General features: G+C 41.1%; 1 long non-coding RNA gene and 1 pseudogene across 1 annotated transcript in view; both read left to right on the forward strand.

Annotated features, from left to right (window-relative positions):
* The window catches only part of LOC117519148, an 18,463-nt gene extending 13,775 nt beyond the window's left edge, over positions 1–4,688 (forward strand). The window contains exon 3 of the long non-coding RNA XR_004563188.1: positions 4,677–4,688. This is a non-coding gene — a long non-coding RNA (uncharacterized LOC117519148). The remainder of the gene's footprint in view (positions 1–4,676) is intronic.
* A 30,946-nt stretch (positions 4,689–35,634) lies between these two features.
* On the forward strand, positions 35,635–57,470 carry LOC117507645 (annotated as a pseudogene).
* The last annotated feature ends 14,619 nt before the right edge of the window (positions 57,471–72,089 follow it).

The raw sequence follows: 72,089 nt of genomic DNA on the forward strand, positions 1-72,089 counted from the left end.
CTGTTAATCTGGATAGCTATTTGGTTTCCAAACACCAGCTGTCCTTCAAGGCCGCTGGGATAAAATCCTACCCCCGAGGAACACTGCTGATAGCCTCGCTCCTCGTCTCCCCCCCTCGTCCCCCCCTTCCTCCCTCCCTTCCCAGTCCTGAGATGTTGACTGTGGGACCTTGTGGACTGATTCAGGACTGGGATCCCCCCCAGGATGGACAGATAAGGCCTGTCAATGGCGCCTCACGTGCGGCCTTCCAGGCTGTCTGTCTGGACACTGGACCACTCTCTCTGCCCCTCCCTCACTGCGGCAGGCCTCGTCCTCTCACAAGCTGGTCTTGGTGGCGCGACTTACTGTTGCAGCGGCCGTCACCCACTTTACCTCAATTCGGATGACGGACTGCTTCAAGTTTAGTGCACATAAACAATGTCAAATGTATATGTGTTGTCATTAATTTTGATGTGTGCCATTATTACGGAAAACAAGTAGTAATTGTGGATTAATTGCTGTATCTTGTCTGAGGTAATTGGAGTGTAAACATAATTGCCCTTTTTTGGAATCGATAAAGTTGTCTGAAGTCTGAAGTTAATAATACTGGAAGCTGCTGTACAAACATTACCAGACAGATGTGTTAAAAAGAGAGAGAAGTTCTAATTGAAGCTTCAGTTCAGATGTTGATCTCTTTGTTGACTGTCATCAATTCAGCCCCTGTAGACTTTATTTTAAATGATGGAGTCTGGATTTGAGTTAAGTATTTGTATGTTGTACTCTTGGCTGAGGGGATGGTACAGATGGATGAGTCTTATTTGACTGAATTAATTGAGCGTGGCCAAAGGAACGATTGTGCCTGTACAGCAGTAAATTTTCTCAAGCAATTAAATGGAAAAATAAACGAATAAATACAACCCCAATTCCAATGAAGTTGGGACGTTGTGTAAAATGTAAATAAAAACAGAATACAATGATTTGCAAATCCTCTTCAACCTATATTCAATTGAATACACTACAAAGACAAGATATTTAATGTTCAAACTGATAGATGTTTTTGCTTTTGTGCAAATATTTGCTCATTTTGAAATGGATGCCTGCAACATGTTTAAAAAAAAGTTGGGACAGTGGTATGTTTACCACTGTATTACATCACCTTTCCTTCTAACAACACTCAATAAGCATTTGGGAACTGAGGACACTAATTGTTGAAGCTTTGTAGGTGGAATTCTTTCCCATTCTTGCTTGATGTACGACTTCAGTTGTTCAACAGTCCGGGGTCTCTGTTGTTGTATTTTACACTTCATAATGCGCCACACATTTCAATGGGCGACAGGTTTGGACTGCAGGCAGGCCAGTCAAGTACCCGCACTCTTTTACTATGAAGCCCTGCTGTTGGAACACGTGCAGAATGTAGCTTGGCATTGTGTTGCTGAAATAAACAGGGATGTCCCTGAAAAAGACATTGCTTAGATGGCAGCAAGTGTTGCTCCAAAACCTGGATGTACCTTTCAGCATTGATGGTGCCATCACAGGTGTGTGAGTTGCCCATTCCATGGGCACTAACACACCCCCATACCATCACAGATGCTGGCTTTTTAACTTCAATTTGCATGGTCTTTTTCCTCTTTTGTCTGGAGGACACGACGCCCATGATTTCCAAAAACAATTTGAAATGTGAACTCATCAGACCACAGCACACCTTTCCACTTTGCGTCTGTCCATTTCAAATGAGCTTGGACCCAGAGAAGGCGGTGACATTTCTGGATGTTGTTGATGTATGGCTTTCACTTTGCATGGTAGAGTTTTTACTTGCACTTGTAGATGTAGCGATGAACTGTGTTAACTGACAATGGTTTTCTGAAGTGTTCCTGAGACCACACGGTAAGATCCTTTACACAATGATGTCTGTTTGTAATGCAGTGCCGCCTGAGGGGTCAAAGGTCACGGGCACTCAATGTTGGTTGTCGGCTTTGCCGCTTATGTGTGGAAAGTTCTCCAGATTCTCTGAATCTTCTGATTATATTATGGACTGTAGATGATGGAATCCCTAAATTCCTTGCAATTGAATGTTGAGAAAGATTGTTCTTCAACTGCTGGACTATTTTTTCATGCAATTGTTCACAAAGTGGTGATCCTCACCCCATCTTTGCTTGTGAAAGGCTGAGACTTTTGGGGGTGCTCCTTTTATACCCAATCATGACACTCACCTGTTTCCAATTAGGTGTTCTCTGAGCATTCATCAACTTTCCCAGTATTTTGTTGCCCTGTCCCAACTTTTTTGAAATGTGTTGCAGGCATCCATTTCAAGATTAGCAAATATTTGCACAAAAGCAAAAACATCTATCAGTTTGAACATTAAATATCTTGTCTTTGTGGTGTATTCAATTGAATATAGGTTAAAGAGGATTTGCAAATCATTGTATTCAGTTTTTATTTACATTTTACACAATGTCCCAACTTCATTGGAATTGGGGTTGTAAAACGAAATTGGCTGATTCCAACTTTTGCATAAACAGGAATATGTTTGTCACATCTGTTCAGCGAGTATAGAAAAAGCAAACAGAAATTGCAAATGAACATAGATAAATATACTTTTCATTAGATGTGTATAATGTGCAAGTTGCTTGAATGAACGCAGATATCTGAACCCCAACACAGACACGGTGTGCACAGCGGTGGGGGTGGGGTGCCAACGTCTGGGAGCATGGGGCTCATGCTGCCACTTTTTGTTGCCACGTCTACCACTACACAACTGTTTTGGGTTGTGGATGGCAACAGCTCAAGCAGACAACTGGTCCATTACTGTCTCTCGAATGTAGCCAGATGAAACGTGGACATCACTTTGACCTTCTCCATCTGCTGGAGCCCTCAACATTGAGGCACCGGTGTGCTGGATGGTACAGACAAATGTGCCACATGGTCAGAATGTCATAGCTGACGTTCCATCACAATGCAAGTGAAACACCTCATCTAAGTCTCCCTAAGTAACCGCTCATTTGACACCAAGTCATTCCAGTGGAAACCAATGATCTTCCAAAGAGACCCAGTACCAAAGAAACCTTAGCTCATGTTAGGTTACTAACTAGCATCAAATACAACAACTAAACAAAAAGAGATGTAGCACCAGGACCTAAAGACTTTATCCTCCTACAAAGGTAAAACCTATGTCCAGTGACCTTACTTAGCCGGTTTCTGGAGACCACCATGTCTCACGATCTCAATTGGACTACCAACATCAACTCATTCACTAAGAAGCCCCTGCATGCGTCAGCTCAGGAAATTCAGGTGTTACAATGGTGTTAACCAGTCTGTTTATCCATCATCATCTGGTTCGGGCTGGCCACTAAACAAGACAGCAACAGACAGGAACAATTTGCAAAGGACTAAGAAAACAAGCAGGAAGCATCACTGCAGACCTCACACTTCCTGGAAACAGCCTGTTCCAGCATCTCCTCTCTGGGAGGTGTTACAGATCACTGAGTACAAAAACAACCAGAGAAAAGAATAGTTTATTTCCACAGGCAGCCCCCCGATGAACAGCTATTATACTATTTAAACTTTTGCAACACTTATTGCACAAAAATGCAGAGCAGCTGACCCACAAACAGACTCTACAAACATACATCTCACGCATCATTATTTTTTATATACCATTCATCGTCTTTTGCACAATGTCCTGCTTAATGCTTACCATGAAAAATCAGTCAAATTGCCTGTATGTGCACACATTTGGCCAATAAAGCTGATTCTGATTCATGACACCATCAGCTCTACCAAAGTGTCTCTTGATCTCAAAATCCAAGGACCCACAAATATATATCACTGCTAAGATAAGTGAATGTCTCTACAAGTTCAACACTTTCACCACAGATAGACACACTTCTGATGACCGAATCCAGGCAGTAGGCAGCACGGTGGATTAGTGGTTAGCACTGTTGCCTCAAAGCATGAAGGTTGTGGGATCGCTTTCCACTTGGTCCTGTCTGTGTGGAATTTGCATGTTCTCCACACGTTCATGTGACTGCCCTCCCAGTGCTCTGGCTTTCTCCCACTTCCAAAGACATATAGGTTAGGTGAATTGGCAACTCTAAATTGACTGTAGGTGTGAATGCGTTTGCCTGCAGTATACTGGCATCCTGCCCAGGGTGTATCCTGCCTCACGCCCTGTGACTGCTGGAATGGGCTCCGGCCCCACTGTTACCCTCGATTGCAGTAAGTAGGTATAGAAAATGAATGAAAGAGTCCAGGAAGTTATTAAAAGTCTGGGCCTGTATCCACAAAGCAACTCAAATCCCTCTCAAAGAGCTCCTAACTTAGCCTAAAATTTCCTGTTAAGGAATCGTAGCCTAAGAATGAGCCAGCAGGTGTCTGAGAGCAAGTCTGAGCAAGGAGGGGACAGAAACTCCTATCTTTGTCCAGAGGTGGGGTTGACCCCATTGCTAGGTAGGATGCAGTCCTCTAAAAGCTGTGATTGGTTGTCATGGAAAGGGGAGAAGAAATAAAAAAAACTGTCATGAACGGACAGTAAAATCAACTAATCATATAACCTGAACTGTGTTAAGACGTGAGGATAACTTAATGTTATGATGATGAGACGCGGCAAAATTAAATGAATTGTTGCACAGCTTGAAAATGTTTGAACATACTTCATTCACATGCCGAATATCTATATATTAAAAGCGTGTGTGCGTGAGTTTATTCAGTGCGTTCATTGTGAGTACATAATATAATTGTAAATATGTTAAAAAAATACATGAAAGTGAAAACATTTATTTCCATTGTGGTCCATTTAAAATCAAATGACAAAATAGATGTAATAATAAAAGAAAATAATATTAATAATACTGATAATAATAATTATAAAATAATTGTAATATTAACAATGTGTATATGACAATAATTTATAAATATATTAAGACAGTAAATTAGCATAAAATAATTACGTAGATCAAGCGGGTAGTGTGTTGCTGACTCACTGTCATCCTACATATGGAGAATATCTCTACTTCCTCTGTCTTTTCTGCCATCTTCTCTGCTTAAGACACTCTTACCCCTCGCTCACACTGCCTCCAGTGTTACCGTTGTGGGGAAAATTACCAAGGGAAAATTTTAAGAAATGCCTAAGAATTTCAGAAATTCCAAGATTTTTCTTAGAATAATGTCATGAGGAGAATTTTTTAGCCTTCGGCTGCTTCGTGGATACGGACCCTGGATCTTAGTCTTGATCTATGACAACTTCAAATCCATACACTCTAATTCCTCCACACAAACTGACAGAATGCACCAGGAATGTAAGGGTGATTCTTAGACTACGGGCACTTATTATGTCCTTTGATCATATTGTATGAAAAACAGAAAAAAGGGGAAATTTCACACTTTTATAGTTATCTTTACAATGAAAGTGTGTTAAGAAATTTGTTCTAGTATTCTATGATGACTTTTTCACCTTTTTTCAGCATCATTATATGCAAATATTGCCGTTTTGTGCTTGTCCCACACCCAGACTTTTGATCTTCAATGATAAAAATGAATGGTAAAGAAACGTTTTTTCTAATGTTTTAAAATATCTCTGAATAAAATATCAGTAAAATAATCAAAACATAATTGGGGTATTCAATGTCATACAACTGTTGTGATTTTTTTTAAACAAAATGTAGTTGTCCCACACTATTGCCGTAATTTCCACCACAACACTGTAATGTCCCTAAACAGTTTGTATGAAAGATTGTTTGGGTAGTTTCTATGGAGATAAACAGTGACATCAGAGCACATGTATATAGCACCAAATCACAACAAACAGTTGCCCCAAGGTGCTTTATATTGTAAGGCAATGGTGTGGTGGAAATTACATTTACAAGGCCAATAGTGCCCGTAGTTAATGAATCACCCGTAAACACTGTGAGAAAGCTGAACAACCTAAAGACAGGTGTGTGTTAACTGAATGATATACAGGTGTGCAGAAGGGGTAAAAAAAAAAAAAAAGTTTAAAAAAGGCACTGAGTGCCATGTCCACAGACACAGACAGGGTGAAGAGAAGTGGCATTCCCTAAAGAGAAAGTACAGCAATGGTGGACAAAAGTAAAACTAAAACAGATCCTGGTGGGTAGCAACAGAAAAGAAACAGGGAAAAAAAAACATGTAAAGAACACCAGAAAGTTTGACAATGCAACAGTAAGCAAAGTAGAATACAGAGAAAATTCAGATTTTATAGACATGGAACGGAAGAATAGAGTATCCCGAGGCGATGTTATAATGCATGAAATTAACTAATTTGATTTTTTTTTTTTTGAGTCAGTAGGAAAATGATTTTAATTAGTTTCCTCCTTTAATTACTTTTGGTGTTTCATTAGTTTGCTCCTGATACGACATCCTGAGGCCTCTCAGAAAGCTGAAACTTTTTACATCTTCCAATATCAACCATGGAGCAAATGTCACCACTAGTGACATCAAGTCACATTAGTGTGTATTAATATTCACAGATAGCTCACAGGTCCTGATTTACTAAACTGCAAAAACATGAGCAAACACGACTGTACTCGCAAATACACGTGCATGCTGATTTTACTAACAGTGTGTCAAATGTGGAAAGATCAGCCTGGTCTCACGGCAAGTCGTGATTCAGCAGCATGAAATATACATTAATCTATTGGTTTGTGATATTGTGACGAAAAGCGCCTCACTTTCGTTACGGCAGCACAAATTCATTCTAATTCATTCTGTGATGGCTGCACAGAATTAAAAGTGAAGTGGGGGGTCAGGGTGGTTATGGTTAGGGTGGGGGAAAAGAGTAAAGCAGAGGTGGTGGCCAAGTGGTTAATGCGCTTGGTTTCAGGTCAGAAGGTTTCGCGTTCAAATCTCACCCATGCCACATTTCTCCATGTAATGTGGAGTTGCGTCAGGAAGGGCATCAAGCGTAAAACCTGTGACAATTTATTCAACATGCAGATCCACCTTGGATTTGCTGTGGCGACCCTGGGTGCAAACAAGGGAGCAGCTGAAGGGACTTACTTTTGGGAGGAAAGGTTAAGGTTATGGTTAAGGTTAGGGTCAGGGGGTAGGAGTAGGGTTAGTAAAAGTGAGTTTAAAAAAACCCCGCCATGAAAATTTGACTCATTTTGTCATGGGAGCACGAAAAAAAAAAAGGAGAGACTGGGCTGGGAAAAATAGTATATATTGCCTATTTTAATGCATTTGCCTTTATGAATATGCAGTTGGGGTTTGTCCACGTGCACAAAATTCCGGGAGTGAACATACAAGAGTTTATACATGCAAGATGATTTGTCAAGCTCAAAAGGAAATTTTGCAGCTGCAAAATACATACGCAGCCAGCGTATATACACTGAACAAAAACCAAAATGCAACACTTGTTTTTACTCCTAATTTTCTTGAGCTGAACACAAAAATCTAAAACATTTTTGAATTTTCAAAAATGTAAAACATTTTCGAAAACACAAAAGACCTTTTTGTCTCAGATACTGTGCACAAATCTGTCTAAATCTGTGTTAGTGAGCACTTCTCCTTTGCTGAGATAATCCATCCCACCTCACAAGTGTGGCATCAAGATGCTGATTAGACACCATGATTAGTGCACAGATGTGCCTTAAGGTGGCCACAATAAAAGGCCACTCTGAAATGTTCAGCTGTGCTTTATTGGGGGTGTCTGGGGAGTCAGAAAACAAGTGAGTATCTGGTGTGACAACCATTTGCCTCACAAAGTGCAACCCATCTCCTTCGCATAGAGCTGATCAGCAGCCAGATGCCATCAGATGTGAGCAGTCAGGTCGAGACACCGATGAGGACGATGAACATGCAGACGAGCTTCCCTGAGACTGTTTCTGACAGTTTGTGCAGTAATTCTTTGGTTCTGCAAACCGACTGTTGCAGCAGCTGTCTGGGTGGCAGGTCTCAGATGATCTTGGAGGTGAACATGCTGGATGTGGAGGTCCTGGGCTGGTGTGGTTACACGTGGTTTGCAGTTGTGAGGCCGGTTGCCAAATTCTCTGAAAAGCTTTCGGAGACGGCTTCTGGTAGAGAAATGAACATTCAATTCACAGGCATCAGCTCTGGTGGACATTCCGGCAGTCAGCATGACAACTGCACGCTCCCTCAAAACTTACATCATCTGTGGGATTGTGCTGTGTGATAAAACTGAACATTTCAGAGTGGCCTTTTATTGTGGCCAGCCTATGGCACACCTGTGCAATAAACATGCTGTATAATCAGCATCTTGACATGCCACTGTGAAGTGGGATGATTATCTATGCAAAGAAAAAGTGCTCACAAATAGATTTAGACAGATTTGTGAGCAATATTTGAGACAAAAAGGTCTTTGGTGTATATAGAAAATGCTATAGATCTTTGGAGTTCAGCTCATGAAAAATGGGAGCAAAAACAAAAGCATTGTTCAGTGTATTTTGCGACTTTGAAAGCTTGGCATTAATTTACTGCACTAAACATGCATGTTGTGTCATGTTTATTTCTTGAAGAATTAATGTCTCCCTGCAAACCAGAGGACATTTTTGTGCAGCTCATGACAATTAGCATGAGGATTAGCAGCAATCTTCCATTCCATCTTATTAATTAATCAAAAACCCAGACAGAGCTTTAATTCATTTGAAAGCTTGACTCTTAGTCTTGTCCATCCAAATTGGAAGTCCCAAAAACCAGTTTTATTTGTTGTTATCTATCGTCCTCCTGGTCGTTACTGTGAGTTTCTCTGTGAATTTTCAGACCTTTTGTCTGACTTAGTGCTTAGCTCAGATAAGATAATTATAGTGGGCGATTTTAACATCCACACAGATGCTGAGAATGACAGCCTCAACACTGCATTTAATCTATTAGACTCAATTGGCTTTGCTCAAAATGTAAATGAGTTCACCCACCACTTTAATCATATCTTAGATCTTGTTCTGACTTATGGTATGGAAATTGAAGACTTAACAGTATTCCCTGAAAACTCCCTTCTGTCTGATCATTTCTTAATAACATTTACATTTACTCTGATGGACTACCCAGCAGTGGGGAATAAGTTTCATTACACTAGAAGTCTTTCAGAAAGCACTGTAACTAGGTTTAAGGATATGATTCCTTCTTTATGTTCTCTAATGCCATATACCAACACAGTGCAGAGTAGCTACCTAAACTCTGTGAGTGAGATAGAGTATCTCGTCAATAGTTTTACATCCTCATTGAAGACAACTTTGGATGCTGTAGCTCCTCTGAAAAAGAGAGCCGTAAATCAGAAGTGCCTGACTCCGTGGTATAACTCACAAACTTGCAGCTTAAAGCAGATAACCCTTAAGTTGGAGAGGAAATGGCGTCTCACTAATTTAGAAGATCTTCACTTAGCCTGGAAAAAGAGTCTGTTGCTCTATAAAAAAGCCCTCCGTAAAGCTAGGACATCTTACTACTCATCACTAATTGAAGAAAATAAGAACAACCTCAGGTTTCTTTTCAGCACTGTAGTCAGGCTGACAAAGAGTCAGAGCTCTATTGAGCCGAGTATTCCTTTAACTAGTAATGACTTCATGACTTTCTTTGCTAATAAAATTTTAACTATTAGAGAAAAAATGACTCATAACCATCCCAAAGACGTATCGTTATCTTTGGGTGCTTTCAGTGATGCCGGTATTTGGTTAGACTCTTTCTCTCAGATTGTTCTGTCTGAGTTATTTTCATTAGTTACTTCATCCAAACCATCAACATGTCTATTAGACCCCATTCCTACCAGGCTGCTCAAGGAAGCCCTACCATTATTTAATGCTTCGATCTTAAATATGATCAATCTATCTTTATTAGTTGGCTATGTACCACAGGCTTTTAAGGTGGCAGTAATTAAACCATTACTTAAAAAGCACATCACATCAATCTCCAACCTTCCTTTTCTCTCAAAAATTCTTGAAAGGGTAGTTGTAAAACAGCTAACTGATCATCTGCAGAGGAATGGTCTATTTGAAGAGTTTCAGTCAGATTTTAGAATTCATCATAGTACAGAAACAGCATTAGTGAAGGTTACAAATGATCTTCTTATGGCCTCAGACAGTGGACTCATCTCTGTGCTTGTTCTGTTAGACCTCAGTGCTGCTTTTGATACTGTTGACCATAAAATTTTATTACAGAGATTAGAGCATGCCATAGGTATTAAAGGCACTGCGCTGCATTGGTTTGAATCATATTTATCTAATAGATTACAATTTGTTCATGTAAATGGGGAATCTTCTTCACAGACTAAGGTTAATTATGGAGTTCCACAAGGTTCTGTGCTAGGACCAATTTTATTCACTTTATACATGCTTCCCTTAGGCAGTATTATTAGACGGCATTGCTTAAATTTTCATTCTTACGCAGATGATACCCAGCTTTATCTATCCATGAAGCCAGAGGACACACACCAATTAGCTAAACTGCATGATTGTCTTACAGACATAAAGACATGGATGACCTCTAATTTCCTGCTTTTAAACTCAGATAAAACTGAAGTTATTGTACTTGGCCCCACAAATCTTAGAAACATGGTGTCTAACCAGATCCTTACTCTGGATGGCATTACCCTGACCTCTAGTAATACTGTGAGAAATCGTGGAGTCATTTTTGATCAGGATATGTCATTCAAAGCGCATATTAAACAAATATGTAGGACTGCCTTTTTGCATTTACGCAATATCTCTAAAATTAGAAAGGTCTTGTCTCAGAGTGATGCTGAAAAACTAATTCATGCATTTATTTCCTCTAGGCTGGACTATTGTAATTCATTATTATCAGGTTGTCCTAAAAGTTCCCTGAAAAGCCTTCAGTTAATTCAAAATGCTGCAGCTAGAGTACTAACGGGGACTAGAAGGAGAGAGCATATCTCACCCATATTGGCCTCTCTTCATTGGCTTCCTGTTAACTCTAGAATAGAATTTAAAATTCTTCTTCTTACTTATAAGGTTTTGAATAATCAGGTCCCATCTTATCTTAGGGACCTCATAGTACCATATCACCCCAATAGAGCGCTTCGCTCTCAGACTGCAGGCTTACTTGTAGTTCCTAGGGTTTGTAAGAGTAGAATGGGAGGCAGAGCCTTCAGCTTTCAGGCTCCTCTCCTGTGGAACCAGCTCCCAATTCACTGAGAAACATCATATTTTAAATAATGCTCAGTATGGATTCAGAACAAAACATTCGACAGCTATGGCAATTATGGAATTAATAGAGAAAATATCAACAACAATAGAAAATAAGGATTATTTTGTAAGTATTTTTATTGACTTGAAAAAAGCTTTTGATGTTATTGACCACTCAAGATTGCTTCACAAGTTACAACAATATGGAATAAGAGGTATTGCACATCAGTGGGTAAAAAGCTACTTAGAAAACAGAAAACAGTTTGTTCAGATAAATAATATCAAATCAGAATTGTGTAATATTGCTTATGGAGTACCACAAGGATCAGTACTTGGACCCAAACTGTTTATTTTGTATATCAATGATTTTGTGAATGTATCTAATGTGCTTGGTAGCATTTTATTTGCTGATGATACAACGCTGTTTTACTCTGGATCAGATATACAGGAAGTAGCACAAGTGATAAAAACAGAATTGGAAAAGGTTAAGCATTGGTTTGATATAAACAGACTGTCACTAAATATTAATAAGACAAATTTCATATTGTTTAATGACAGAGCAAAAAAAAAAATAACGTGTCATTACAAATAGATGGAATGGATATACAAAGGGTAAAAGAAATGAAATTTTTAGGAGTCATAATTGATGAAGATCTTACATGGAAGTCACACATAAATTACATAAAAGGAAAAATAGCGAAAGCCATTGCTGTTTTGCATAAAGTAAAATATTAATTAAATAGTTATGGTTTATTAACATTGTACAATTCATTGATTTTCCCATATTTAACTTATTGTGTAGAAATCTGGGGATCAACATATACAACTTATATACAACCTTTGTTTATTCTGCAGAAAAGGGCTTTAAGGGTGATTAGCAACAGTGGTTTTAGAGATCCATCTAATCCATTGTTCATTAAGTACAGGGTACTTAAATTTCGTGATTTGGTCAATTTGAAAATATTACAAACAATGTACCAAGCAAATAAAAATACTTTACCAACAAACATTCAAAATATGTTTGAGAAAAGAGTAAGTAGTTATAAACTGAAAGGAATAGAAGTCTTTAGAAAACCAAGATACAGAACCAGAGTAAAAGAACGGAGTATTGCAGTAAATGGTGTAAAATTATGGAACAATCTCAACAAAGAAATTAAAGAATTAAGGTTGCTTAAATTATTTAAAAAACGTATTAAACTAGATGTATTAAGTAAGTATGAAACTATAAAATAAGTTAGTGGGCTGTAAGGAAGTTAAAAAAAATGTAATTTGTTAATAATGTATAAAATGTTTTAAGTTTAAAAATGTAACCTGTCAGAGATGTAATCTATTTAATAATGGTCATAATTATGAAATAAGTCAGTGGTATGTGACAAGTTAAAGAAATACAATCTGTTAAATAATGTTGAAAAATGACGCTGGATATTGAAAGATTGTATTGTAAAAAGGGGCAGATAATATAAGACTTGTTCTTCTCTCTGCTCCTTTTCATTCTGGTAATGGAGATGCTTTATTTCTGCTTTTCTGTTTTTTTCTTTTAAATGAATGAAATAAATAAATAAATGAAATGAAAAAATGAAATCAGGGAGACAGACACCCTCTCTACTTTTAAGATTAGGCTTAAAACTTTCCTTTTTGCTAAAGCTTATAGTTAGGGCTGGATCAGGTGACCCTGAACCATCCCTTAGTTATGCTGCTATAGACTTAGACTGCTGGGTGGTTCCCATGATGCACTGAGTGTTTCTTTCTCTTTTTGCTCTGTATGCACCACTCTGCATTTAATCATTAGTGATTGATCTCTGCTCCCCTCCACAGCATGTCTTTTTCCTGGTTCTCTCCCTCAGCCCCAACCAGTCCCAGCAGAAGACTGCCCCTCCCTGAGCCTGGTTCTGCTGGAGGTTTCTTCCTGTTAAAAGGGAGTTTTTCCTTCCCACTGTAGCCAAGTGCTTGCTCACAGGGGGTCGTTTTGACCGTTGGGGTTTTACATAATTATTGTATGGCCTTGTCTTACAATATAAAGCGCCTTGGGGCAACTGTTTGTTGTGATTTGGCGCTATATAAAAAAAATTGATTGATTGATTGAATTACAGTCACTAATGTGCACGTTTGTGCATGCTGCGTGTGTGTCCTGCTGAGTGCGTTCAGTTACTGAAACACACATAAACAACTGTCTGCAGTGTGTGCATTACTGTGCACTGCTTCCTGTGCGAGAGAGGTGGTTGTGCCTCATCCCTCAGAGTCCGTGCTGTGCTCACAGCGTGCACAACTGTTTGTGTGGGTTGATGCACACATATCTGTACACACTGTATGTGTGTTCTGCTGTGTCTGTTACTGTGAACATCAATAATAAATCAATGAAGTACTGCTGTTTGAGTAATGACTTGTCTTCCATGTATATTGGATCTGGATAAAGAGGCGCCTTGCACCTGCATCCAGTAAGTTAAGTGGCTGATTTCATTTCATTTTGTGCTTACGGCCATTAACATGAGCAAAACTGTCATTTACTTACTGCTGTCTACATCACATTATGGCCCACTATCAACAGAGCATTTACTCTTTGTAAATCACCCACTAAACTGTCACCACCCTAGCGTGCAAAAGTTTGAATTGCCCATGCAATTTAACACACGTTATCTAGGATCTTAGTAAATCAGGCCTTTAAATCTTTTAAATCACAGCGGCTTTCTACTATTCTGTCTGTCACCAGACTCTCAGTTAACTCATCAGAGTTCAATCAGGTCTCCAAACTCTGAGTGTAATGACCCGTTTTTCTGTGTGATACTTACAAGTGAATTGTGGGTGAATTTAGTGAAAGCTTTTAGGAGGCAAATTCTGAGCCGCCTGCAGATATCTGAATGAAAATGAATGAATGAATGAATGAATGAATGAATGAAAACTGTTTATTTCGAACATTTGATACAACAACAAATACAAGATAGATCAGTGAAAACAACAACAAAAAAGTTCCTACTGTGTACCCAACATGTCCGAAAAGGGGTAGGGTGAAGCATCAGCTTATTTATCCCTACCCCTTCTTCCCCACAACCAGTAATACCCTTTGTCACATATACACATAGATTCCTACACACCTAAACCGATATCAATATATATATATATACCTACACATACCTACTTACATACAAAATACTATATATTTACAAGCCGAAGCAAAAAACAAAAACACCCTAACCCTCATTACCCTTCCTCCTCCCTATACCTAGAAAAAATCATATTTTTGTACCGCTGTTTGAACTGGTTCATGCTTGGACATTGCTTGAGCCCCACTCCCAATCTGTTCCACATCCTCACCCCACAGACAGAAATACAGAAACCTTTTAATGTTGTTCGTGCCCACTGATGCTTTAAATTAAATTTCTCCCTCAGACTGCAATCCCCTGATCTGTTAAAAAACATATTTTTAATATTTGCTGGAAGTAAATTGTTTATTGCTTTATACACGACTTGTACTGTTTGAAAATGAACCAAGTCTGTGAATTTTAAGATTTTGGATTGTAAAAATAGTGGATTTGTATGATCTCTATAGCCAGTATTATGAATAATTCTTATAGCTCTTTTCTGCATTACTGATAGTGATTGTGTTGTACATTTATAAGTATTACCCCATACCTCTGCACAGTACTGTAAATATGGTAAAACCAGTAAGCAGTAAAGAATGCGGCGTGAGTTGTGGTCCAGAATATGTTTCGCTTTGTTTAGAACTGAAATGCTTCTTGACAGTTTACTTTGTATATGTTTTATATGAGTCTTACAGTTTATCTTATCATCTATTATCACCCCCAGAAACTTATTTTCATGTACCCTTTCAATATCTACCCCCTCGACTTGTAACTGAACCTGTATGTCTGTATTACAATAGCCAAATAACATATTTTGTTTTACTTAAGTTTAATGATAATTTGTTTCTGTCAAACCATATTTTCAATTTTCCCATTTCTATACTGATCCTCCTCAGTAACTCCTGCAAATCCCCCCCTGAACAAAAAATGCTTGTGTCATCTGCAAATAATACTAATTTTAATATTTTGGAAACATTGACAATATCATTTATATAAATTAGAAACAGTTTTGGACCCAATACTGACCCCTGTGGGACGCCACAAGCATTGTCCAAGCATGATGATGTATATTCCCCCAACTTCACAAACTGTTTTCTGTTACTTAAGTAGCTTCTCACCCAGTGCAACACCAACCCCCTAATCCCATACTGTTCAAGTTTATTGATTAATATTTCATGAATGATTGTATCAAAAGCCTTTTTTAGGTCTATAAATATTCTATCTGAATGTAATTTGTGGTCTATGGCGTTTGTAATCTCCTCAACTGATTCTATTAATGCAAGTGATGTTGAACTATGTGCTCTGAATCCATATTGACTATCAGTAAGTAATTTATATTTATTTATGAATTTGTCTAATCTATTATTGAATAACTTTTCTAATAATTTGGACAATTGTGGAAGCAAAGAAACAGGTCTATAATTTGTGAAGTGGTGTCTATCCCCAGTCTTATACAGCGGCACAACCTTAGCTATTTTCATTTGATTGGGAAATTTACCGGTTTGAAATGATAAGTTACAGATGTATGTTAATGGTTCTGCAATCCATTCAATGACCTGTTTTACCACCACCATATCAATTTCATTTAAATCGGTAGATGTTTTATATTTACAATTATTCACAATGTCTATAATTTCTTTTCCATCCACTGCTGTGAGGAACATTGAACAGGGATTTCTTTCTATGAGATTATTATCCCAATCCTCAGGTTGGGAATCGGGAATTTTTTCTGCCAAGCTTGATCCAATGTTTACAAAAAAATTATTAAAACCGTTGACTACCTCATCCTTATTTTCCTTCTTGACATTATTATCAATGAAATACTGAGGGTAACTCTGTTTTTTATGACCATTTTTGATAATGCTATTTAATATATCCCATATTCCTTTAATATTGTTTCTGTTATTATATAATATGTTACTATAATATTCCTTCCTACATACCCGTATAATATTAGTTAATCAATTTTTGTATTTCTTATATCTATTTTCTGCCTCTTTAGTCTTTAGTTTTATGAATTCTCTATACAGTGTATTTTTCTTATTACATGCAGTTCGTAACCCTTTCGTCATCCATGGTCGATCTTGGATTTTTTGTTTTCTGTAGTCTTGTTTAATTGGACAATTTTTATCATATAATGATGTAAATATTTGTAAAAAACGTTTCATATGCACTATCAACATCACTTTCACTGTATACCTTTTCCCAGTTTTGCTCCTGTAAATCCTTCTTTAGTGTGTTCATGTTTTCCTCTGTCCGCACTCGCCTGTATTTTATTTTCTCCTCTGGCTGATTCCGCCGATGGTTTCTATTATAAACGGTAGATGATCACTAATGTCATTGATTAATAAGCCACTCACAGTGTTATTCTCAATATCATTGCTGAATATATTATCAATTAAGGTAGCACTGTGGGATGTAATTCTGCTTGGCCTGGTGATTTTTGGATATAAACTCATACTGTACATTATACTGATAAATTCATCTGTTATTTTCTGCTTATTTGGATTGAGCAGATCAATATTTAAGTCACCACAAATGAACACAGTTTTTTGATTAGTTTTTGAGAACGTTTTTTCCCATACAGTCAGTGAATGTTTCAATACTAGATCCTGGTGCTCTATATATACAGCTGACTAATACATTTTTGCTTTTTTCTTCACATATTTCAATAGTTATACATTCTAATAAGTTATCGATCACAGTTGTCATATTGTCTACTATTTTATAATCCATGTTCTTATCCACATACACAGCCACTCCTCCTCCACTCTTATTCTTTCTGTTTACACAATTAAATTCATATCCATCCAGTTCAAAATCCATTCCTTTATCTTCATTGATCCATGTTTCTGATATAGCAATTATGTTAAATATTTTTTTAAATTGACTTAAATATTATTTAATGTTGTTAAAGTTTGCATATAGACTTCTGCTGTTGAAATGGATTATTGATCATTTGTTATCCGTTTTAATGATCTGATTAAACTGTTCATCTGTATAATAGCAACAACTGTCATTGATATTTGAGAAGGAATTATTGTCCGGGTCTATATCGTGCTCCAAGTCCAGTACATTGTGGTCTGTGTTTTTAAATGTTCTCAGTTCTACTTTTCCATGATCAGCAATCCTTTGAGTTATATCCTTCTTGTCTCCAGATGTAGATGATGTAGTAGATGAATAGGTTCCTCTGGTCTGTGTCATGGTGTTGTGATGTGTTTGTGTCCTCATACCTTATTGGTCGTATTTGTCCAGTTCCTCGATGTTCCTGATTACCATAACCTTCGCTTGTTCTCGTGTTCCATTCAATTTGATAAATGTTTTGCAGTTGGATGTCCATGTCTGTTGAATTTTTCCCTGCTTTTTTAAGAAACGAGCTTTCCTGGCGATGTCTGCGTTTCTTTTGGTCAGATGTTCATTGATGAATATGTTTGTTCCTTTGAGTTTCCGTCCCTGTTTTAACAATGCCATTTTATGTTTTCTGTTGACAAACTTCATTATAACTGCTCGCTTGTCTCCATTCTCTCTCCTGGGCAGGGGTGGCACGCTCCAATGTTATTACAGTCCATTTGAATACCTTTAGATTGCAGGAAGTCAGCCACCTGTTGTTCCACTGAGCTGGCCTCCTGCTCGCTGGCCTATCGTCTCCCTCCTCCAACGTCAGTGCCTTCTTCGGACCCATGGTCAGATAACTCCGCGCTGGCACCTCAGGCCTCAGTAAAGCCGCGCCGGTGGAACTGCGCTGGCGCTTCGGGCTTCAGGTGGAGCCGCGCCGGTGGATGTGCGCAGACGCCTCGGGCCTCGGTGAAGCCGCGCCAGTGGAACTGCGCTGACGCCTCGGGCTTCAGGTGGAGCCGCGCCGGTGGATGTGCGCAGACGCCTCGGGCCTCGGTGAAGCCGCGCCAGTGGAACTGCGCTGACGCCTCGGGCTTCAGGTGGAGCCACGCCGGTGGATGTTCGCTGACGCCTCGGGCCTTGGTGAAGCCACGCCGGTGGAACTACGCTGACGCCTCGGGCTTCAGGTGGAGCCGCGCCGGTGGAAAACAATCCTGCTGTGGATCAGCGAACTTCATACTAATAATGTGATTATTAACTGTCAGATGACAATGTAAAACCTCTTAATCATTCTAAGTCAATTGTAAGCAGAAACAAGGCAGTTTAAGCGCAAACGTCGGCGATAATCTCTTAATTGCTGCTAGCGCTCAGTCATGACGCTGCTAGCGCTCCGCCATCTTAGGTGTAGATAAATACCTATCTCACACATTTACTGTGGTAAATCCAGAAAACTTTACAGTCAGTCAGTTCTGGAGAACATGAAAGCGTGAATCTAAATTTTAGCATCCGCCATTCATCCGCCCTTTTCAGGTTTCAAATCCCGCAAAACTTTGACGAGGTCACTGCTCTGCGAGATCTGTAACATTGAGAACTGCATTGAGATGCTCTGATCACGCTGCACTTTAACCGCTGCACATGGACAACACCATTAACATCGCAACATAAAACTATTTTTATATTGTGCCTAAAACGCTCATGAATATATTCTCTGGGTTTATAGACGTTGTTATTGTGTTTATTTTATGTAAACATGCGAGAATCACAGGCTGTCTCTCCATTATTTTTAATGGGCGCTGCTGTGAGCTACACTCACTTCCTGATCATGTCATTCTGGGGGAAAGTGAAGTTTGCTTTTTAACGTCTTGATTATTGTTCTTTACAACATTGTTTGTCCTCTTTGTTTCAGACTAATATACGAGGTCTATTAGATAAGAAACCGACACTTTTTTTTTTAACTATATGGATTTGAATGACGTGCGATTATACCAATCATGCTTGAACCCTCGTGCGCATGCGTGAGTTTTTTCACGCGTGTCGGTGACGTCATTTCCCTGTGGGCAGGCCTTGAGTGAGATGTGGTCCCGCTCTCTCGGCTGAATTCCTTTGTTTCACACGCTGCTCGAGACAGCGCGTGTTGCTTTATCAAAAGATGAGAGATTATGGGGTGTTTCTGTCGGTGTAAGGACTTCCCACGGAGCGGGACGTTGCGCAGCGCTTCCAGGCGCCGTCGTCAGCCTGTTTCAACCTGAAAATATCCTAATTTAAGGCTTAATTCACCCAGGACATCGTGAGAGAACAGAGAAGATTCAGAAGAGGCCGACATGAGGACTTTATGCAGATATTCCACTGTTTTAAGGACATTTTTTAATGAAAGACGTGCGCACAAATTCGCTGAGTCGTTTCCGTGACGACTCGGCGAATCTGTGTGCGCCGCGACAGGAAAAACACCTCCGTGTTGAAAACCATTTGTAAAATTCAGGCGGCTTTTGATGGCTTTCAACAAGTGAGTAACTGAGAAATTGTTTAACAGCTGGGCATGTTCCAACTTGTCCGTTAAGGTTTCCAACGGAGGTGTTTTTCCTGTCGCGACCCCCCGCGGTCGAGTCCGGCCCGACTTGCGACTCTGCCCGCACGTCCTTTCATTACAAAATGTCCGTTAACAATGGAATGTCCGAATAAACTCCTCATGCCGACTTCTTCTGAAAGTTCTCTGTTCTCTGACGACTTCCTGGGTCAACAGAGCCTGAAATGTGGAAGTTTTCAACTTGAAACGGCGAGATGCTGCCGCCTCGAAGCGCAGATCGCCGTCAGGCACCGTGGGCCGTCCTTAAAGCGACACTACCAGACCAAAATCTCTCATCAGCCGTTAAAATTTTTACTGAAAACCAGCTGAATTTATCGAATGGTGTCCACTCAGTTGTGCCTTACAGTTTTGAAAAAATTTTTATCAAACAAAGCAGCAGTCTCTGAGCCATTCCTAAACAATGAAAAAATCGACGAGAGGGTGGGCGACTCCTCACTCAAAGACTGTCCACAGGCGAATGACGTAACCGACAGGCGTGAAAAAACTCTTGCATGCCCACGAGGGTTCAAGCATGTCTGATGTAATCACACGTGATTCAAATCCATATGGTTTTTGAAAAAAATAATAAGGTCAGATACTTTTCTAATAGACCTCGTATATATAAAATGCCTGAAATTCGGTTTGCGTTTATTAAATTCCACACAGATTAAACATAGCAGACACGGTTTATTTGTTATAATTGTTTTAGCAAGTTTTCAGGGTATCATGCATGTAGTCTCTTATTAACGTGATGAAAAGCATAAAAAATACATTTTTGTAGCATAATATTCATTTACAATTATCATCATGTGGCTTCTCTATGTGTTGTTTGACTGCAGCGACTCTCTAGTGCACAAGGGATTATGGGATACATGAAAACCCTGGATGGGATTGGTTGAATCATTACAATGTCTTTTCTCTGTGATAAATCCCTACAATGTAATATACATGTATTCTGTAATGCAATACGACTTTTGGGGTATTTTTCAGAGAATATGAATGACAACATAAAACTTTTTTTTTACTCATGGTTAGTGGTTGTGTGAAGTCATTTATTGTCAACTGTGTTGATTTTTTTTAAATCATAATGACAACAGAAACTAATGCCTGGTTCACACGGCAAGATTTTAAAATTGTCTGTAGGTTTCCAATACCTGAGAGACCACACACACATGGAGATAAAAAAATCATAGATCTATTAGTTTTGGTCGTACAGTGTGTGGTGTGCAGCCACATGGTAAATACAACACACCACACACAAACAGATTTTTCACAGACGAACATTCCCAGGTCAGACAGGAAATCTCGCAAAACCTCTCGTGATTAAACGTGACTTCAGAGTAAACAAACATGGTGGAAAGAAGCAACGGAGATAGTTTGTGGACTATTTTGGACAGAGAAAAAAAAAACAATACAAAAAGAAAAAGAAAAGGCATTGTTTAAAGGAGTGGAGATGGCGCAACCACCGGACTTTCTAGTAAGCCATAACAGCCACTTGATTTTGAATTCCGCTCCGTGCGTCCATCACCTCCCTTTCTGATTGGCTGCACATCACATTCAGTAGGCTGCAAGCTCATCAGTGGTCAGGGGACACCACACACGCTGGGATATCGGGCCAAGACAATCTAACATGTTGAATATTCCTGATTTGCGGTCTGAGCGCTCCTGACGTCCTTCCGAGCAGACTGTAGTGCTCTTAACGCACCACACACGGCAGGAATATTTGATAAGATTATCTATAGAGCCATCACGATGGTCGGGGCGTCCTTAAAATTGTCAGAAGGGGAAGATCGGGTCCAAAATCGGCCTAATTATCTTGCAGTGTGAACCAGGCATAACTAAATACCGTAATGACAACTTGAGATCTTTTGTGGTAGTTATGTACGAAGCAACAAAAATGAGTTGAACATGCCCAAAAAGCACTTGCAGCATGCTCATTAGGATCTAGATGGACTGATTAAGATTTCTGAAAAATTCTGATTCTGTGTACTAATGTGGAGAACATGAGCTTTTGGAAACCATTAAATCTCAATGGTACTGAATAGTGGAATGTTTGTATTTACAGAGCATGGGAACCTCATGTGGGATAGATGGAGGTTTGTTCTGTACCTACCAACCTTCATGTACTGAGGATGATCTTAGTACAGTTATTCTATTTCCTTTAATATTTTGGCTCAATTTATCCAATTCCATTGGAATACAACACATTTTATGTGTGTACTACTAGGGGGTCTGGCAGCACACCTCCCTCTACCCCGGAAATTTAAAAAAATGTGGTCTTTTTCTTGCATTCTAAGGCAATCTGGGAAGCAAAATAATGATTCTCTAGTCATTGTTACCCAAGTCCAAAATATGGCCATCGGGTATTGCGAAGAATTTGCGTCCATCCGTCTATCTGTCCATCTGTCTGTGCTCATCATAAGTCCAGTCCTATTACTGCCAGGGTCTTCAAATTCACAAGGAGCATTCTTGGAATTCAGACTTTGGACAAGTTCAAAAATGGCTAACCTTGACCAATTTTAAGGGGTCAAAAGGTCACATTCTTTCTAAACACTCAACATAACTCCATTCCTATGACTGCCAGGGTCTTCAAATTCACAGGGAGCATTCTTTGGATTAAGGATGGCTATTGATAAGATTTTATTAATATCGATGCCATTATTGATTCCGCTTATTGATCCGATTCCTTGTCAATTCCCCGATCAATACCTCTTGTAAATTTTCTATGTATTAAAAGTAGGCTTTTCAGGTTTTCTTTGTCAACAATATTTTATTGAGTCAAAGTAAATAAATATGAAATTTGTCACTGGATCCTTGATCTCTGGACATAAATAGAAATAAAATCTGTAGTTTTTCTCAAAAGCATTTCCTTTCAGACATTAATGGCGCAAATGTCACTCCATACCTCTGAGCTGAGCTCAGCCAGCTGCGCTGCAAACCAGCATCAATGTAATTCATAAAGAACGCAGGACGTCTCATTTTGGGAGGAAAAAAATGTTTTGATTGATTGTAGTTTATTGCTTGTATTACAACGTTTGGAAAGAGGTGTCATTTTATTTAAAATGGTGATTCGCTTTGAAGTTGTTAATTCCGACCGGACTCTAACTTGACTCGGCAGAGAGCAGCACAGTGTTTGGAGCTGGAACGGAGGACGATTCTTGTTTCATGTCTACAACAAGACAAGAGTCCCAGTTAGCGACTTGAATCCTCACAAAAGTGACTCATGATTGACATCTTTAAATTGCTTAGAGAGGAGTTAAGAAGCGGACTTGCCACTTCTGAAAAGCAGCGAAGCAAAGAACCAACGAAGCAGCGCGTCGGAGCACTGCTTCGTTGGTTCAAACTTCAAGCAGAGTTGCTGCAGAAGCGGCTGATTACAGACCCACTGCACGGTCTGCAATCAATGTAGAGAAATGAACATTTTCCTGACAAACACCCTCAAAAACAACGACTGCTCTGAAGGACCGATAAGGGAATCATTAAGCAAAAAGGCAATTGATGTCAGTGGATTGAATAATTTCTTTAAGATTCTTGAAAACAACCGGTTCTCGATACCCAACCCTACTTAGGACACAGACCTTCTAAGATGAAGAAGAAGTTCTAAGATGGCTAACCTTGACCTATTCTAAAGGTCAAAAGGTCACATTCTTTCTACACACTCTTTCATTGATTACATGCTCATGCGGCCGAGGGTATTTTAGCATTGCGTTGTATTTTTTAATATACTGAAAATCTTCCAATTCTGTATGCAGCAGTGTTCGCTAATTAGCCTTCGTTTATGCAAACGCTTTCTCGTATTTTATCACACCTTTGGTCAGCGCCTTGGGGTTGGGGTGGTTGTGGAACACCCTCAACTCTCCCTGTCGATGCGCTGCTGACATCTAATCTTGTCCATTTGTGATGGAATCCTCAATCTTATCAGGACAAAGAATCTGGAAAGACCGAAAAACAAATTTGAGTCGAGCTGATGTAAGTAATGCCGCAGTAAAAATTCAAGGATTGCTTCAGTTTGGAAGAACTGCGTGTGCACTGAGCACTTTCCAGTTTAAGATCTGTGCTGCAGAGACACGGGCCTGCAGAATTTAAGGCCACCTAAAGAAGACGAATTCCTTTTTTTCTTATCAGAGGAATAATGCACCCTCCAACAAAATATGTCTGCGTGCTCCTCAAGACGTTGGAGAGCTCAAACAGCATTAGTGAACAAAACTACACAAAAGATTGGATCATGACAGAATTAAATTTTCAACAGAACAAAACAGCAGAAAATGTAGTAATATAAATAAAGTGAAGTTCCTGCTGAGCGCGTCTTTTCAAGCGGAACGCCTCGCCTGTTTGCTACAAATGTGTGACGCTTATTCACTCGAGCACATCGTTTTTGTCAAACCTAATTATCTTTCTTAAAATGAAAAGTTTATTGTTTCTTTGTCAGATGAGAAATGAAACAAATATTTCTTCTCCCCCACTCGCCTTGTCTCACATACTGTCCACTAAATCAGAAACTCACTAAATGCTACAGCCAAAAGCCATATTTCCTCCATCTCATTCCTTCTGTCCATCTCAGTGTCTCAGACAAAACTAAGAAGAAAATCCATCATCTGTTGACATCAGTACAATGATAAAATGTTATTGCATCTGTTGGTGCTGCACAGGCTTAGAGGAGAGGAGGAGGTTATGCATGCTGTTTGTTTGCTTGTTTTGTTGTTTGTTTGTGTGCAGGATTTATTATTAAGTATCACATTGTTTGGTGAAATTTTGGTGAAATCTGTCCTTTGTGTTCAAAATGAGATAATATGAATGTGCCTTTTGTATTTCTCTGACATGAAACAAACTTTTTATGATGTCACAAAGGTCTGTTGGATCAGCTAGAGATGACCCACGAGCAGGAATGCCGGTAACATGTTACTTTAATCTGACTGCTTTTTTCAATATCGAGTAATCTAACGTGTTAATCTTTCCAAATCAGTAATCAGATTAAAGTTACTTCTCCACATGACTGTGTGTTGCTGTTATTTTTGTATTGTGGGTCGAGTGTATCATTAAAACTGGCCCGTGGGCAGGGGGAGGCTGGGGGTTCGGCTGAACTGTGCATGTTTCCCACGTTTAGCGTTTGATGCTGTGAGCTGTTCATCTGCTGTTTTGTGCAGCAGCTCCGTGTTGAAAAACACTTGTTATCGCTCAAAGCACGGTGATGGCAGCACACCTGCACTGAGATTTTTTTTTTTTTTTTTTTACATTTTAAACTCTGTGCCAGTGTCGGCCCCCCTATAAGGTCCACCCAGCCTTCACTGCACATGTGTCATTAGCCGCGATTCATGGATTATCACCTTGTTTCTGCTTAAAACTGCACTCCAGTCATCATCTATCTCAGTGACAGATATCTGAGGCTTTTGCACAACAATCAGTTCTACATAAATTCAGCATTATTTCATCATAAAAGACAGAAGAAGCATTCAGAGCACCGCAGCTACACGAGCTGCTGGCTGATGCATTCACTGCGCATCGGTTATTTCAATGTGTCACAGAGTATTCCCTTGTTTCTGCTTAAACTCACCTAATTTCTGCTGAAAACTGACTTTAGAATGATTTAAGAGGTTTTACTTTGTCATCTGATGGTTAACAATTCCATTAATCCATTTGATCACTTTGAGTGAAGAGACTCTGTCTTAAATGAGCGGCTGAGCTCCGAAACGACGCATGCGCAGTGGAGGCAGAGTGGACCAATTTTAAGGGGCAGACCATTTGGTCTGCGACTCCAGTCTGTGTCCTCGCTAAAAACAGCTGAAGACCCGCAATGTGTTAACAACAAATTCGAACACTTTTTCTTCCACTCAAATGTACCTAAAGTCTCCTGAGGACAACATGATGCCAAAAATGCTGATAAAACTTTCTTACCTGTCAATCTGGTCATATTTTCTGCATAAATACACATTTTCCATTCTTCCTGCTCAGACGGCAGACCAGGGGCAAATCTACATGGAAGACAACACTCCTAGATTAAAGGTCAACTTTTGAAGACATTTTTTTCATACTACTACTACTTATAATAATAATAATTTCAATAACTAAAATGTTTAGGAAAAATTTAAATGGTAGAAAGAATTTAATATTTACATTTATAAAAAAAAATGTAGGTTCGAAATTGTACGTTTTACCATTACAGTGCTGTCAACAGTTAAATATAAGGTCAAGAAAGATGCCTTTATTTTATCTATATACTGTATATACTGTATATATACTGTATACGTCAGACATGTTTGAACCCTCGTGCACATGCGTGAGTTTTTCCACGCCTTTCGGTGACATCATTCGCCTGTGAGCACTCCTTGTGGAAGGAGTGGTCCCGCCCCCTCGTCAGATTTTCATTGTCTGGAAATGGCGGAATGAAAAGGACTTTTTTTTCCATCAGAATTTTTTCAGAAGCTGTTAGAGACTGGCACCTGGAAACCATTCGAAAAATTTATCTGGCTTTTGGTGAAAATTTTTACGGGCTTCACAGAGAATAAGGACTTTAACTACAGCTTTAAGGACCCCTTTAAGGACAGTCGGTGCGCCGCACTCCAAGCTGTGACGTCACGGCACAAACCACTGGATCATTTCTAAGCTGATGGCTCTGTGGATACGAGACCGTCGTGTGCTCTTTCTCTGGTTATCACAAGAGCTGGACATCAGCCATTTTCCGGCAGATTTCACTTTTAACAAGAGATTTTATCATGGAAAGCCGTGCTGAGGCTTCGCGTGTCACGACCCATTCGCTGATGAAGCGAGACAAAGGAACACCTCCGTTTCGGAGTGTTAGAGGACAAGTTGGGACATGTCCAGCTCTTGTGATAAGAGAACTTGTGGAGAGCTGGACATGTCCAAACTTGTCCTCTAACACTCCGAAACGGAGGTGTTCCTTTGGAGGTGAGGTGAGCCATCTTAGAAATGATCCAGTGGTTTGTGCCGTGACGTCGCAGCTCGGAGCGCGGTGCACCGACCGTCCTTAAAGGGGTCCTTAAAGCTGTAGTAACAGTCCTTATTGTTGGGTATTTTCTCCTCCAAACATTTTTAAACCTTTAACAAGACAAACAGAGTCAAGAAACACCAGTGAGACAGAAAGTCAAATATTACGCGCGGAGTGCGGCCAGGCTGTACACCAAGGCTACACTAAAGTCTGGCCTGCTTTTCCGCTCTTTTATTAAGAGACGCCCTCATCACATAAACAAGAAACTTGTCCTAAGGGTGGGGGTAATGACGCAAGACAAGTTTCTTCCCATAACATAAACGCATACGTCAAGTGCAGCTGTAAGGAAGAACACTTCAGGTCAGCACATCTCGTTCGTCTGTTGCAGGTATCAGCTGTTCTGCATCTGCCTGAAGTGTCCTGTCTTCCACACTCCTTCACACTAAACACCACATCACAATAGTCAAAACGTTCTCTTGCTCCCAGTCATTAGAGGCTGCGAAAACAAAGTTATGTTATAACAATAAGTACATCCAGTCCTTCATTCCCAGCTCAGATTGACCCCAGAGTGCTAAAACAAAATTGAATTCTCAGGCTTGGTTAAGACAGGTGCAAAACAGCACAACACCGTTCTCATGAGAAAGAAGACAAAGCTAAAACAAGGTTGAATAACACATACATTCTCAGGGTGAAGTGCAAACAGCACAACACCGAAGGTACAAATGTTTAACAGTGATAACATATATATATATATATATAAAATCCTTAACATTTCCCACCTGTTTATCACCTGTTAAACATACAGTAGGCATCACCCAGCTTAGTTAGTTAGTTTATTAACTTAATCTATTCTGTCCGCGTTTTTATTAATTGAACACCACCAACAGATGGAAGATTCGAATCCAGCTGCTATTTGATCAACCAGTTTATACTCGTCAGGCACTCCTCTGGGGACTCCTATTGCGTCAATATATGTTGGATTTCCTACTCCTTTCCAATCTCTTTTTACTCTATGTCTGGCTATGCCTTTCTGCCAATCCTCAGGAATAAGAGAGGCTGCATATGTCGTAACGTCTTCAGGGGTCATGGGTAACAATAATGATATTAATGCACAATAACCTGACACATTTCGTGGCAGTCTGTCAAAGATTCTGTTATCACCACACCACCACCATACATCACTCCTACCGACTGGTATAAATGAACTGTTTTTTCTGTATTATTCGACTACACCACTTGTCTTATTACTTTTTCAGCTAAAGCTTCATAGGCTAAGAGTGTGTTAACTCATCACGTCAACAGTTCAAGCTTGAACTGGAGTTGTGAGCTTTTCAATATCATCATAATTCTCAGTACAGTCATTACAGTTTTCTCCACTAAGGTCTGACTGTTTCAATGCTTGATATTTTGGCATAGTTTGTTGGAAGGCCAGATTACACTGTACAAATGTATTCGACACCATTTTGCCAACCATTGTTTTGATATAAGGGATCACACAACACATGCAAAGTCCAATCAGAATTAGGACTATAATAACTGGTGTCACCATTTTCAATAGTAACTGCCAACATGGTCCTGAAGTCAACCAGGACCAGGGATTCCACCGGTTCACGGCTAGGGTGTCTTTATGCATTGCATCACGAAGTTTATTCAGCTCTTCCAATGCGTCCTGCATATCCACTGAATGAATGGAGTCTGGGATGAAAGTACAGCATGTTGTGTTCAGCAGAACACAAACTCCTCCCTGTGAACCAGTAAGCAAGTCTAAAACCATGCGATTTTGCATCACCATGGTACGTAAAGCATCTATTTCAGTGTTTTGAGCTGCTACTATTTTTTTTAGTTACATTCATGAACAGACCCAATCGATAATTCAGAGTTTCAATCATTAATGAATTTTTTCCCACTCCTATCCAGGGGAACAATGAATGTGCTATTTTATCTCCTACAGACCACAATTTTTGGTCCTTTAGTACATCCGAGCCCCACATGTGATCATGTGGTAACACATCTGGGTATATCAATCTCCTCCGTCTGGTGCTGCCATTCTTCTCTGTGGAGGTCCTACCACATATGTATGGTCAGTCACCTGGGTAGGTGCACACACACCACCCCAATTTGGTGGGAGACTCATGTACAGTCTGGAACCATAAAGCCAATAGATGTCATCATACACCGGAGTACCATTTATAGGTGGTAGCAAAAACTTACTAACATAAGCACATAATTCATCCGTTCCCCATGGACAGGAGCCTGTATAATTACATCCCCGTCCAATGTGATGAAGATAAGTACCATCCACATATTATGTTTTGGTTAGGCTTAAATTATTTGATAAAACATACGTTTGGGTACACAGACGTTTCTTAATTTTACCTACATTTTATTCCCTGTCCCGTAAAAGCAAATTGGGAATGGCCGTTGTGATGACAATTTAACGTGATGATATTTTTGCATTTCCCTTCAGTCTAGTCAATGGAGCAGCACTTGGGCACGCTTGTACGTCCTCTGTTGAAATCCCTATCATATAAGTGGTTGCACTGAGGCAAGTGGTGTTACATCTTATCAGATTTGCTGAGAACTGCTGCCCCCGAAATACAGTTTGATTATGCATCCGTATGATAAGACATTCTGTCACCCTAGCAGGGTACGGTTTAGCCGCCAGAGCTGGGTGTGTTGAGGATATAGGTATCTGTGAACAAACATAACAATTAGTAACGTAATTCCATTCCACCAGGCCAGGAATCCGAGGAGCACGAAACACACTAAGATCACAACGCAACCGGCTGCCCTACCAACAGTCCGGCAGCGGCGGCGCTGAGCACGCCGCTCCGGGGTCTGCTGTAGTTCAGTCATGATTGCTAGGATACAGTGTTGTTAACCACCTCACCTAATAGTGCAAGGATCTCCCTGCTTCACTGGCATTGAGACAATCTATTGCTAATTAAATAGACTCCCTTTGTAGCCAGACTTCCCCTTCCACTGTGGAGGCCGCCAACACACGCTGTATCTTACAGTGATGTATCCACGTTGATCTCTCCGCTATCTTTACTGCATGTCATGCTGACATGACTTGAGAATAAATAGTTGGACTGTCTGCGTAACCCTGCGGTAATCTGGTAAATGTATATCGTTGTCCTTTAAAGGTAAAAGCAAACCAGAATTGACTATCTGGGTGTACTGGTACAGAAAAAAAAAAAAAAAAATGCATTACTGATATCTATTACAGAAAAACAACTAGAATTTAATCTCAATGAGCTTAACAGTGTGTGCGGATCTGGTACACATGGTGCTCTTTTAATCACAGCAGCATTTACTGCCTGCAGATCTTGAATCTATCTCCATCCCACTGAGGGCGGAGCCTTTTTTTACAGGAAATATGGGTGTGTTACATGGTGAATCTGGACATGGCACTATTACTCCTGCTGTTAATAAATTCTCTATTACCGGCCTGATTCCTTCAATTGCATCAGGTTTCAATGGATACTGTCTTACACATGGTCTGTATTCTGTTTTTGGTCTTATAACTACAGGTTGTGCATTTTTTATCAGTCCTACGTCTGAAGGACCTGTTGTCCACAATCCTGATGGTACAGAAGAGAGAAGATCATCCTCTTCAGGACTCAACTGAAACACTCAGGATTGTGAAGTGGACACATTAATGTGTGTTCCAGCTGTCAGCACCAATGAGACATTAACTGGCACTTTATACAATTTAGTTGATGGACTGAACTCCGTTCGTGGTCCAACTCTGCTCCAATCAGTGGCTGACAAAGCTGTTATGACTGTCAGTCCCAATTCTTGCCATTCTGTCAAATATGGTTTACAAAGTGACACATGTAATGGCATACCTGTGAATCTCAATTTTAAAACATCTTCAGTGGCACCTGTTACTGTTATGACAGCTGTTGAGTTGCCATCATGAATCAAATCGGTCATTGTCAGCTTCACAGGTGAAACATTTTTCAATTTGTTTTCATACACTGGTGTTCCTGGCAATATGCCACTATGGACTCTAAATACACTCTCAAATCTGCATCTAAACTCTATCCATGGCTCTCCTTCTTTCTGAGTTGTCCTGGTAATTTCAGTATAATTTATCTTTGGTCCTAACACACCTTTTGCACGTGTAATCGTAGCTTCCACTCTTGTTTTCAAGACTAGATCATCATGTGTCAGTGGTACGCCTTGTTGATCTGCAGGATTCCAGTCTCCACGTACCTGACTCCATTTAGGGCCACATGCTTTCATCCACACCTGTTGGACTTCAGGTCCATTAAGGTGGTAAGATGTTCTAATGTTTTCTATATCCTGCATAAATCCCTCAATGTCGACATGTGGCGATGGTATCATGTCGACTGCTGCTTTGATATCATCAGCATTCCATGTCCGATATACGAGCATGGTTGATCGCTGTCCTGCTGTTCCTGCACGAGGATTTGGTACTTCTATCATAGGATAGGCACCTCCCTGGTCACTGTGTTCCACCATGGGAGGGGCTGTGGGCACTTTCGCTTGACTGCGTGTTTGTGGTTTTTCTGGTTTTTCACTTTTTACCTTAGGTTTTACTGCTAAATCATACTGTGGTGGCGGTACATCGTCATCCTCTGGTAGAGAGGGATATAAAGGTGTTGTTGTCACCGACGATCCAGCCGGCGGTGATTGTTGAGGCTGTTCTGGTTCTCTGTGCTGAATTATCACATCTTCTTCTGCCTTACCTACAGCTTTCTTTTTCCTTGCTTTCTCTAATCGTCGCTTCTCTGCTCCCTTCTGTCTGTTCTCTGCTTCCTCCTCCCAAAATGCCACTAAATCTGCCCCTACTTTCTGCATCTTTTTCTCATCACCTTTATGTTGCTGTTCTAACTCCTTCTTCAGCTTCTGTATACTGATCAGGTTCAGTCGTCCGTCAAAGTCATGTTTATTAATCCAGGTCTCCAATTTTTTGTTGGTCTTGGATTTTTTTTGCTTCCATAAATTTCCAGTCGTCAGTTGATAAATTTTCCTTATTTATAGACGTCTTACCCCCCATTTTTATTATCCCTTGTTATAATTTGGACTTCAGACGGGGGCACACCTAGGGTGTTCTAAATCTGAAGTTTTCACACTTTCTTTGGACGTGACAATTAATTTGCCGTCGTGTGGTTGATTCCTTTCACCTCCCCGTAGGAAGCGGAATCACTTGCCTCTGCTTCCACACGCACGGTTGTCACTAACGTTGTCCAAAGTATTACACACACACAGTTTTCACACAGTTATTTACACTTGCGCAAAACACTATTTACACATAGAAACACTCCTAATAATCGTACGCGTATTCTTATGTCAGGGGAGCTCACCCTCCTGTGAAATTTAACTAATGTCCTGCATTAGGGGACTCCGCCGTCCCTGCCAAATTTAACTACTTTTTACAGTGCACGTATTTCTACCCGGGATTTCCTTTACGTATTAAAACAGAGGAGTCCGTATCCTCCTTCCGGAATTTAACTACTTGCGTCCCTCGCAACCGTAGAGGAGTCCGCCCTCCTTACAGAGTTTAACTGCTTTGCATTAACAGACGATTCTGTATCATCGCTTACGGAGTTTAACTGTTTTATGTGATCACTTTTATCCCCTACCGGTACGCGTATATAAACAGAGGAGTCCGCACCCTCCTTACAGAGTTTAACTGCTTTGCATTAACAGACGATTCTGTATCATCGCTTGCGGAATTTAACTGTTTATGTGATCTGATCACCACTCACTCAGTACTATTTACAAAGAAATTCTACTCACTGACTCGACTTCCTGTCTGTCTTCTTCGGGAAAATCTCGTCAACCAGACGATGCCAACGGTGGTCGACAATTGCAGACACGATCAATCGATCGGACCTTGGCCAAGGATTTACGTCTGGACTTGACGACCTCCGCTGGACACCTCCGGTATTGTTGAGATCCCGGACGAGCCCCCAGTCAATGTTGGGTATTTTCTCCTCCAAACATTTTTAAACCTTTAACAAGACAAACAGAGTCAAGAAACACCAGTGAGACAGAAAGTCAAATATTACGCGCGGAGTGCGGCCAGGCTGTACACCAAGGCTACACTAAAGTCTGGCCTGCTTTTCCGCTCTTTTTATTAAGAGACGCCCTCATCACATAAACAAGAAACTTGTCCTAAGGGTGGGGGTAATGACGCAAGACAAGTTTCTTCCCATAACATAAACGCATACGTCAAGTGCAGCTGTAAGGAAGAACACTTCAGGTCAGCACATCTCGTTCGTCTGTTGCAGGTATCAGCTGTTCTGCATCTGCCTGAAGTGTCCTGTCTTCCACACTCCTTCACACTAAACACCACATCACAATAGTCAAAACGTTCTCTTGCTCCCAGTCGTTAGAGGCTGCGAAAACAAAGTTATGTTATAACAATAAGTACATCCAGTCCTTCATTCCCAGCTCAGATTGACCCCAGAGTGCTAAAACAAAATTGAATTCTCAGGCTTGGTTAAGACAGGTGCAAAACAGCACAACACCGTTCTCATGAGAAAGAAGACAAAGCTAAAACAAGGTTGAATAACACATACATTCTCAGGGTGAAGTGCAAACAGCACAACACCGAAGGTACAAATGTTTAACAGTGATAACATATATATATATATATATAAAATCCTTAACACTTATTCTCTGTGAAGCCCGTAAAATTTTCACTGAAAGCCAGATAAATTTTTCGATTGGTTTCCAGGTGCCAGTCTCTAACAGCTTCTGAAAAAATTCTGATGGAAAAAAAGTCCTTTTCATTCCGCCATTTCCAGACAATGAAAATCCGACGAGGGGGCGGGACCACTCCTTCCACAAGGCGTGCTCACAGGCGAATGACGTCACCGACAGGCATGGAAAAACTCATGCATGCGCACAAGGGTTCAAGCATGTCTGACGTAAAACTATATGAATGAAATCCATATAGTTTTTAAAAAAAATAAAAAGGACCGTTACTTTATGGACACACCACGTATATATGCGGCACGATTTGTGTTCCGAGTGAACTTTCGCAGCGATTAAGCGATCGACACCAAACTTGGTATGGTGACTGGGGGCACTGAGGTGGACGTCTCTGGGGTCTTTGGGTTGAAAGCGCACATACAGACACACACTCTAGATTAAAGCATCACACACATCAAACTGAATGTTTTTTGTCTAAGAATTCCAACAATAATGATTAAAGCTGAATTCTGTAACAGATAGATAGAGAATAGATTAAAGCATTAATTATTGGTTGTCTAGAAGAATTAAAGTGAAAGTTCTTTTTGTCTAAGAATTCTAGCAATAATGATTAAAGATCAATTCTGTAATAGATAAATAAATAAATAAATCTTTAAATCATTAAAGTACAGAAGTGACACACACACAAACACACACACAGTCAGCCTTGCTTTGCAGTGGGTACACCTGCTAGTTTTTAATAAAACAAGTATTTATGTTCATTGAAATCAAGAAAGACTGGCTCGATTTCATGTTTGACAAAAACTTTTTTCTCCAGGAAATAGTATTTAAGTTCAACTTAAAATGTCAGGACATACACTGTTTACTTTACGTTATTGTTAAAAATGCACTTCCAATAAAGTGAGTATTGGCAAAACTGGTTAGCATTTTCATGTTGAGGTGGCGGGGGTGGGGGGCGGTTGATGTTGGCAGCTGCTGAAAGTAACCAATAAAGTAACTTGTAATCTAACAGTTACTTTTAAAATTTTGTAATCAGTAAAGTAACTGTTACTTTTACAAGGAGTAGTGAGTAATGAGTAATTGAATTACTTTTTTAAAGTAACTGTGGCAACACTGCCCACGAGTGATTGCTGTTCGCTTTATTTTCATGTCAATGTTGGATTAAGGACTTTTTCTCCGTGGCCTTTGGGGTCACGGTGACGGCGCTCTCCCACATTTCGATGATACCTCCATTTTTAATTGTGATCCTGATGTTTTTTGGGAGTTTAGAATGACACTTTATTAATTCCTGGGTGTTTGTTTGGACCTCCTTCCTACATGATACAACATCTGTGTGGTCCACAGCTGCTTATTCATTCATCCATTCATTTTCTATACCCGCTTAGTCTAATTAACGGTCAAGGGGGAAGCCTATCCCAGCAGTCATGGGGCAAGGGGCGTGGTACACCCTGGAAAGGACACGAGTCTATTCCAGCAAAGCTGCTTATGATTTTTGTATAACAAACCATAAAGCTGCTAGTACCATGAATCTTTTTGAGATGGTTCCGAAGGAGGAACCTAGCTTGAGGAGATGCAGAACTCTTCTCCACAAGTCTGCTTAATTCTTTCGAGTCAGCCCTCACTCTTTAAGTAACTTTAAATGGTAATAAAATAGATATTCTGCACACATATTGCTGGAAGCAGACGCGTCCCATCCACTTCACGCTATGGAACATGGGGATACGCACGAGCACCGATGGACCTCTTTTCTTCTTCGATATAGTACGTTTCTGAGCAAAAACACTCTCTCAATCACGGGCCCCATTTACTGTGTACCTTGCCCGACCATCTCTCTCGCTTTCCTTTTCTCGTCCTACTAAATAAATACAAAATCCTCTCTGTTGAATTATTTGGAGATATGACTGCATTATTTGAGTTTAAGAATGAAACCACAATTAACGCATCAGAAAATAAGTTCGCTCCTCAGATTTATTACATTTCTTTGCAGAAGCTGTCACTCTCTCTGACTGATGAGCGCAGCTGCCCCCGTTAAAATAATAAAATAACATAAATCTGGACCTGGCCTTATTGGTTGTCACATTTTGGCTGAAGGTTTGCAGCAGCGTGCGCTGCGCACACCCTGATGACGCGCCACCGTTCCATCATTACGCACGCACGAAGCCGCCGCCGCCGCTCCTGCTCCTCTGGAGCGCAGAGCTGCTCACAAAGTTTTCACGAGCTGGAACCTTCAGCGGGACGGAGCGAAACGAAGCATCTTTCTGGTTTTGTTATTTCCCTCCAGGCTGCCAGTTCTAGTTCGAGAGGCGAGTAACCTGCGCGTCAAATGACAGCGCGTCCGGTGCGCGCGTCGTTTTTCCTTATACAGTGAAGTTTTGTTGAATTCTTTGATGACGGATTGCGCGTGTTGTCTTGTCACAGTTGGTGTTTTAATGAACAAACATGGAAAGCGGCCGCATTGACGTTTGGAAAGAAGAAAATAATAATAATAAGTGTGCGTCCGCGCTGCTGGCCGGCTGCTCGGTGAATTCTTCGTCTTGGCTTTCTGGATGGTCGGAGAGCCGCAATGTGAGCCAGGATGAGAGCTGGGAGCCGGACGGGATGTCTCCCATCATCCCCATCATCACCGCCGTCTACTCGGTGGTGTTTGTGGTCGGACTGCTGGGGAACTGCCTCGTCATGTATGTGATCGTCAGGTGAGCTCCTGCCTGGAACCCGCGCTGTTTGACAACTGCTTCATATCACGCAAAAATCAAAGATTTTTTTCCCCCCCTACAAATAGCCGAATCGTTAAATCCATGCATTTGCATCAGAATTCCAACAGTATTTGTCCAAAAACCTTAAAATTATATCCTGAATAAAAACTGAAAAAATAATGTTTTTGTATAGTATAATATTAATAATTAGTGAGCAAAGTTGCACATTTACATCTACAAATATTCATCCGTTATTTCTGGAGCTCTTGCTGATCAGATTGGTTTGTCTGTCCATGAATTTATCTGTCCAAGGAAGCCTTAAAATCACTACATTCCCTGCTTTCATCGCTTCTGCCACCACTTCATTATTCTTGATGAAAAGAAGTGTTGCCTGATGCTGGTCCTGATCCTTCTTTCCATCAGCATGTATTTGTGAATCAGTCTGTGTATTCTACTTGGTGTGCAGTTGTTTAATGATCTTGAATCCATATTTAAGGTCTCCTCTTATTTTTCTGTAGGTGAGTGTTGGAATATCTCATTTCCATAGTCCATGTTTTAAGGTGTGATGTCTTTGTATTTTTTCCACCTTGTCTGTCAGTTTCCAGATATTTGGTGATCATATATGGAGGTAGCATAATCCAGGTTAAAGTTTTCCTGCTTTTTCTGATTACTTACCACATGTGCTGGTGATATTACATTTTCTGTACACAAATTTTGCAGAGTAAACTCTGCAGTGAGTACACTCTAAACAATGAACCACTGTCTGTGGCATTACCTCAGTTGAAAAAACTAAGTTGAAATAACTTTAAAAATCTATGCAAACTGTTACATCAGTTTTTCTCATTGAGACAGCAGTTCCTTTTTTAGAGTGTATATTTAATTCCACTCCAAACATTGCTAAATCGACTCTGTCGTAGTGTTAAATCAGCTCTGTCATAGTGTTAAATAAGTTAACCAACAATAATACAGAATACTCTGATAAAGTTCATTTTACATTTGTTGTGGGACCAACAGTCCAACTGTAGCCCAACTCCACACAGTGTTAAATCAACTCCATAGTGTTAAATAAGATAATCAATGACAATAGAGATTAAGATGATTAAATTAATTTAACACTATGATAGATCTGATTTATTTATAGTGGGAAACAAATATACCCCTGCTGAGCAGAATACACTCTGCAGTCAAACTCCACACAGTGTTAAAGTAACTCTATCATAGTGTTAATCACCTGTTTTGCACTCCAGTCACCTGTTTTTGCACGGTCCCATTCCACTACATTATATTTATTTAACAGTGAACATAGTATTGCCTATTTGGCTCTTTTACTTCTTATAGAAGTGTTTGTTCTATTTTTCTTGTTGTTCATGCACCAATAACACCAGATCAAATTCCTTGTATATGCAAACTTACTTGGCAATAAATTCAATTCTGATTCTGAATCAGGGTCCAAATGTACTCACTGCATATTTTCCTCAGCAGGAGGGCAATCAACTCTATTATAGTGTTAAATAAGTTCATCAACCATAATAGAGATTAATCTGATAAAATGAATTTAACACTATGATAGATTTGATTTAACATTATTTATTGTTGGGAAGGTGTCGTAACACGGACCCACAACAGGGGGCGCTAATGAACGGACAATGGATAAGGGAAGGAGTAACAATTTAATGTTGCACAAGAACACAACGTAAAATAAACAAAGGTACTGCCAATCACACACAAGAGGATTGCGGGCAGGCTCGAAGATAGGAGACCTCAGATGAACGAAGAGCCGGGACCCACACCGCTTCTACCACCAACGGCCTGAAGAACACCGAAGCCGCCAAGCCCCGAGTCCCCAGGTGGTCTCTGTCCTCCGTTGTCGGCCCTGGTACTGCTGGCAGAAAAAAACAGAAGGTAGTGAGTGTGAATCCTCACACCCAGCAACCTTGATTATTGATTCTTGTGGAGGGAGAGCCTCCACCTCCAATCATACACACGTGCAGCTCCAAAAATCCAGTCAAGGAAATACCACCAGGAAAAAACAGCTGCAAAACAGATCAGATTATTATTTGACGTATAAGTCAGCAGAGAGATTACCTTGTATCGTAGGAGATTTCTCGGCGAGGAGGTGGAGTCGCCACCCGGCCTTTATGGTGATGGTGAAGATGAGATGATGAGTGACAGCTGGTGTTGAGCATGATTGACGGCTGTCACTCCCAGTGGTTCTGGCGCCCTCTTGTGCTTGAAGCCCGCACTCCAAGCAGGGCGCCATCCGGTGGTGGTGAGCCAGCAGTACCTCCTCTTCGGCGGCCCACACAACAATTTATTGTGGGATCAAATATACTCCTGCTGAGTAAAATACACTCTGCAGTCCCACTTCACACAGTGTTAAATCAATTCTCTCATAGTGTTAAATCAAGGTCCAAATGTACTCACAGCAGAGTATATTTTCCTCAGCAAGACAATCAACACCATCATCGTATTAAATCTGCTCTATCATTAAATTAGATTAGATAGAACTTTATTGATCCCTCAGGAAGACTCCCGCAGGGAAATTGAGGAGTGTTAATAGTGTTAAATAAGTGTTACATAAGTCAGTCAATAATAACAGATATTACTCTAATAAAATTAATTTAATAAAGCTGATTTAACATTATTTGTTGTGGGACCAAAATACTCCTACTTTGTCACTCCAAACCGTGTTAAATCGACTCTATAATAGTGATAAATCTGGGTCCAAATGTACTCACTGCAGAGTATATTTTCCTCTGCAGGAGGACAATCAACTCTATCAGTGTTAAATCAAATCTGCCCTGTATTAAATCTGTTCTGTCATAATATTAAATAAAGTGTAAAATTTCCTCTGGCATAGCATTAAAAAGTTTGACCAAATCTAACAGACATTAGTTATACCCTGATAGTGTTGATTTAATACTCTGATACAGGTGATTTAACATTGAGTGTGACCAGATGTACTCACACTGAGTAAAATATACTCTGCAGTCTCACTCCAAACAGTGCTAAACCAACTCTTTCAACGTACAGATGTACTTAATGCAGAATATATTTTCCTCAACAGGACAATCAACTCTACCGTGGTGTTAAATCTGCTCTATCGTAATGTTATATAAAGAGTTAATCAAACTAATGCATCGAGTGGGGCAAAGCAAGATGCACTGGCATGACAAATTGCATGGCAGTGCGGGCATCAAATCTGTGCAAGTGTCAAGGTGCCTTAATCCTGCTAAGAGAACAGACAAATGGCACTGAAAACACCATCTCATTGCTAGAGGTGATTAAACTGCCCATCAGCAAGAAGGGCATGAATACGGGTTAATGTGGTCGAGAGGCCAGTTAGATTTCAGACACATGCACTCTACCAGGTGTCCTTCTTGCTGATGTGCACTGTTAATATATTTTAAATGCTACAGCCTGTGGAGAAGGTGCTGACACCAGCCACTGGATCTTTACTGTGACTGGTGAGCCATCTGGCCTATGTTGGATTCCTTTCATGCACTTGGGGGACAGATCTTTAAATAACCACCTATATCTTGTTCTGAAATCCTTAAACCGTATCCTCTGAAGTGCTCTAAAGTGCCCAACTATCAGTCATTGCTGTTGCCAGGTGTTTGTACTTCAATCACATGAGAGAAAACTGAGTTTCTTTGCCATTTCAAGTTGGTTTCTGGTCTTCTCAGAAAAGAAAAAGTGGCACCACAGTGATGTCCTATTCCTCATCAGATAAACAACACCACCTAAAAATGTATAATGCTATTCCATAAATTATCACACTGCAGCTGGCTATAAAAGGTGTGTTATTCAGAGGAGTTGTGCACCATCATGTTGGTAGTTTCCTGTCATCTGGCCTTTTTTTTTTTTTTTTTTTTGCGTGGTTGCTGCATAGTTGCTCTGTGGAAACAGATTAGGCTGATAGTGGGAAGAAACTTTGGAGTGATTTAGTACCAAAAAAACAAAAAACAAAACAAAACAACAATCTAAAAATGAACTCTAAAACTGTTACGGTGTTCTACTCAATTTCTTTGGTGAAACATTTTTACACTTACAAATATTGACTAAATTTAAAAGCTATGAAATCATTTAAATATACTTGATGATCTTGGTAAATCCTAGTAAAAAATATTAAGTATATTAGTCCTTTTCAAATATTCTGAATGAAATTTACCAAACAAATTCAGCATATTTCAAAAAATATAATCTGTTAATCAAATGCTAATTTGTTTCAATGAAATAAACTCAAATAATAAATGTAAAGTCAAGCTAAAATTAATTATTAAATTTTTAGCATTTCATTTTTAGGCATTTCATCCAACTCAAACAATCAGTTGAATGTGTTTCAGAGATTTTATTCAGTCAGTATAGCTGTTTCTTGCTGTGATATATACAAAGCCACTGAATTACTTTTTAGAGTGTGTAAAAAGATGAGTTTTTGAACCCTGAGCTGCTGATGGAAATCTTTTTTTGGCTTGACAGGACCGTGGTACATTTTATCTCTGTATTATCTCTGGGCTCTAGATTGGGTAGTGTTTATAAAATAGGTAGCTGACATTTTTCAAGGGTGGTAATAAGTTATGCAAAGTTTCTATCATGAGTTGGAATGATGTATGAGTCCAGAATGTTTTTAGAAACTTAGATCTTCCGCATCAGTTTTTAGAAGAACTCAGTCCTTTAATTTCTTGTTAATTATGTAATTTTTTAAATGCTAATTTACTGTCTTAATGTATTTGGAAATTGTTTAGGTTGTTGTTATCATATACACACTAATATGTATATGTCACAGACATGAACGAATGAAGCTCTTCAGCATCTCACCACGTCATTTAGGTCCTTCAGACTATTTTTTCAGTCAATGCTTCTGGAGAGCATTAGCATGGCTAAAAGTCTTGGCTCCCAACTGTGGCCTTCTTAACCCCCCATTTTAAACATTTTCTTTATTTGTATCAACTTCAATCAACTTTTTTTTTATATAGCGCCAAATCACAACAAACAGTTGCCCCAAGGCGCTTTATATTGTAAGGCAAGGCCATACAATAATTATGAAAAACCCCAACGGTCAAAACGACCCCCTGTGAGCAAGCACTTGGCAACAGTGGGAAGGAAAACTCCCTCTTAACAGGAAGAAACCTCCAGCAGAACCAGGCTCAGGGAGGGGCAGTCTTCTGCTGAGACTGGTTGGGGCTGAGGGAAAGAACCAGGAAAAAGACATGCTGTGGAGGGGGGCAGAGATCGATCACTAATGATTAAACGCGGAGTGTATCTCATATGCCTGATAAAAGAGTCCCCACCTGTAATTTATGTCCTTAGAACTTTTATTCAGTAAATGCTTCTGGTGAGCATAAGCATGTCGAAAAAAACTTCAGCTTGTCTCCCAGACCCCCAACTACGGCCCTCTTAACCACCTGCCACTTTAAGCATTTTCTTTATTTGCATTCTCACATGCCTGGAAAAACAGTCCTCACCATCTCATTTTGGTCTGTCACACTTTATTTTCAGTAAATATGCTGGGAGCATAACGGTGCACTGACACAAGCATGCCTGAGACTCACACAATAGCACGAACTGTGTCATGACTTTCCCACCTGCTGTGTTCACAGCTGGACACCGTTCTTTATTCTACTGGCTGCCACGTGCTCTGCGCTGGATGCTGCATATACAAAATAATTATTTTGTGGCAGATTAATCATTTTTTTTCTGCAAATTGGCCATTGAAAACGGCTCTAATCACTTCCTGAATCACAGAGGAGGCTGTAGCCGGAGCCGTTCGCACGTGTGCACACACGTGTGTGCCTAACAAACTGCAGAAAGCATTTTGAGCTGTCTAAAATGGTAATTATTTGACTTGTTTACATTGTCTTGGCTTGATAAAACAGTTGTGTGTTCTTTCCTTCTTGTGTGCAGCTGTTAAAGTATGTTTATAACAGATTTAACTTCTTGTTATAATACTTCAGATGAGCTGTGCTCTGATCAGCTGACATCACGACTTGCTCTGTTCACTTCTTGTTTACTCCATTTGACAAGCTGCACGTAGTGTTGGAGATTAGATCGCGCCACATTGCACGACATTTGTGTGTGAAAGATTTTTTGAACATTTCAAAATTCGCTGTTCACAATAAGCGAAGTGCGCATCTCAGGCCGCGCGGTGCATTATGGGTAGGCTAAATTATTTGACTACCAACCCACAAGCTATGGCGGTGGAAAGCAGTGAGGAGTGCTGTGTTTTGGATCATTTCAACCGCTGGAAAGTTGATGATTTAAAGTGTTTTTGTAAGCTCCGCGGATTGCCTGTTACAACCAAGACTGTGTACAGCAGTGGACAGAAGCAGAAAGAAGAGCTGGCTATGCTTGCGTGTGCTGCATTGTTACAGAAACTACCGTTTGTGCCAAAGAGAGAACCACTGTCGAAAATGACCGGTCCTTGTTGATAGTTGGAGACAAACAAAGACTGAAACTGTGGATATTGCAGAATATTTACTAAGCAGGGATGAGAAATCGCGACTCCGCCGGCTTCATAATGACGACAATGAAGGTGGGTCTCACATATAACCTCTTTGGTGTCACGTTTGTTTTCATAAGTTGACAGACATACAATATGTGCATGCATGCAGTTTGTTTATAGAACGTCAGTTTTACAATATTACGCGCCACGTGATTCATGGTGCGGCATTACAGTCATAAGCCGATGCACGAAAACGGCGGCACGGTTTCAGGATATTGACAAAATAAATGTGTGCAAGAAACTTACAATTTTAGTCTGTCTTTTACGTCCGTCTGGATCTTTCTTTTCTGTGACGAAATTGTGTAGAATGAACGGAGGTTTACAACCACATTTCTTCTTCTTTCCGTCTTTGTGTGGACTCGGCGGAGCTTTGCAATCATATGTTTTCAGCCAACTTTTAAGCCTATAAATTCCGTTCGAGCATTTGAAAACAGCACAATGCGCACCTGTCATTATTGTATGCGTTGCTTAAGGCTTAAAGCCTTTGAAACAATCCCTGTAAGCCTTAGCTTTTACAGTCCGCAAATGCTACTGTATATGAAATTCAATGGGAGCAGTGTGAGTGTGGTAGCTGGGATTTTTGCCTCTGTTTGACCCATGCATGCGCAGATGCGTTGCACACTTCGCTTATAGCACGCACCGGCGCCCCTCTCACGTTCAGTCTGCACCAGTTAAAGAGGAGTTTACTCTCCAGCAAAGGCATGCTCGTGTCAGTGCACCTTAAGCATGGCAAAAATCTCTTAATCACCAGCATTTTAAGCATTTCCTTTATTTGCACCTCACATACCTGGAAAAAGAGTCCTCACCATGTAATTTAGATCCTTCAAACTTTTTTCTTCAGTAAATGCTTCTGGGGAGCATATGAATGACTAAAAATCTTCAGCTTCAGACCCACAACTGTGCACATTGAACCCCCTGCCACTTCAAGCTTTTTTTTATGTTAATGTAAATTCATATTCTAACTTTCAGCTGGTTGACAGTAGAGCTGCAGAATATGGGCAAATTAGCTGAACTTTCAGGTCTTCTTTTTAAGAAAAACCTCCTCTACACCACTCCATCAGGAAGCTGAATTTGATATTTTTAATGAAATTTATACTAAGTTGTAGAGATTTGCTATCAGTTTGAGTTTAAGGAAGATAATTTTGGACATTAGAAAATGGCTGTTTTCATTTCCTGCTTCACTGTGGACTCAAAATTTGGCACTTCCTGTTTGGGACTCAGTATACAATGAGTAAGCTTCGCGGCACTTCACTCATATTATTATCATCATCATCATTATTAATATGTATATGTTGTGGACATGATGAGCGAAGTTCTTCAGCATCTCACCATGTCATTTAGGTCCTTCAGACTTTTTATTTGAGTAAATGCTTCGGTGAAGCATGAGCAGGGCTAAAACCTTTCAGCTTCTGGGGGGTTTGCCAGATCCCCTGCCTTTAAGCATTTTTTTTTTTTGCCTTTCAGCTTCTGGGGAACTCTGCCCCCCAGACTCCCTAATTACAGCCCTTTTAACCCCCTGCCACTTTAAACTTTTTTTTAAATGTACATGTAAATTAATAAGAGCAAAGCGCCGCAGAGACGAAGGCACAAATTGGAAATGACAAGTTTTTTGTGTCATTTCCAGTGTGTGGCTTCGTCTAACATCAATTTGTGGCTTTTCCCCCTATGGGCAGATTTTTTTTGTACCATTTCCAGTTTGTGCCTTCGTCTACCATAAGAGTGAGCTTTGCACCACATGGCGGCGCAAAGCGTGTATTATATTTTATTATTACTTGTATTTTGTCATTTGATTTTTAAATGTACCACAATGGAAATACATGTTTTCACTTTCTTGTGTCATCCATGTATTTTTAACACATTTACAATTATATTATTTACTTACATTGAGCTCACTGAAGAAAATCACACACACACACGCACACTTTTAATATACAGATGATTTACCGCCCCTGCTGGAATGGCATATGAGTCCAGAATATAATTATCAGTGTCCATTGTTCAGTGTTGTCAGCTAATATCTGTAGTTTCTCCAAAAATATTGTTCCGCAAATGTCACCTCTCCCCAGTTTGTCTGTGTTCGAAATTGCACACACACACACACACACACACACACACACACACACACACACACACACACACACACACACACACACACACACACACACACACACACACCACACACACACACAAATAGAGATGGTGGCAAAAGACATCAAATGCACTCCACTTTTCAGTCATGGTAACGGCAACATGACACTTAACTCACAAATCAGGGGTTTTAAAGAAAATGTTGCTTTGAAATCTAGACCATTAGGGCTGCGACTATCCTTTATGTTAAGAATTAGTAATTTATGTGATGAAACATCAATTTCAAGGAGCCCAAAGCAACCTTTTAAAATGTTTTGTCAGATAATCCAAAACAAAGCACATTAAATTTTAAGTGACGCAAAAACTTGAACTAGTCCATGTATATTGCATGAATTTCCCTGCTATTATGCAACCCAGTCTCACGGCATGTCATGATTCAGCAACACAAAATATATATTAATCTACTGGTTCCTCATATTGTCAAGAAAAGTGCAAAATTTTAGTCATGGGAGCACAAATTTATTCTAATTCATTCTGTCATGGGTGCAAGTAATTAAAAGTGCAGCAGGGGGGTCGGAGTGGTTAGGGTTAGGAGAAGGAGCAGGGTTAGGTTATGGTTAAGGTTAGGGATGGGGGTAGGAGTAGGGTTAGTAATAGTGAGTTAAAAAAAAAGTCACGAAAATTTGAATCATTTCATGGCGGGAGAATGAACAAAAAAGTGAGACTGAGACAAAACTCAATATAGTAGCCAATTTTTAAACTTTCCATCACCTCCCCCAAAAATTTGGGGAGGTGATGGTCTAGTGGTTAAAGCGTTGGGGTTGAAACCAGAGGATCCTCGGTTGAAATCCCAGCCTGACGGTTGTGTGGGCCGCCAGAAGAGGAGCCGGCCCTCCTGGCCGATTTCTACCGCCGTCACCCGGACAAGCCTGGTCGGGCGCCAGGAGGCGCCCGTTGAGGGGGGGGTCCTGTTGTGTGGGCCACCAGAAGAGGAGGTACTGCTGGCCCACCACCAGAGGGCGCCCTGCCTGAAGTGCGGGCTTCAGGCACGAGAGGGCGCTGCCGCCACGGACACAGCCGGGGGTGACAGCTGTCACTCATTATCTCTTGACAGCTGTCACCCATCTACACTTCATCATCCCACTCCATAAAGACCGGACGTCATCTCCACCTCGTTGCCGAGATATCGTCTACCTTAGGAGGTAACCTTCTCAGCCTGCATATCCAGATAAGTGGTTACTCAGACACTGCACGAGTGTGTGTTAGAGGTGGAGGTGGAATTCCCACCGTTGTTGTTACTGGGTGTTCACACACCCACATCTGATTGTCTCTGCTCCTCACCAGCAGTACCAGATCCGACACGCGGAGACAGTGGCCACCTGGGGTGTTCGGGATTTGGCGGCTCCAGTATTTTCCAGGTTCGGTGGCGGAGGAAATCGTGTGGTTCCGGTTCTTCTCAGGACAGACGTCCTCTATCCTCAAGCCTGCCCACACGTCACCTTTGCTAATTGACTATTGTACATATTCTGTAATCTGCTGTGTTTGGTTGTGCTTTTCAAAACAGTAAAGTGTTCATATTTGACTCTTTCATTGTCCGTTCATTTACGCCCCCTGTTGTGGGTCCGTGTCACTACACTTTCACAACACTGACCGGAAAATCACTAAGGGCCTTTGGGCAAGGTCCTTAATCCCCTAGTCACTCCCGTTGTGTAGTGAGCCCTTGTATGGCAGCACCCTCACATTGGGGTGAATGTGTGGCATTATTTGTAAAGTGTTTTGAGCGACTGATGCGGATGGAAAAGCGCTATATACAGTAGTGTTCAGAATAATAGTAGTGCTATGTGACTAAAAAGATTAATCCAGGTTTTGATTATATTTCTTATTGTTACATAGGAAACAAGGTACCAGTAGATTTAGTAGAGTCTCACAAATCCAACAAGACCAAGCATTCATGATATGCACACTCTTAAGGCTATGAAGTTGGTCTATTAGTAAAAAAAAAGTAGAAAAGGGAGTGTTCACAATAATAGTAGTGTGGCATTCAGCCAGTGAGTTCATCAATTTTGTGGAACAAACAGGTGTGAATCAGGTGTCCCCTATGTAAGGATGAAGCCAGCACCTGTTGAACATGCTTTTCTCTTTGAAAGCCTGAGAAAAATGGGACGTTCAAGACATTGTGAGAAGAACAGCATAGTTTTAAAGTTTTAAAAAGTTGATTGGAGAGGGGAAAACGTATACGCAGGTGCAAAAATTATAGGCTGTTCATCTACAATGATCTCCAATGCGTTAAAATGGACAAAAAAAAAAAAAAAAACAGAGACGCGTGGAAGAAAACAGAAAACAACCATCAAAATGGATAGAAGAATAACCAGAATGGCAAAGGCTCACCCATTGATCAGCTCCAGGATGATCAAAGACAGTCTGGAGTTACCTGTAAGTGCTGTGACAGTTAGAAGACGCCTGTGTGAAGCTAATTTATGTGCAAGAATCCCCGCAAAGTCCCTCTGTTAAATAAAAGACATGTGCAGAAGAGGTTACAATTTGCCAAAGAACACATCAACTGGCCTTAAAGAGAAATGGAGGAATATTTTGTGGACTGATGAGAGTAAAATTGCTCTTTTTGGGTCCAAGGGCCACAGACAGTTTGTGAGACGACCCCCAACTCTGAATTCAAGCCACAGTTCACAGTGAAGACAGTGAAGCATGGTGGTGCAAGCATCATGATATGGGCATGTTTCTCCTACTATGGTGTTGGGCCTATATATCGCATACCAGGTATCATGGATCAGTTTGGATATGTCAAAATACTTGAAGAGGTTGAAATGGGTGTTTCAACAAGACAATGACCCCAAGCACACTAGTAAACAAGCAAAATCTTGGTTCCAACCAACAAAATGAATGTTTTGGAGTGGCCTGCCCATCCCCAGACCTAAATCCAATTGAGAACTTGTGGGGTGACATCAAAAAAGCTGTTTCTGAAGCAAAACAAAGAAATGTGAATGAATTGTGGAATGTTGTTAAGAATCTTGGAGTGGAATAACAGCTGAAAGGTGCCACAAGTTGGTTGACTCCATGCCTAGCAGATGTGAAGAAATCATGAAAACTGTGGTTATACAACCTAAATACTAGTTTAGTGATTCACAGGAATCACTAAAAAGCAGTTTGAACATAATAGTTTTGAGTTTGTAGCGTCAACAGCAGATGCTACTATTATGTGAACGCCCCCTTTTCTACTTTTTTTTTACTAACAGCAAATTTCATAGCCTTAAGAGTGTGCCTATCATGAATGCTTGGTCTTGTGGATTTGTGAGAATCTACTGGTACCTGTTTCCCATGTAACAATAAGAAATATACTCAAAACCTGGATTAATCTTTTTAGTCACATAGCACTACTATTATTCTGAACACTACTGTAAATGCACTCCATTTACCATTTAACTGGTTAACCAATCAGACCAGTCAGCTTTTCCACACTTCAGCTCTCCATCAGTGTCTTGTGCGAAAAGGAATTTGCTTGCCATCATCAGCAACCATGGATTTAAAAGGATTCATATTTGGAAACTAGATTCCCCACCATCAAAATACTCACACTTGCATTTAGCATCAAGCCTTGTTTCCTATTTATCTCTATATGCTCATAAAAGTTCATCAAGATCACTTCACAATGTTTGAGTTTAATGTTGCTATATTACAAATATTCTTCTGCATCCCGGATCCAGAATTTGGTCTGGATCAACTAAAAAAATTACATTTTCTTTTTTTTCCCTCTGACATTATTCATCCACCTACAAATGTTATCAAAGTTCTTTTTTTTTTTTTTTAAATTGAATGCTCCTGAAAGGTTTCTAAGAAAATCCAGCAATGATATATAGAGCTGAGACATGGGTAGCTCAGGGAGGGCAGTAGAAGAGGTTATATTTCTGGAGCAACAAAGTTGGACAGCAATAAGAAATGTAGCACAGTAACTCAGCCACATGGGGTGTGCAGCCAATACATGCTGAGTGCGGTCCCAAGCCCGGATAAATGAGGAGGGTTGCGTCAGGAAGGGCATCCGGCGTAAAACAAGCCAACCCAACTATGCAGACTCAGAATTGAATTCCCATACCGGATCGGTCGCGGCCCGGGTTAACAACGTCCGCCACCGGTGCTATTGCCCAACAGGGTGCCGGTGAAAATTGGGCTACTGCTGGGCGAAGACGACGAAGAAGAGGAGGAAAACATTGCCACGAACAGCGGGAGAGGAGAAGAAGAAAACTAGAAGGGTGGAACTGAGGAGTGGGGACTTTTGAATGTTGGTTAGTATGACTGGTAAAGGGAGAGAGCTGGCTGATATGATGGAGAGGAGAAAGGTAGACATATTGTGTGTGCAAGAGACCAAGTGAAGGAAAGTAAGAGCAGGAGCATTGGCGGTGGGTACAAGTTGTTGTACCATGGTCGAGGACAGGAAGAGAAATGGTGTGTGTTGGGGTCATTTAAAGGAAGAGTATGTTAAAAGTGTGTTGGAGGTTAAGCGAGTGTCTGACAGGTGATGAGTGTGAAGTTGGAAATTGAAGGGGTGATGATAAATATCATCAGTGCATATGCCCCACAGGTAGGTTGTGAGATGAAGGAGAAAGAAGATTTCTGGAGTGTGTTAGATGAGGTGGTGGAGAGTGTGCCCAAGCATGAAAGAGTGGTGATAGGAGCAGACTTCAATGGGCATGTTGGTGAAGGGAACAGAGGTGATGAGGAAGTAATGGGTAGATATGGTATCAAGGATAGGAATGGGGAAGGACAGATGGTAGTTGATTTTGCAAAAAGGATGGAAATGGCTGTGGTGAATACCTACTTTAGAAAAGGGAGGAGCACAGGGTAACATATAAGAGTGGAGGAAGGTGCACACAGGTGGACTACATTCATTATAGGAGATGCAAGCTAAAAGAATCACAGACTGTAAGGTGGTAGCAGGAGAGAGTGTCACTAGACAGCATAGGATGGTTGTTTGTAGGATGACTTTAGAGGTAAAGAAGAAGAAGAGAGTGAGAGCTCAACAAAGGATCAGATGTGGAAGCTGAAGGAGGAAGGACTGTGTGAAATTTAGCGAGCAGGTGAGAGAAGCACTAGTTGGAGGGGAAGCAATTTTGGACAACTGGAAAATTACTGCAGATGTGGTGAGGGAGACAGCTAGGGCAGTACTGGGTAGACATCTGGACAGTGGAAGGAAGACAAGGAGACTTGGTGGTGGAATGAAGAGGTCCAGGAAAGCATAAGGAGAAAGAGGCTGGCGAAAAAGTTTTTGGGATAGTCGGAGAATGAAGAAAGTAGACAGGAGTACAAGGAGATGCGGCGTTAAGGCGAGAAGAGAAGTGGCAAAGCAAAGGAAAAGGCATATTGCAAGCTGTACAAGAAGCTGAATAGTAAGGAAGGAGAAAGGACTTATACCGATTGGCCAGACAAAGGGACAGAGCTGGAAAGGATGTGCAGCAGGTTAGGGTGGTAAAAGATGCACATGGTAATGTGCTGACAAGTGAGGAGTGTGTGCTGAGAAGGTGGAGGGAATATTTTGAAGAGTTGATGAATAAAGAAAATGAGCGAGAGAAAAGGCTGGATGATGTGGTGAGAGTAAATCAGGAAGTAAAGAGATTAGCAAGGACGAAGTGAGGGCTGCTATGAAGAGGATGAAGAGTGGAAAGGCAGTTGGTCCAGATGACATTCCAATGGAGGCATGGAAATGTCTAGGAGAGATGGCAGTAGAGTTTCTAACCAGATTGTTTAATAAATCTTGGAAAGTGAGAGGATGCCTGAGGAGTGGAGACGAAGTGTGCTGTTCCTATTTTCAAGAAGAAGGGTGATGTACAGAGCTGCAGTAACTACAGAGGCATTAAAGCTGATCAGCCACAGCATGAAGTTATGGGAAAGAGTAGTAGAAGCTAGGCTTAGAAAACAGGTGAAGATCTGTGAGCAGCAATATGGTTTCATGCCGAGAAAGAGCACTACAGATGCATGTTTGCTCTGAGAATACTGTTGGAAAAGTACATAGAAGGACAGAAAGAGTTACATGTGTGTTTGTGGACTTAGAAAAAGCTTATGATAGGGTGCCAAGAGAAGAGTTGTGGCATTGTATGAGGAAGTCTGGAGTGGCAGAGAAGTACATTAGGGTAGTGCAGGACATGTACAAGAATAGTGTGACAGTGGTGAGATGCGCAGTCGGAATGACAGACTCATTCAAGGTGAAGGTGGGATTACACCAAGGATCAGCTCTGAGTCCTTTCTTGTTGCAGTGGTGATGGACAGGTTGACAGATGAGATCAGACAGGAGTCCCCATGGACTATGATGTTTGCAGATGACACTGTGATCTGTAGTGAGAGTAGAGAGCAAGTTGAGTCTAGTCGGAGAAGTGCGATATGCTTTGGAGAGAAGGGGAATGAAAGTCAGTAGAAGCAAGACTGAGTACATGTGTGTGAATGAGAGGGAGCCCAGTGGAATAGTGCAGTTACAAGGAGTAGAAGTGGTGAAAGTAGATGAGTTTAAATATTTGGGGTCAACTGTTCAAAGTAATGGAGAGTGTGGTAGAGAGGTGAAGAAGAGAGTGCAGGCAGGGTGGAGTGGGTGGAGAAAGGTGGCAGGAGTGATTTGTGACCGAAGATATCAGCAAGGGTGAAGGGGAAAGTTTACACAACAGTAGTGAGACCAGCTATGTTGTATGGTTTAGAGACAGTGGCACTAACAAAAAGACAGGAGGCAGAGCTGGAGGTGGCAGAGCTGAAGATGTTGAGATCTCTTTGGGAGTGACAAGAATGGTACAAGCTTAGGAATGAACATATCGGAGGGACAGCTCAGGTGGGACGGTTTTGGAGACAAGTCAGAGAGGCGAGATTGAGATGGTTTGGACATGTGCAGAGGAGGGACCCAGGGTATATAGGAGAAGGATGCTGAGGATGGAGCCACCAGGCATGAGGATAAGAGGGAGACCAAAGAGGAGGTTCATGGATGTGCTGATGAGAGGACATGCAGGTGGTTGGTGTGACAGAGGAAGATACAGAGGGACAGGGTGAGATGGAAACGATTGATCTGCTGTGGCGACCCCTAACGGGAACAGCCGAAAGACAAAGAAGAAAAGAAATGTAAGCACAGTGTAAGTTCTGCCAGGAAGACTCAAAGTCCCAAATCAATAACAGCTATTATCTAAGAAGAAGCAAATGGTTCCCCTTTCAGTCATCAGCTCACGACCAATAGGGAAACGTGTACATTATTAAAAAAACATACACACACGCGCATTCGGACACCCTGCTCAGAGTGCCGCTCTCGTTGGAACAACATCTCTGCTATTTTGTCATTGTGGGATAGCTCGCGCCACAGATTGAGCTAGCCAGACTGCTTTCGCCACCTTGCTCAGCGTTGCCGCTCTCGTTGGAGCGACAACACACAGAATGTGCTCTTCCCATATAGATCTCTTCAGTGCAGCTTCTTGTTCTGACTTAACACAAAGTTAACACCCAAGTCTTTCATACGAAAAACTGTAAATGGTCATCAAAACATTCCAATCGTATCTTTTCTGAACTCTTCCACATTAAACTCCACTGTGTCAATGTTTACAGTGTACTTTAGCAATAAGAGGTGAAGTTGCTCATAAACTTTAAATTTCTTAAATATTTATTACGACCACTCTTAAAACTTCAGTTATCTTTGTAATTTTATGATTGGTAAGTTTTAGAATTAATTTAGATGAGATATCACTCATTATCTCACAGGAATATGTCACCATTATCGGGAACTACTTTTTGCACAGGAATTCATCAAGCACATTGGCCGTTAGCGGGTACTAACAAGAATACCCAGAAACTGTACAGTAGTGTTCAGAATAATAGTAGTGCTATGTGACTAAAAAGATTAATCCAGGTTTGAGTATATTCTTATTGTTACATGGGAAACAAGGTACAGTAGATTCAGTAGATTCTCACAATCCAACAAGACCAAGCATTCATGATATGCACACTCTTAAGGCTATGAAATTGGGCTATTAGTAAAAAAAAAAGTAGAAAAGGGGTTGTTCACAATAATAGTAGCATCTGCTGTTGACGCTACACACTCAAAACTATTTGTTCAAACTGCTTTTTTTAGTATCCTGTGAATCACTAAAATGTATTTTACTTGTATACCCACAGTTTTTCATGATTTCTTCACATCTGCGAGGCATTCATTTTGTGGTTTGGAACAAGATTTTGCTGGTTTTATAGTGTGCTTGGGGTCATTGTCTTGTTTGAACACCCATTTCAAGGGCATGTCCTCATCAGCATAAGGCAACATGACCTCTTCAAGTATTTTTGACATATCCAAATGATCCATGATACCTGGTATGTGATACTAGGCCAACACCATAGTAGGAGAAACATTGCCCATATCATGATGCTTGCACCACCATGCTCACTGTCTTCACTGTGAACTGTGGCTTGAATTCAGAGTTTGGGGGTGTCTCACAAACTGTCTGCGGCCCTTGGACCCAAAAACAACAATTTTACTCTATCAGTCCACAAAATATTCCTCCATTTCTCTTTGCAAATAAATTAGCTTCACACAGGGTCTTCTAACTGTCACAGCACTTACAGGTAACTCCAGACTGTCTTTGATCATCCTGGAGCTGATCAATGGGTGAGCCTTTGCCATTCGGTTATTCTTTCTATCCATTTTGATGGTTGTTTTCCGTTTTCTCCATCCGTGTTTTTTTTTTTTTTTGTCCATTTTAAAGCATTGGAGCTCATTGTAGATGAACAGCCTATAATTTTTTTTGCACCTGCATATAAGTTTCCCCTTTCCAATCAACTTTTTAATCAAACTACGCTGTTCTTCTGACTAATGTCTTGAACGTCCCCATTTTCCTCAGGCTTTCAAAGAGAAAAGCATGTTCAACAGGTGCTGGCTTCATCCTTAAATAGGGGACACCTTATTCACACCTGTTTGTTCCACAAAATTGATGAACTCACTGGCTGAATGCCACACTACTATTATTTTGAACGCCCCCCTTTTCTACTTTTTTTTTACTAATAGCCCAATTTCATAGCCTTAAGAGTGTGCATATCATGAATGCTTGGTCTTGTTGGATTTGTGAGAATCTACTGAATCTACTGGTACCTTGTTTCCATGTAACAATAAGAAATATAATCAAAACCTGGATTAATCTTTTAGTCACATAGCACTATTATTCTGAACACTACTGTATATAGCGCTTTTCCATCCGCATCAGTCGCTCAAAACACTTTACAAATAATTGCCCCACATTCACCCGATGTGAGGGTGCTGCTCATACAAGGGGCTCACTACACAACGGTGAGCGACTAGGGATAAGGACCTTGCCCAAAGGCCCTTAGTGATTTTCCGGTCAGGCTGGGATTTCAACCGAGGCTCCTCTGGTTTCAACCCCAACGCTTTAACCACTAGACCATCACCTCCCCAAAATTTGGGGAGGTGATGGAAAGTTTAAAAATTGGCTACTATATTGAGTTTAATCTTTTTAGTCACATAGCACTACTATTATTCTACTGTATATTTGTTCGGCCAAAATGAAAGCGTCCACTTTTTAGCTTGCCCTAAGCTAAGCTAGTGACACGAGTTAGAGTATGCACATTCGGACTCACCTCTCTACTGCTAACATTCTGTACAGTATCACTATGGCTTAAATATTTAACTTTTTTATTGTACTCCAAGTGTTTATGTTACCATATTCAGATCCACATGTAAGTCATGAAAAGGACTCTAAGAAAAGTGTAGCAAAGTAGGTTGGAGTGGTTTTTTCGTGTTTAGAGATGAGAAATATGTTGGTCAAAGGTAGATGGACAAACATATCAATCACACATAGACATTGATGACATTGCCACACCACGAGTCACGAGTCACCAAAACTATGGTGAATGTTTTAATCCATAATGAGCCAATGAAGATGACTGATGCTTCGTACGGTCCCCAATCAGTATTTTCTTGTGCTGTTGAACAGGTACACAAAGATGAAGACAGCACCAATATTTTACATTTTCAACCTCGCACTGGCTGATGCCCTTGTTACCACCACGATGCCCTTCCAGAGCACGGATTACCTGCTCAACACCTGGCGTTCGGTGAGATGGTTTGCAAGGTCTTCATTTCCATTGACTACTACAAATGTCATCAGTATCTTTACTCTCACCATGATGAGTGTGGATCGCTACGTAGCCGTGTGCCACCCAGTGAAAGCTCTGGATTTCCGCCACTCCCGTCAAAGCCAAGTGATCAGCATGTGCATCTGGATACTGTCATCAGCCGCAGGGATACCTGCTTTTGTACTTGGTGGTACTCAGACGGACAACGGTGAGAACGTCTTTTACCTTCACTCGGGGAAAACGACAATTGTTGTAGCTTCAGATATGGAAGTATTTTTTTCCTAAGTGTCGTGAGTTGGACCAACTTAGACTAAGTGATTTGATTTTTCAGGAAACATGGTTAACAGTATAGGTCACACGACAAGGTCAGAATGTCGGCCCCAACATGAATTAACCTGGTGATGTCAGATCAACATGCAGCTCTATACCGGATCCGCTGTGGCTACCTCGAACATGACGAAAGCAGCCCAAACACACTATTTTATTCAGAGGAATTAAAGATACTGTATGGTGCTATGAAAACATCTGAAGTCATCTTAATTTGAATTTGGTCACATGATGTTTGACCTTGAGTGACTTGAAAAGTCAAAGCAATTTACAATGCTATTTCGAGGAATTGGTTACACGTATGTCTATACCATGGCTACTATTTAAAACTAATATGAACTCATACATTACCTTGCTACTGGTGACTTGACATTTGACCTTGGGTGACCTTGAAAGGTCAAAGTAATGTACAATTGCTATTTTGAGGAATTACATACAGCCAGTCTGCTCTGTGTAAGGCTGATCCTGTCAGATCTCAGAAGCTAAGCGGAGTGGATCCTGGTTAGTACTTGGATGGGAAAGATCTTCAGAAATCCAGGGGCTGCTCTGTGTTTAAACAGGTAAAGTTGGATTGCAACAGAAAGGAGCTCCCAGTGTAAAACTTGTGCCAAATCCAATGTGGATGTGGGCTGGCTCCGCTGTGGTGAACCTGAAACACATGGGAGCAGCCACAAGGCTGCTATGGAAGGCGAATGTGAAACCATATATTACTGTTCTACTTTTTCACGTGAACTTTGGTAATGGGTGACCTGGTTACTTGGTTACAATTGTATTTTGTGAAATCAATTAACGATACACCAATGGTTACTATTAAATACTAATATTTAAAGTCATATTACCTTGCCATTGGACAACCTGACCTTTAGTCCTGTTGACTGACCTTGAGAGGTCAAAGTTAAAGTCAGAACTGGTGAATCAAACAGTTTGGAAGTCAGTACAGTTAATCATGGTGGACGGGTTAGTTAAGGATAAAGTAATTTTATTTTGGACATGTCAAGACCACATAGAACCAAATACATTATCAGTGAATCAAAATTAATTTGCATTACTTGCCAAACATGTAAGGCGTCGGTGTCCCTTTTCATTATTTGTAATATTATTTTAGCACAAAAGAACTACTTCTGGGATGTATTTTAAGATAGTCAAGTCCACTTGAGAGTCCAGAGTGCATGTATACATCATACATGATTAGTTTTGATTAGAGAGGGCAAAATTAAAAAGCAGAGTCAAAAGTGAAATGTTCCCTTTTGAGGGTCAGTTAGTTGAACCATAACTGCTTGATAAATTGATGCAGTAATAGACAGAGTGGAATTTATTCATAATAAAGCATAAGTGCACTTTATCAGTGAATTCACACTTCCTTTCTCTCGGTTTTCCTCCTTCAGGTATAACTGAGTGTGCCTTGCAGTTCCCTGAGCCGTATGTGTATTGGGACACACTCATGAAGGTTTGTGTGTTCATCTTTGCCTTCATCGTGCCCGTGCTCATCATCATTATTTGCTACTCTCTGATGGTCCTGAGGCTCAAGAATGTGCGAATGCTTTCTGGCTCAAAGGAAAAGGATCGCAACCTGCGCCGGATAACTCGACTGGTGGTGGTCGTGGTGTCTGTGTTCGTTGTCTGCTGGACTCCCATCCACATTTTCATCCTGGTCAAGGCTCTGGTGGTGGTGCCTGAAACCACCCCTATCATGGCTGCATACTTCTTCTGCGTGGCTATGGGCTACACAAACAGCAGCCTCAACCCTGTCCTCTATGCCTTCCTGGATGAGAACTTCAAACGCTGCTTCAAAGACTTCTGCCTCTCGGCCAAGCCAAAGCGGGACAAGGTATCGACAAAGAAGAAGGTCCCAGGCACCTTGAGGGCAGCCGTCCCCCTTGAGAATACAGACAGGACTGGTAAACCAACATGACTAGCAGTGGAACTGTGTTCAGTTTCCCTAATTGGAAAAGAAGACTCACATGACCTCGGCCTAACCCACATCACGTCAGCAATGTCGACTGAAATATAGTTACGAGGTCACAAAACATCTTAAGTCTAAAAGTTACTTGGGACTGGCAAATTTAGGAGAACAAACCTCGGGGAATGTCAGTTCTAACTTTCTGACTCTTTAGATTTTGGTCTTGAAGTAATTCATCATTCATCTTAAAGGACATGTCTCGTGATTGTAAGACTATCCATGCACACACAGTCACGATCAGTGATCGTTGAAGGACTTTACTATGACTTAAACTTCTTGCTTTAGTGCATTTCTGTAAAACATTGCACTCGGCATTTATCAGCATTTGTCAGCAGGTGACGTCACTCAGAGCAAACGCAGAAACAGCACAATAGCGAACCGCCAGAGTGAAACAAACATTGCAACATCAGATCATGAAACTACTGACCACTCATTCAAAAGTGATGGCTCAGCATTCATTCAGATCAATGGACCTTCTGAGCAAATGCTTGGAAAAAGTCGGAAATACAGTACTAGTTATTTCTCAGAGTTATGGACTTTCTACGAGCTTGCAGCTGTGTACATGCATTGAGCACACGACTCGGTTCAGTGGCTCCATACACAAGAGGAGATGAGGACACTTTGCCCTCAACTCTCTTAATTTTTTGAAAGAGTCTGTCAGTTGTTGGATCCAGATGTGTGTGTACATGACAGAGCATGACGCTGTTTTAATGTGATTATAAAAGGTGCCCTGACTGTGCAGGTGGAACTCTACATGACACTGTTTTACAGTATGCCTGAACATGCAGCTTTATTTCTTACACTCAGACTTTTTACTATTGCTGCATCAAGGACAGACACTTATAAGCTGTCTCTCTAGTCATTTTTAAGAGGCTGTGTTCATGACTGACGTGTACGCGCAGCAGCCCCTCTTCTCACCGTGAAGAGTGGCTGCTTTGTTACTGTGACTGCATTGAAATGAACGGTTATCACTTTGAAAACAGCTCATGACACAAAATCACATTTATGTAAACTTTGCTCCATTACAACACTAATCACAATGGATAAGAGACAGTACGTTATTATTGATATAACATAATGGCTGTTCTTTTGGCAACATAGAATCACTGTAGCGGTTGTCACAGCCTCCTACAACACATCCTCATGTCATTATTAATGTGTATAAAGTGATCTGAACGTCATAAATATCGCCACTGAAATTTTTGTTCTTACATTTGCAGCATTTTGTCTAGGCCTACATTCCTTTCCATGGCACATGCTGGGATGTTTGCGCACAGTGACATAAACACTATTGGAAACATTAGGGAAAACAAGTACTTTGTTTTTGGCAGTCTCTGTAGCCGTTTGTTTTGATTAGCGTAAGCATTGAGACAGGTCACAGACGTGCACACATTAATGCCTGTATATCATCACATGGCTTCTAATAGTCAGAATTTGTTGTTATGAATTCTGGGAGACATTCTGAAAGACACAAGTTGAATACAGGAAATTTAAAGTCTAGTCCAGAGACTTTGTTGGACTTTAAGAATGCAGCACTCAGATGCACCTTACAAAAGAGGGTTCACTAATCACATACGAGGTCTGTTAGAAAAGTATTGGACCTTTTTATTTTTTTCAAAATCCTGATGGATTTGAATCACATGTGCTTGCATTAGCAAACCTTGAACCTTCGTGCGCATGCGTGAACTTTTTCACGCCTGTCGATTGCATCATTTTCTGGTAAGCAGCCTTTGTGTGAGGTGTGTGTCGTGCGCTCGGTGGATTTTCATTCCAAGGAAAAAGACGGAACGTCTGGAGTAGCGCCGCATCAAATTTTGCCAGAAGCTGGGCGACAGCCAGGTGGAAACCATTCGGATGATTCAGACGGCTTTCAGTGACTTTTCAGTCATGTGACTATCCGAGAAATTGTGGAAGAGGTGGGCATGTCACAACATGTCCTGTGAGACTTCAACACGGAGGCGCTTTTGCTGCGCCGTCAGCAGCAGCTTTAATTTCACAGCCACTCTTTTCATGGCTAAATCTTCTGTCACAGTGGAATGTGCCGAAAAAGTGCTGATGTCCACCTCTTCCGCAATTTCTCGGACAGTCACACGACGGTCCCACATCACCACAGCGTTGACTTTGGAAATGATCTGGTCATTTCAGCATGTTGATGGCCGACTGGAGCGCGGCGCGCTCTCCACCGTTGTGCGGCCATCTTTAAACTGGTTGTACCGCTCCTTAATCTGTGTGATGCCCATAGGATCATCACCGAAAGCCGTCTGAATCATCCGAATGGTTTCCACCTGGCTGTCGCCCAGTTTCTGGCAAAATTTGATGCGGCGCTGCTCCAGTCATTCCGCCATTTTCCTTGGAATGAAAAAACACCGAGCGCACAACACACACCTCACACAAAGGCTGCTTACCAGGAAATGATGCAATCGACAGGCGTGAAAAAGTTCATGCATGCGCACAAAGGTTCAAGGTTGGCTCATGCAAGCACACGTGATTCAAATCCACCAGGTTTTTGAAAAAAATAAACATGTCTGATACTTATCTAACAGACCTCGTACACTTTGCCCACAGCAAGTAATGCATAATAGGAACATAAAACTGATTTGAACACAAATAATATTAAAATAAAAGTATTAACTAATCAAAAATGTGCAATTTCAATAATGCAACTTCAATAATGCTGGCTTGTATGACATAGACTGTGTGTTTCCCTCCACCGTTCAGCAGTTTTGGTATCTGGTACAGACATGAAACAAAACAAAAACGCTGACACTAATAATATCACTAATAATAATATATCATTAAGATGTGTAACAACCCCTGCTTTGATACCAAACATGCTTCAAAACTAATCACCGGTGGGGGTATGGCTAACCTAAAAGTAATCTTCGATAACTATGAATCCACAAACTAAATCCTTAACTGTAATACTGATCAACTGTTAAAACATTTAGATGATGCTCATAACAACTAACTGGCAACTTTTATTGTCTGAACTTACAACTCCAATTCCAATGAAGATGGGACGTTGTGTGAAATGTAAATAAAAACAGCATACAATGATTTGCAAATCCTCTTCAATATTCAATTGAATACACCACAAAGACAAGATATTTAATGTTCAAACTGATAAACATTTTTGTTTTTGTGCAAATATTTGCTCACTTTGAAATGGATGCCTGCAACACGTTTCAAAAAAGTTGGGACAAAAGACTGGGAAAGTTGATGAATGCTCAAAGAACACCTGTTTGGAACATTCCACAGGTGAACACATTAATTGGAAACGAGTGAGTGTCATTACTGGGTATAAAAAGAGCATCCCCAAAAGGCTCAGCCGTTCACAAGCAAAGATGGGGTGAGGATCACCACTTTCTGAACAACTGTGTGAAAAATAGTCCAACAGTTTAAGAACAATGTTTCTCAACGTTCAATTGCAAGGACTTTAGGGATTCCATCTACAGTCCATAATATAATCAGAAGATTCAGAGAATCTGGAGAACTTTCTACACATAAGCGGCAAGGCCGAAAACCAACATTGAATGCCCGTGACCTTCGATCCCCCAGGCAGCACTGCATTAAAAACCGACATCATTGTGTAAAGGATCTTACTGTGTGGGCTCAGGAACACTTAGGAAAACCATTATCAGTTAACACAGCCCGTCGCTACATCTACAAGTGCAAGTTAAAACTCTACCATGCAAAGCCAAAGCCATGCATCAATAACATCCAGTCAATTTCCTGACTATCAAACAAAGAAATAAGGTTAGCCGCACTATCAGTCATGCAAACAAAATAACTGGCTCACCCCACACCCCTCTGTCTGAACTATACAGTCGCTCAGTGATCAGGAAAGCCACCCTGATCACTGAGGACCCTCACACCCCCTCCACCACTCGTCAGTTACTGCCATCAGGCAGGCGGTACAGAGGTCCTCTGGCCCGCAAAAATATTTATAAGAAATCTTTTCATCCCCTTCGCTGTAGTAGTCCTTAACAAGATCAGATAGACACTTGTGCTGCCAATTGTGTTGTCAATCAATCTTTTTTTTTTCAGTGAAGTTTTGTGTGAGTATTTTATGTGTTTATGAGCCGGATTGTTGAAGAAGAATTTCTGTGACCTTTGTGGGACAGACAAAGTTTATTCTATTCTATTCTAAAGCTAACCCGCAAATGAAAAGCTAACTTTGCGAATTAGCTGTGCTCACCACTGCTAATCACGCACTCCCAACCTTACAACAGATAAAAAAAACTCACTCCAACTGCATCACAGCACACAGAGCACATGAAAGTGTGCATGATAAAGACATGAACAGCTCTTAACCTCCCTTAAAATGTAGGGGATGGGTGTCTCTGTTGATTTATTACACCCATTCACAGTGGTCATTTAAGAAAAATTAAGGTCACGGGTCAAGATCAAAATATGGTCCCACTACATATGCATAGGGAACTTTTAGAATAGCTTTTTGGTGTTAAAGATGTGCTGTGATTATTATTCAACACTAATTCATTCATTCATATTCTAAACGTGCTGATTCCAGTTAGGGTCATGGGGAGAGCTGGAGTCAATCCCAGTGGTCATTGGGTAAGAGGTGTCTATCACAGGTTTAAACACCGATACGAAGTCTAATATGAAAATAGTGAAAAGTCAAACTCAAGGTTATTTTTGTTTTAGTCAAACTATTTGGAGCCAATCATGGTGGAAGGGTTGTGTGTTATCAAACTGATCAAACGTCAAAGCTGCAAAGAATCATATCTGACGGGATCACAACTTCATTTTCATGACGCCATGCTGTAGATGGACTCATGTATCTGTGAAGTCTTTGTTCTTGTTTTGTGTAGTTTTTCATGTGTGGGCCAAATGTGCCTTTATCAGTCCAGATGAGAAGCTTACTGCAGTGAAAAATGGCTTTGATGTTATGGACGTTGATGGGGCAAAACATCAGTTAAAAGTCAGTGACAGATGCATGAATCACTGACTGCAGTTTGTGCCAAAACCCTCATCACACGATCTGCAAGGACTCTGAATTGTGAAAGCTGAAAACAGTGTCTTCTTTTTGAAGATGTGAGAATCGCTCTTTATCAATGAAAGAAAGAAATGGGAAATTCCTGGACTTGAATGTGCATTTGTATTTTGACAGAGGGCTCTTTCTCAGTTTTGAATCTGGAGTTGTTTCCAGTGTGATAAATTAATGGTATACAATAAGGAATGTTTATGAATGCAATGGAAAGAATATTTACATGAGATGAAAGACTAAATGTTCAATTCAATGAGGCAAAGCCACGTCGCATGAAATATTCTTTCCACTACACAAATGAAATAAATAAATAAATAAAAATCATTATTTGCTTTATATGACACCTAAATAGATCATAGTCAAGGCAAAGTCTGTGAACTCCCTCATGTCACTGCTAAACTCACCCCCCAAAAAAGCTAACAATTTTGCATGGAACTATTTTTGTAAGTCATTACAACTCAACCGTTGTTGACAAAATGCCATGAGGCTTTTATAGTCAAACAAACTCAAGTTTAGCAAAGCATTTAGGCACTTGGTTTGCTATACTTGATTTGTGTCCTCTACAATGTTAGTTAAGTTAAACCAACGTCATTTAAAGGTTTTGGTGCTATTAGGTAGCCAAATTCTTTCATTTAATTTGTTCGAACTTGTTTATTTTACCTGCATTGCACTCAAAAATTTTCATACAAATTGTTAAGTTAATTTTTTGATTTATTTATTAATCTTTACTTTTTTCACTTAATTCAGAATAAATTACATGTTGCGGTTCCAATCATACAAACAAATTACTTTAAAATTAGTTTAGTTTTTTTTAACTGAACAATTTTGTACCAACATCTTGTACGTACCGTACTTGTGTTAACCCAGTGAAGCATTTTTTTTTCTTTGTTTTAGAGTGAGCAATGAAATATTTTTCCATTTAAATTGGAAAAATATACAACGGCATATGATATTAAGTCCACCAATCAAATGGCAATGATCTATTTAGACGTTACACATTTCCTGAAAAAGTGTACTATGTGCAGTATAGTTTTATGTAATACACATATTTGTGCTGTAAATCTACAATATGAATAGGTGTTGTGACAAAGTTTGTACATATATCAATATAATATATTCAGAAAATCTATATAGTTATCTTTATTTTGTAGACGTAGCAAAAGAAAAATTGCATAGACATTACCGAGTACTGGTAGCATGGCTTTAATAGTATAAACTCTATTTGCCAAATTCATTGTACTACTTGCTTAATGGACTGTGTTCGTGTAATTTATATTGCAGGTGACTGTTTATATGAACATGTGATGAACCGATCATCTTATTGTCTGTGCTGAAATTAAAAGAATTTCATAATAAAATCCAGTGCTGTAAAAATGCACAGTTTAATATCTGATTGTTCATAATGACAGAAGGCTAAAAAGACAACCAGATGGAAGGAAGAAGAAATCCAGAGTCCCAGTGATGGATCCTCGTTACGTCGGCTAAGGACGAAATAAAATCATTAACGTTTATTTATTTATTTATTTCTCTGTCTGTCTGTTAGCAAGACTGTCAAAACTACTGCACAGACTTTTCACCACAGATAAATATTAGTGCAAGGAAAAAATATTAGCCCAAGGAAAAAAATTTGGGAGGTGATCTGGATCGAGATTCTGGTTCAGGTTTTACTTTATATAGGCTTTAAAGGATTACTGTTGGCAAGATTATGTCAAAACTACTATATGAATTCTCACCAAATTTGCACCACAGGTAGATATTAGGGCATGGAAGACTCCACTGGATTTTGAAGGTGATCTGGATCTGGATTCTGGATCAAGAGTTCACTTTATATAGGCTTTGAAGGATTGCGTCAAATGACTTCACGTATTCTCACCAAATTTGCACCACAGGTAGATATTAGGGCATGGAAGACTCCACTGATTTTTGGAGGTGATCCAAATCCGGATTGGCGGACGTGAGAAATCTCTGATTGCTCTTGTATTTAGAATAAATTGCCCATCTCTTTTTTTTTTTTTTAATTTGTTGCAGACCTTAAATACAGAAATGGATGTATATTAGGGCCCCTTCACACATAACACGATTGAAGCCGACTAGTGCATGAAGGAGGAATTGCATGCCAGTCATGAAAAATTGGAGCCATCTCCAATGCCTCGTACACCTGTCGCTACAGCTATTTGTGCACACCAGTGGCCGAAAGACAGAGAGTGCCCTGTGAGAGCCCATTCGATCCCTCTCATGGCAGGTGTCGGCCAAATTCCAGGTGACACACACAAACATCTAACACTGCTTGCTGGACACTTTGAAAATGTGGTGCCGATCGTGCTGTCAGCATGAAAATAGTGAGCAGACTATCACTTTCAAGGTGGCAGTGAAATTTTTCTAAGTGCCTCCACGAGTGTGGCGTTGCAAAACACGTCTGAGCACACACAGCCGGGCTGCAGCGGCCGCACGCAGTGCATGTCGGCAGGCTGCTCCATGTGAAACAGACTGTCAGATCACACAACAGGCGATCTGAATATTACGCGTGTCCAGCAGAACATGCCAATTTCAGTCACATATCACCAAAAATATGCCGTAACAAATGCTGTTTTGTCAGTTATTATGGCACTTTTTTCTCTTTAAAAAACAAAAACATTTATCTCCTTGTTGATTTTATCCATCTTATGCTCCTGTTATAACCCTTACCAAAAAGTAGTACATACAAGTATGTTTCAAGTATACTTCCAGTTTACTTTTTATATACTTATAAGTACTATTTTTTGGTAAGGGAAGACAGTGATTGCAGCGCAGTGGTAAAGTTTCTATCTGTTAATCAGAGCTTGAATCCGGTGAGTGGCATTTATTTCTTTATTTAACCAGGGTTATTTAACCGCAGGGTTCTGTATTGCGTCCCCTTTTATTTATTATTTATATCAACCCAGTGATATTCACTAATTATACAGATATGTGTGAAGGGGCCCTTATCCGACCAGGTGAAGGGGACTTTTGTGGAGGTCAGGGTTGTCAGGGGACTACTGACTATAGCCCTTGATGAACCTCTGGTAAAAATTAGCAAAACCGAGGAACTGTTGCAGTTTGCTACGGTTTGTTGGTTGGGGCCAGTCTCTCACCGCCGCTACCTTGGCCGGATCGGGTGCGACGGAGTTTGAGGAGATGATGAACCCCAGGAAGGACAAAGAAGTACGGTGGAACTCGCACTTCTCGCCCTTCACAAACAGCCGGTTCGCCAACAACCGCTACAGGACCTGACGTACATGCGTAACATGAGTCTCAGGATACGGGGAAAAGATGAGTATATCGTCTAGATATACGAAGACAAACCGATGCAGGAAGTCCCGCAAGACATCGTTTACCAAAGCTTGGAATGTCGCGGGGGCGTTTGTGAGGCCGAACGGCATGACCAGGTACTCAAAGTGACCTAACGGGGTGTTAAATGCTGTCTTCCATTCGTCTCCCTTCCGGATCCGAACCAGGTGGTACGCATTCCTAAGATCCAGTTTTGTGAAAATTTGGGCTCCATGCAGGGGCGTGAATACTGAATCTAACAGGGGCAGAGGGTATCGGTTGCGAACCGTGATTTCGTTCAGCCCCCTGTAATCAATGCATGGACGGAGTCCGCCGTCTTTCTTGCCCACAAAAAAGAAACCAGCACCCATCGGGGGAGGTGGAGTTCCGGATCAGCCCGGCAGCTAATGAGTCCCGGATGTAGGTCTCCATTGATTCTCGCTCAGGACGTGAGAGGTTGTACAGCCTGCTGGACGGGTACTCAATGCCCGGGATCAAATCAATGGCACAATCGTATGGATGGTGCGGGGGAAGTGTGAGCGCCAGATCTTTGCTGAAAACGTCAGCAAGATCATGGTACTCACTTGGCACCGCCGTCAGATTGGGGGGGGGGCTTTAACCTCCTCACTAGCTGTCACACCAGGCGCAACCGAGGATCCGAGACATTCCCGGTGGCAGGTTTCGCTCCACTGAGCCACAACCCCAGACGGCCAATCAATCATCAATCATCAAAATTTATCATCCAAGGATAACCCAATAACACACGGGAGGTAGAAGGTGTTACATAAAACACAATCTCCTCCCTGTGATTACCAGACACCACCAATGTCACTGGCTGTGTCTGGTGTGTGATTAATGGAAGAAGGGTGCCATCTAGTGCCCGTACCTTCAAAGGTGAAGGTAGAGCCACTAGAGGGAGCCCGACTTCCCTTGCCCATCTGCTGTCCAGCAGATTCCCCTCCGACCCCGTGTCCACCATTGCTGGGGCGTGAAGGGTTAGATCCCCACTCAGGATCGTGACTGGGATGCGTGCAGATTTTCGGGGTCTCCCCGCGTGGGTATTATGACCCACCCTTAGCCCAGTCTCTAAGGACGAGTGCTGCTGTATTAACCATTTGGGGCATTTTTTCTGTGTGCTCGGTTGAGCTGCAGAGAAAACACTCCCCACGGACCAGCCTCCTTTGTCTCTGATCTGATCGCCTTTTGGCCCTGCTCGTTTCCATAGCAATGTCAGCAGGGGGAGCTGTCGTCACGTGGAGTACCCTGGCTGTGGAGCGTGGGGAAGACGGCTCCTTTTCGGACCCGGGAGGAAGAGGGACGGCTTGTGCCTGACCACGCTCTTCGTCTCGCTCCCGTCGGTGTTCTGTTAATCGGTTGTCTAACCGTATAACCAGGTCGATAAGCCTGTCTAAATCCTGCGGCTCGTCCTTCGCCACCAGGTGCTCCTTAAGGACCAGAGACAGTCCGTTTACAAAGGCGACGCCCCTGTCTTATCGACAGCAGCACGCTTGAAGCGGTCTCGCCTCTATGAGGATGGTCGAACACCTGTCGGAACTCCCTCACAAACCCAGTATATGTCGTTAGGAGCCGGGAATTCTGCTCCCAGAGCGCCGTAGCCCAGGCGCGTGCATCTCCTCGAAGCAAATTTATAACGTAAGCCACCCAGCTAGCGTCTGACGCGTATATGATGGGATGCTGTGAAAAGACGAGCGAGCACTGCATCAAGAAGTCTGCGCACGTCACAACACAGCCTCCGTACGGCTCCGGAGGACTTATGTATGCTTCAGGGGAAGGTGGGGGGGTTCGTTGAACGACCAGTGGAACGTCTGTTTCTGGCATTCGGTCAGCAGGAGGATGTGCTGCAGCAGCGCCCTGGGCATGCGCTTCCACCTGGGTGGTGAGAGCCTCCATCCTCAGATTGAGAATCACATTCTGCTCGGTGACTAAGTCCAACCGAGCAGTGAAAGCAGTCAAGATTTGCTGCAGCTCACCTAACACGCCTCCTGCTGATGCCTGTGCATCTCGCTCTTCCATTGGCTGTTCAAGCGATGGTTGACGCCCCTCAGGATCCATGACGCTGGCCGAGAAATCCTGTTGTGAAGGTGTAGGAACACGGACCCACAACAGGGGCCTTAAATGAACGGACAATGGATAAGTCAACCAGTAACAATTTAATGTTGTGAAGTGCACAACGGAATACAGACAAATACAGTTTTGGTACCACAGACAATTAAATGTTGAGTGACGTGTGGGCAGGCTTAAGGATAGGAGACATCCGTCCTGAACCAAGCCGGATCCCACACGGCCTTCACCGCCAACGGATCTGAAGAACACCGGAGCCGCCAAGTCCTGGAGCCCCAGGTGGCCACCGTCTCCAGCTGTCAGACCTGGTACTGTTGGCAGAGAACAGAAACAGTTTTGATGAGTGTGAGTACGCACACTCAGTAATCCCACCGTCTGTGTTCTTTTGGGAGGGAGCACCTCCACCTCCAATCACACACTCATGCAGCTCCTGTCTAACCACTTATCTGGTTGGAGTGTGAAGCGAAGCCGTCGCTGATCACACCAAACGCCAATCCCTCAGATAAGGCAACACCACAGGAAAACGGCTGCAAATAAGTTCAGACTATAAGTCAGGGTTTAGTTCAGCAGAGAAAATTACCTCCAAGGTAGCTGATTTCTCGGCGGGGAGGTGGAGTTGCAGTCCAGCCTTTATGGTGGTGGTGATGTGGAAGAGTGACAGCTGGTGCTGATGACGAGTGACAGCTGTCACTCCCGGTTGCTATGACGCCCTCTCGTGCTTGAAGCCCGTACTTCGAGCAGGGCGCCATCTGGTGGTGGTGGGCCAGCAGTACCTCCTCTTCAGCAGCCCACACAACAATATGGATGAAAAATAAAGTTGTACAAACACTGTAAGATGAGTGGTGGTTGGTAAGTGGGATTGCTGAGAGGCTCATTTGTTCAGGACAGGGAGTACGGACTCTTAGGATGGGTCCGGGCCTCAAAAGTCTGCCCACTGCAACATGTCTGGTCTTATGTTCCAAGGACCCTTTGTTTCCAGTAAGTTCCTCAGTTCTACATTCCCAGTGTCATACATTTGCAAGGTCCTTAGTTCCCAGGGCCCTAAATTCCCATGGCAGTATGTTTTCAGGGTTCTGTGTTTTTAGGATTATACGTTCCCAGGGTCTGATGTTCCCAGGGTCCTATGTTCCCAGGGTCCTATGTTCCCAGCATTGTAAATTCCCAAGGTCATGTGTTCCCAGGAACCCAAGTTCCACAGATGCAGTGCATCCAGAAAGTGCTGCACTTTTTCCACATACTTGCAAATTTATTAAAAACAACAACAACAACAACAACAACAAAAACGCCTAAGAAATCACATGTATATAAATATTGACAGCCTTTGCTAGGAATCCACCAGGACTCTTCCTAGAGCTGGCCCACCATGTAAAATGAGCGATCGGGGGCCTTTTTCAGGAAGGTGACCAAGAACCAAAAGCATCAACAAAGTATTGAGCAAATAGTGTGAATACTTCTGTACACGTGATTTCTTAGGGGATTTTTAATTTTATTTTTAATAAATTTGCAAAAACAATCAATCTTTACAATTTTCAGTCATGGTTAGTTTACTTTCTCTATATTGACTACTAGTGCGAGTCACCTTGAATGCAAATTTAAGAAGACATCTTTCACTTTGCACCACATCATTAACTTTTCAAAAACGCTTTGCATGCAAGCTGAGTGATAAGTTTTAAGGTTTGGTTCTTGTCTTTTTGTGAATGCAGCCATGTATTTGTATTTTATGCAGTTATTTACATCACTTTCATTTGGATGCAAACCACTTCAAGCTGAAGTTCTTTTGTAAAATGTGCAACATATAATAAAGTTTGCAGTTATGCTGTTACTGTGAGGCTTTGCAGATTTATTGCTCTGGTGAATGACAGCAGCGCCTCCCAGCGGCAAGAAAAGGGAATAACTATATCCTGTAGTCTTAATGCTATAAATAAAACCTCAAAATGAATTATAGCTAATTTACATACATTGACATGCGCATAATCTTCATTACAGTCATTATTGTTAGTGCTAATATGATTAGCTGGTTATTTCCTATCTGGTTCAGGAGAAAATTGCAGCAATTTTTCAATTAGTGAGCCAGTATGTGTCATTATGACCAGCAGGTGGCAGTTATGTGACAGTAAGATGGTGTTTTCAGGGACATACACAGGAATTAAAAATGTACTGGAAATAATAATAATAATAAAAAAAAATGCTTATAAAAATGTTTCTTTCATGAAAATGTTAAAAAAGTGAAAATGTCCATTTGTCTTGAGGTGCCTCAGTTCCCATCATGCACTTGAACTGTGTTCTCTTAGCTTGTGCACGTGCTCGCGTTAGCATATTGTTTTTGGCCCTGTGTGTCCGTCTGTGCATGAAAAAACAACTCAGTTTTCATAAGTTATGAGGACCAAACTGGTGGAATAATTGAAAAATAATAATTGTATATGTAGCATGTTTGCAATACAAAATCACCACGACACTTCTCTTTGGCTCTATTTAGGTCTTTTTAAAATTTACTTAGAGGCTAGGCTGTAATGATACAACAGCGACATGCGACAGGGGCTGCATCAGTTCACATCCTCTCAAAATACTGCAAAGGATGCATAAAATAACAAAGTAGAACAACTGACAAAAATAAAACAAACATGCCTTGTCTCACATGTCTAATTCATCACACAGTAAGCACATTAACCTTGTGTGCATTCACACATACCCAACATTAGACTAGTGAAAATACACTTTAAGCCTGGTTCACATGACAGGATTGTAAAATTATCTCTAGGTTTACAAAACCTGAGAGACCACACACGTGAAGATGAAAAAAAAAAAATCATCTAACAGTGTTGGTCGTCCAGTGTGTGGTGTTCAGTCACACGGTAAGGACAACAACACCACACACAAACATTCCCAGCTCAGACAGGAAATCTCGCAAAATCTCTAGAGATTAAACATGACTTCAGAGTAAACAAACGGAGATACTTTGTGGACTATTTACAACAGAGGGAAAAAACAATACAAGAAGAAGAGATCGCTCGACCCGGAAGGACGACTTGGTTTGTTTGGCGTGTTTGGAGGCACCGTTAAGGCAGCGTTTGTATCAGACGGAAGGACGATTGTGCTCTTGTGTATATCATTCTACACTGTAACTGTGGGGGCAACCATGTGGTGGCGTTCAGAGGATGCGTGGCCCACATTCAAGCCCAACAAGTGAAAAAGGTTAAGGAGTCGGAGAGCATCTCTAAAGCCGCGTTCACACCGGGCGCAACACGAGCGACTGCAGCCACAGGTTGCCATGTAATCCCTATGTAAGGATGCGTTTTGGCGCCAAACTGCGCAGTGCGACGCGAGTGAAGCGATTTTGAGCGTTTTGCGCGTTTGTGGCGCAATATTGCGTCACGTCACGTCGCGTTGCCCTCCTCCCCAAGTTTAAAAATCTGAACTTTTTCGTCTCGTCGCGCCGCGATGACCAATCAGGGACTGAATATGTAGTGACATGGAGATGTCTGGAGTTTGACTGAAGATGTGAACATGTCCTCTATCTGGTAGCAGCCTGTGAGCAGGACTTATGTCTCTTTTGTCCTTTATTTCACAATCATGACAGAGTTTTTGGAGCGAGCAGCAGCACCACAGCAGCGGGGAGCGGAGTTTCTTTCTCCTCTTATTTTATGTGCGTGCACGAGTGAATCGTCTGTGGAGATTATTTTACTTATTAACTACACAGATGTATAATAAAACAAATGGTGACTGGTTTCTAAATACAATTATGACAGAGTTTTTTGGGGGGTAGAGCCAGCTGCAGCAAGCAGCGGAATTTCTTTTTCTTTTTTTTTACGTGTGCGCGCGAGTGAATAGTCTGTGGAGATTAATTTACTTATTAACTACACAGATGTATAATAAAACAAATGGTGACTGGTTTCTAAATACAATTATGACAGAGTTTTTTGGGGGAAGAGCAAGCTGCAGTCCACAGCAGGCAGCAGAGTTTCTTTTTTTTTTAAATTGTTTACATGTGCGTGCTGTGAACGGGACAGGAGGTCCTCAAGCTGGGTCCCGCAGAGGAGGAAAGACCGCTGAAAGCAGCCGTCATCCAGACCGCAGCTCCTGCAGCAAATACTCCCTGTATTGGGAGCTTTCCACAACAACTCGCTCCGTGTGATCAAGGTCCGTCATGTTAACCTGACTGAAAACCGGAGCCGGCGAGCGGAATGGAAGCTCCTCCTATTTGATGACGCACCGGGGCGAATTTTCGCAGCAAAAGCAGAGCGACACACCGGGCGAAGGAGGTGTGTCCGTCGCCTGGTGACTCACGCAAATTTGTAGCGTCTGATCGCGCCCGGTGTGAATGCGGCATAATATGCAGAGGCTGTCAAGCGAGTTAAAGCCTCTAGAGGCGCCGACCACCAGGTGTCAGCCTTTGCCACGGGCTCAAAAGAGGCCAAACCCGCTGTGCCAGATAATCTCTTAGTGGTTGATAAAACAGCTTTCCTCGCATTTTTGGTGGAAATGCTGTGGGCAGTAAGGCAGGTGGAGTCTTCTAGTGATATTAAGGCAATAATTGCCAAAGAGGCTCAGAGGTTTTTAACAGTTGAGGTACCCCCAGAACACTTGAACATAACCTATGTTTGAAGGGGTTCTGGGGTGCCTCTGGGACGCTCTGAAGGCTTAAGGTAGATCTACATGTTCCATGTTTTATAATGGAATGCCCGAAGCCTTACTGCAAATGGACAGGAACTTAAAAAGTATGTAGATGATTTACTGCTCAAACCCGATGTAATATGTGTACAAGAGACATGGCTAAAACCATACCTAGAATTTGTGATACCTAATTATGAGAGTGTGAGGTAAGACCATTTCAATAGGCCT

This window comes from Thalassophryne amazonica, chromosome 1 (assembly GCF_902500255.1).
Source record: "Thalassophryne amazonica chromosome 1, fThaAma1.1, whole genome shotgun sequence".
Lineage (NCBI taxonomy): Eukaryota > Metazoa > Chordata > Actinopteri > Batrachoidiformes > Batrachoididae > Thalassophryne > Thalassophryne amazonica.